At 36.1% G+C, this 70,000-nt stretch overlaps 4 protein-coding genes and 1 long non-coding RNA gene across 11 annotated transcripts in view; 4 read left to right on the forward strand and 1 right to left on the reverse strand.

Moving 5' to 3' along the window:
* Window positions 1-2,083: 2,083 nt before the first annotated feature.
* LOC127979080 (KRR1 small subunit processome component homolog) lies at window positions 2,084-9,113 on the forward strand. Its single transcript, XM_052584202.1, has 10 exons — window positions 2,084-2,222; window positions 2,612-2,784; window positions 2,879-3,013; window positions 3,770-3,895; window positions 4,697-4,780; window positions 4,880-4,936; window positions 7,216-7,386; window positions 8,123-8,200; window positions 8,298-8,394; window positions 8,906-9,113. The coding sequence occupies exons 1-10, from the start codon at window positions 2,153-2,155 to the stop codon at window positions 9,043-9,045; spliced, it is 1,131 nt and encodes a 376-aa protein (XP_052440162.1). The 5' UTR covers window positions 2,084-2,152; the 3' UTR covers window positions 9,046-9,113.
* Window positions 9,114-16,253: 7,140 nt separating this feature from the next.
* LOC127979083 (cytidine monophosphate-N-acetylneuraminic acid hydroxylase-like) lies at window positions 16,254-49,496 on the reverse strand. Of its 5 annotated transcripts, none has more exons than XM_052584217.1 (17): window positions 49,357-49,496; window positions 34,302-34,461; window positions 33,724-33,941; window positions 32,783-32,874; window positions 30,398-30,510; window positions 29,635-29,781; window positions 25,715-25,905; window positions 25,548-25,628; window positions 22,518-22,584; window positions 22,361-22,442; window positions 21,243-21,380; window positions 20,986-21,121; window positions 20,233-20,376; window positions 19,158-19,332; window positions 18,921-19,037; window positions 18,731-18,846; window positions 16,254-16,796 (listed from the first exon to the last, which is right to left on the reverse strand). In XM_052584217.1, the coding sequence occupies exons 3-17, from the start codon at window positions 33,927-33,929 to the stop codon at window positions 16,694-16,696; spliced, it is 1,908 nt and encodes a 635-aa protein (XP_052440177.1). In that variant the 5' UTR covers window positions 33,930-33,941; window positions 34,302-34,461; window positions 49,357-49,496; the 3' UTR covers window positions 16,254-16,693. The 5 variants fall into 5 exon arrangements, with proteins under 5 accessions (XP_052440177.1, XP_052440185.1, XP_052440194.1 ...); XM_052584225.1 differs by lacking the exon at window positions 49,357-49,496 and adding an exon at window positions 40,849-40,984; XM_052584234.1 differs by lacking the exon at window positions 49,357-49,496 and adding an exon at window positions 38,466-38,600.
* Window positions 23,219-40,064, forward strand: LOC127979116 (uncharacterized). The gene is made up of 3 exons (XR_008158729.1): window positions 23,219-23,631; window positions 33,873-33,978; window positions 37,153-40,064. It is a non-coding gene; the product is annotated as an uncharacterized LOC127979116 (long non-coding RNA).
* On the forward strand, window positions 41,138-58,803 carry LOC127979108 (uncharacterized). Of its 3 annotated transcripts, none has more exons than XM_052584282.1 (6): window positions 41,138-43,084; window positions 53,861-54,093; window positions 54,757-54,829; window positions 54,929-55,019; window positions 55,209-55,318; window positions 56,885-58,803. In XM_052584282.1, the coding sequence occupies exons 1-6, from the start codon at window positions 42,988-42,990 to the stop codon at window positions 57,205-57,207; spliced, it is 927 nt and encodes a 308-aa protein (XP_052440242.1). In that variant the 5' UTR covers window positions 41,138-42,987; the 3' UTR covers window positions 57,208-58,803. The 3 variants fall into 3 exon arrangements, with proteins under 3 accessions (XP_052440242.1, XP_052440232.1, XP_052440221.1); XM_052584272.1 differs by lacking the exon at window positions 41,138-43,084 and adding an exon at window positions 53,279-53,547; XM_052584261.1 differs by lacking the exon at window positions 41,138-43,084 and adding an exon at window positions 53,288-53,580.
* A 6,532-nt stretch (window positions 58,804-65,335) lies between these two features.
* Window positions 65,336-70,000, forward strand: part of LOC127979121 (potassium voltage-gated channel subfamily C member 2-like) — a 38,553-nt gene continuing 33,888 nt past the window's right edge. The window contains exon 1 of the mRNA XM_052584302.1: window positions 65,336-66,101. Coding sequence (XP_052440262.1) covers window positions 65,547-66,101 — 555 coding nt within the window. The 5' untranslated portion in view covers window positions 65,336-65,546. The remainder of the gene's footprint in view (window positions 66,102-70,000) is intronic.

A 70,000-nucleotide genomic window follows, 5' to 3' on the forward strand; every position in this document is an offset into this window, starting at 1 on the left:
GATTAGAAAATCTAAATAAATTATGCATTAAAACTAAACATAGAAATATGAAATAATTGTAAAACGTAATAAAAATATCTATAAATATTTAAAATATATACGAACAAATTCTATGACAGTGTATAAATGATACCAAAATATCACAGCTGGGTAAAAGGCTGCAGTATTTAAGGACGACATTTATATAAAATACAAAACTGTATAATTTATAAAATATTAATAAATGAGTAAATGTACATTCATTAAAAACTAAAATAATATTACAAATAATATTAAAATATTAAATACATATTTTAAAATAATATATAAATCCATAGAAATTTTAAAATGATTTTTAATAGTATATAAATAATGCTAAAATATCACTGCAGGGTAAAGTGCTGCAGCATTTAGTCAAGAGAGAGAAAGTCATTGGATCTCGGTTTGAGCTTGTGTTTAAAGTGATCCACGTCTGTGTGTGTGTGTGTGTGTGTGTGTGTGTGTGATGAGTGTTTGGTAACCTGGTAACAGACAGAGATACTTAACCTCCAGCAACACGATGCAAAGCTCTAAGGTGGGTTGTGGTGACCTCTGACCTCTCGGTGAACTCTACAGAGTGGCAGTGAGTGAATACGTTTTTTAATTGTGCCAAATGATAAATCTCAACACACAGAGTGACAGCGCCGTCTGGTGGACAGAAGAGACGCAGAATGATTTATAGTCTGTGTGAAGCGATAATAAATACGTGTTCTGAGTTTGTCACACCACATACCAAACCCAGTCAAATTTAGATGATTAAAAAGTCTGCCAAGTAAATCAAATAAGGTATCAAACTTTTGTGTTTTATTTTATTTTTATTATCAATGATGATCATCATTAACATTAACTTTTTTTTTTTTTTTTTTTTTTTTGCAATTACTGTCACAATGCAAAAACTAAAAATTCCAGGAATAGCTTTATTTTTAAAACAAATATGTAAAAATATATATATTTTTTGTTAATATGTTATTATTATTATTTTGCGTAAAGAACTTTTTGCATTATAATTAAATGAGAATTATATGCAGGTAATAATCATAGTAATAATAAATATTGTATATTATAGGTATAGGTAATATATATATATGTATATATTTGAAAATAAATATAATTATAATATAATATAATTATATAAATATAACAACATAATTATATAATTAATAATAATAAATGATTAGGGGAAGAACTGGATTTGATCTCTGCAGTCATGAGGAAAAAAACACCAAAAATTATTTATTGTTTGTTTATTATTAAGTTGTTAACATTATTTTGTACGAGGAAAATGTGGATATTGTTTTTTTGCATTGTTTAGATTTTTTTTTACATTTTAACTTTAAAGATGCTTTAAGCACGTTTTCAAAAATAAAATTCCTATTTAATATTATTTTATTTTTGTTTCATTGCAATTATTGAAAATTTGGGGAATGGAATAACTGAAGCAATATAAAATGTATTAATTAATTAATTATTTAGTTAACTTACCAGTTTCTTTTTTAATATTTTAATGTTTTAATATTAATATTTAAAATAATAACAATAATAAGGAAAATATAATTAGAAGATATACATAAATATATAATATATAAATAAAATATTTGTTATTATATTATTTCATATTAATTTATAATAATAATTATTATTATAATAATAAGTTTTACAATTATTTTAAAATGTATTTATTTTAATTATAATTTATTTTAAATATAATTATCATGTATTATTTCTTTAAAATTATAATTTAAAATAACAATAATAATAATTATTATTTATATATATAAGTAAATTATGACATTAAATATATTATTAATTCTAATCAAATTTTAATTAAAGTAAAACCAAAATACATTCGATATTGTACTATAATTATACATTTGAAAAATATAATATTCGAATTTAAATTAATATTTACAATACTAATAACACATTTTAAGAAAAACAAATATGACTTTTTGTGAAAGGGGATATTATTATGGAATGTTTTAAACAATAATTGTACTTTCAATTCATAGACTCGGTTAATTAGTGCTGTTAACTGAGTTGTTTCATGTTTCCTCCACGCCACTAGGCGGTAAGACTCACGCTGTTCGCACATGACGAGTGGACGCAGCGTCTGACGTCACTGCCCACAGCAGCAATGGCGGCTCCCACAGAATCCACGAGTGAAACGCTAACAAACAAAAATCAGAAAAAGAGCAAAAACACAGGTACAGTTACACTTATAAACCATCAAATATGCGAAATGTAATCCTCATGGATCAACAATATCCGTGTTATTGACTTCAAACGAGTTTATGTATATGTTTGACGCCGTTGTTATGTTTCTTTTAGCAACAATGTTACAGTTTTGTTTTACAATCTTTTAGAAATTAATTGATTGTGCATTTGTTGAATTGTCCAATTCTCCAAAACACACATGAGTACTAAAATATTAACAGATCATTATAATACAGTATTTAATTGGTACATACTTAGTAGATTTTAGTAATCACACACAGATGGTGAAGCTCAGGTTGAGAGGATTGTCTTATGTGTAACACTGCAACTCATTTCAGAATCAAGCCTAACTAAACTCTGTTTTTTTTGTGTTAAACAGATGAAACTGAGCTACAGACGGTTCCAGATGGCTGGAAGGAGCCTAAGTTCACTCGGGTGGACAATCCCAAAGGTCTTCTGGAGGAGAGCAGCTTCGCCACGCTATTCCCCAAATACAGAGAGGTGTATCTGAAGGAGTGCTGGCCGCTGGTGCAGAAGGCTCTGGGAGACGTCGTGAGTGTGCTCAAACTCAAACTGCTTTCTGAACGCTCACCAGCTCTTTGAATTGGTTTTGTGTGATCTCTTTGAATCTGTGCTGTGAATCTAGTTCATCAACGCCACACTGGACCTGATTGAAGGCAGCATGACGGTGCACACGACGAAGAAAACATTCGACCCCTACGCCATCCTCAGAGGGAGGGATCTCATCAAGTTACTGGCGAGAAGTGTGCCTTTTGAACAGGTGTGGGCTAACGTCAGTGTTCATGTTTTATAGAAATGAACGAGTTCAGTTATAATTAAATATTTTACTTCATTCATCGTTAAAATACATTTATTCAAAAAAAAAATGTTATTATAAATACAAAATATAATATATATATATATATATATATACATTAATTTATATATATATATATATATATATATATATATATATATATATATATATATATATACATGAATTTATATATGAATTATTTAATCATACATTTTATTAAAATGCCAATAATGTTCAAAAAAACATATTATTGTTTTTTTTTCATTGTACATAAAATACATGTATTCAAAAATAGATGTAAAAATGTCTAATATGATTTTATATATATATATATATATATATATATATATATATATATATATATATATATATATATATATAAAAATGAATTTAAATATGAATTGTTAAATCATATCAATGTAATTAAAATACCAATTATATATATATCATTTTATATTTTTTTAAGTGGAAGATTCAGCTTTGCATCACAGGAATAAATTACATTTTACAATATATAGTTAAATAATAAACTGCTATTTTACATTTTAATTATATTTAATAAAAACATATTTTTTTTTTTACTGTGTTTTATTTTTATTAAATAAATTCAGCTTTTTTGAACATAAGAGAATTCTTAAAAAAAAAAATCTGAATTATTAAAAATTTCTGACTGGTAAATTCAGCCTCAAATCTCCTGTTAAACTCTTTTATTGACTTCAGGCTGTGAGGATACTAGAAGACGACGTGGCATGTGACATCATTAAGATTGGGACGCTTGTCCGCAACCGCGAGCGTTTTGTGAAGAGACGACAGAGACTGATCGGCCCCAAGGGCTCCACGCTGAAGGTGAGCAAAGACGGCCTTCGCTCTTATTATAATCTACTTCTCTTTGTGTTTTAATCACATGCAGTGAGCTCAAAAATTATGATGTGTACATAACATAAGAATTTAATCATATATCATATTTTATAATTGTAGTGATTTCTAAAAATATGTATTTTTTTTATTTATTTCTAAAGAGTAAAAAGTAATTGATAAAACTAAAAAAAGGCACATTTAAACATTTAGACTTTGGGTCTATAGAGGATTTTTTTTTTGCTGTTAAGAGATGAAGAAAGTTGTTTTAATGTTTGATGGCTCAGATTGTGATTTGATTTAGTTTTATATGTCAGGTGTGTCTTCATTTATTGATTATGTATTAGTTATTAGTTATTATTTTGAGTATGTATTTAATTCAATTAATGAATATTGTATCATATAAAATCTCAATATAATTTATATTTTTTATATCAAAGCATTAAAAATTTAGTTTGCAGTTGTTACTTTTTTTTCTGGAATAAACTAATAATATTATTCAGCAAGGATGTATTCAATTTATTAAAAGTGACGGTAAAGACAAACATTTTTAACTTATAAATTGTAAATAAAACTATAATTTACAGTTTTTTTTATTTATTTATAAACTAAAACGTTATAATTTATAATAAAAGAAACTAAAAACTAATAAATTTCACTGATGGACTTTAGGTTTCTAGAGAGATTTTATTATTTTCTCTCATTTTGAAGAAGCTTTGTTGATTGTTGATTGCTTTCTGAGCTTGTCATGTGATGCTGTGATTAAATGTGATCTCTTCCACATTGTTTCAGGCTCTGGAGCTGCTGACCAGCTGTTATGTGATGGTTCAGGGAAACACGGTTTCTGCTCTCGGCCCGTACAGCGGTCTCAAGGAGGTGATGCCTTTAGCTGCTTGATGCCTTTAATAATCCAAACCCTGAATAATAATGAATGATGTAGAGGAATGAGCTGCTGTTTCTCGCTTGTTTCTGCAGGTACGGAAAGTTGTGTTGGACACAATGAAGAATATTCACCCCATTTACAACATAAAGGTACATAATGCTGTTGAAAATAAGACTAATTGAACATTATGCGAACAGCGCGCTTTACTGTAAAAAAAGAGGATGAGGTGTAATAGAGTCATTCTGTGTAAACGAACCACATTTCAGAAGCTTCCCATCGGTCAACGTTTTTATTTTTTGGAAGAATTCAAATATTAAACGTCATAATGCATATTAAAGTGGGTAATCCAATATTTTTGAGATCTGGAGCCAAATAACAGTCAAGTCAAACTGGCTTGAGAACGATTGCAGCAGCATTGCTCGTAATTCTTTTAGAAAAATCTGTTGACTTTAGCAATCTGTGTTGCATTATACGGTGACCGTTCAGAAATGGGGAAAGAGCACTTCAGGCTTTTTTTTTTTTCCATGGCTGAAACTCGGAAGTGTGCATGCCTGAAACTCGGAAGTGTGCATGCCTGAAACTCGGAAGTGTGCGTGCCTGAAACTCGGAAGTGTGCGTGCCTGAAACTCGGAAGTGTGCGTGCCTGAAACTCGGAAGTGTGCGTGCCTGAAACTCGGAAGTGTGCGTGCCTGAAACTCGGAAGTGTGCGTGCCTGAAACTCGGAAGTGTGCGTGCCTGAAACTCGGAAGTGTGCGTGCCTGAAACTCGGAAGTGTGCGTGCCTGAAACTCGGAAGTGTGCGTGCCTGAAACTCGGAAGTGTGCGTGCCTGAAACTCGGAAGTGTGCGTGCCTGAAACTCGGAAGTGTGCGTGCCTGAAACTCGGAAGTGTGCGTGCCTGAAACTCGGAAGTGTGCGTGCCTGAAACTCGGAAGCGTGCGTGCCTGAAACTCGGAAGCGTGCGTGCCTGAAACTCGGAAGCGTGCGTGACTGAAACTCGGAAGTGTGCGTGCCTGAAACTCGGAAGTGTGCGTGCCTGAAACTCGGAAGTGTGCGTGCGTGCCTGAAACTCGGAAGTGTGCGTGCGTGCCTGAAACTCGGAAGTGTGCGTGCGTGCCTGAAACTCGGAAGTGTGCGTGCGTGCCTGAAACTCGGAAGTGTGCGTGCCTGAAACTCGGAAGGGTGCGTGCCTGAAACTCGGAAGTGTGCGTGCCTGAAACTCGGAAGTGTGCGTGCCTGAAACTCGGAAGTGTGCGTGCCTGAAACTCGGAAGTGTGCGTGCCTGAAACTCGGAAGTGTGCGTGCCTGAAACTCGGAAGTGTGCGTGCCTGAAACTCGGAAGTGTGCGTGCCTGAAACTCGGAAGTGTGCGTGCCTGAAACTCGGAAGTGTGCGTGCCTGAAACACGGAAGTGTGCGTGCCTGAAACACGGAAGTGTGCATGCCTGAAACTTGGAAGTGTGCGTGCCTGAAACTCAAGAGCCTGTGCGTGCCTGAAACTCGGAAGTGTGCGTGCCTGAAACTCAAGAGCCTGTGCGTGCCTGAAACTCGGAAGTGTGCGTGCCTGAAACTCAAGAGCCTGTGCGTGCCTGAAACTCGGAAGTGTGCGTGCCTGAAACTCGGAAGTGTGCGTGCCTGAAACTCGGAAGTGTGCGTGCCTGAAACTCGGAAGTGTGCGTGCCTGAAACTCGGAAGTGTGCGTGCCTGAAACACGGAAGTGTGCATGCCTGAAACTCGGAAGTGTGCGTGCCTGAAACACGGAAGTGTGCGTGCCTGAAACTCGGAAGTGTGCGTGCCTGAAACTCGGAAGTGTGCGTGCCTGAAACTCGGAAGTGTGCGTGCCTGAAACTCGGAAGTGTGCGTGCCTCAAACTCGGAAGTGTGCGTGCCTCAAACTCGGAAGTGTGCGTGCCTGAAACACGGAAGTGTGCATGCCTGAAACTCGGAAGTGTGCATGCCTGAAACTCGGAAGTGTGCGTGCCTGAAACACGGAAGTGTGCGTGCCTGAAACACGGAAGTGTGCGTGCCTGAAACACGGAAGTGTGCGTGCCTGAAACTCGGAAGTGTGCGTGCCTGAAACTCGGAAGTGTGCGTGCCTGAAACTCGGAAGTGTGCGTGCCTGAAACTCGGAAGTGTGCATGCCTGAAACTCGGAAGTGTGCATGCCTGAAACTCAAGAGCCTGTGCATGCCTGAGACTCAAGAAGTATTAAAGATATCTTACTGTCCTTTTGTATTTTCTTTCTTCGGGTATCTTAATTTTTTAGGACCTCTAACATTAATTTCCAGAGATGCATGGATTTCAGTATTGCTCCTTGAGTGAATTATACACATTATCAGTGGTCAAAAACCAAATGTGGGTCACTTTGCATATGCATGATATTTAGTTTGTATTGTAGATGGTTAATTGTGTGTGTGATTCGATCTCTTTCTAGACGTTGATGATCAAGCGGGAGCTGGCGAGCGACCCCGAGCTGCGCACGCAGAGCTGGGAGAGATTCCTGCCCAACTTCAGACACAAGAGTCTCTCCAAACGCAAGCAGCCCAAGAAGAAGACGGTGAAGAAGGAGTACACACCGTTCCCTCCGCCGCAGCCCGAGAGCAAGGTACGAGTCACAGATCAAGTGCTTTATGGGGATTTGACCCCATAGACACACTGGAGAATATCATAAAAGATACAGATCGAATGTACATGGTTATTTAGCCAATAAAAAAAATATTTTAAATTTTTTTTATGAAGCATATTTAATGTGCAAAATTCAATTCAAGAGAAACATTCATTAAAATATTAGTCAGGTGTCCAAAAAAAATTAAATTAAGTAAAATATTAAAATTACATTTAATATCAAGTCTATAACTATAAGTAATTTATATAATTATTAAAAATAATTATACCCTTGATGTGTACCCTTGATGTGTAAATTACAAAAACAAGCACGTATTTTAAAATAAATTAATTAATAGTTTTAAGTCATTGCTCGTGTGTAATATTTTTCCGCACTGATTTATATGAATAAATTAAGTAAATATTTAATTAACATTCATATCAAATCTACAGATAATATATTAAATATTATAATAGAATGTAATTATATAGTACAATAGAATATATTATAATAAATATTTTGATTAAATATGAATTAAATATATTACTTAATTTATAAATGAAAATATTTTAACAGTATAAAAAAATTATAATAAACATTTATAGATTTTTTTATGTATTTTTTAAAACATCCCTGAATTCATAATTTACAAATATAATAATTTATAAAAAAAAAAAAAAGAATAAATCCACTTTTAACAGTCGTCATTGTTCATGTGTAATATTTTTGTGCACAGATTGATAAAGAGCTGGCGACCGGTGAGTTCTTCCTGCGAGAGAGCGAGAAGAGACGCCAGAAGTTGAATGAAATTAAGGTATAATTTAGTATATAATGGTTTTTATGAGTAGTTATGATGCATGATGGGACTCCGTTCACTCCTAACGGCTCGTGCTTTGTTTCCGGGGCTGAAGGCCAAACAGGCTGAAGCTTTATCCAAGAGACAAGAGCAGAGGCAGAAAGATTTCATTCCCCCTAAAGAGAAGGCGGCCGTGAAGAAGAGCAAACCAGGTACAACAAACACCCAATACTTCACAATACAGTGTGCATCCAGACACATACAGCACGCTTTCAATATAAAACATTAGTCAGCATGATTGAAACTGCAGCAAATGTGTGAGTGTGAAGAGTGTGAAGCTTAGATTCTGTTATAAATAATAATAATAATAATAATGTTCCTGTTGCATTACCAGCGCAAAAAGCTTGTGGGTTCAATTCACAGGGAACACATGCTAGTAAAATAAATATCAAGTTTAATGCACTGTACGTTGCTTTTTTTATAATAGCAGCATCTGCTTAATGCATAAATGAAAACGTAATATTACAAAAACAAAAATTATATATATATATATATATTTTACATGTGCTTTTATCCAGAGCATCCGTGCATTTTATTATGCATGTGCTAATGAAAGTCTTCAATGCATTCCTGCTAAAATTAGTTAAATGTGTGCATACTTTAACTGAAATGAGCATGCAAACTCATGATGTTTTTTATTATTTAATATTCTCCTCTTCTTAGCAACAGCCGAAAACAAAATCGATATTCAAGCCCTTAAAGAAAAAGTGAAGAAGGCGAAAAGTAAAAAGCTGGGAGCTCCTCCTGTAAACCTCGAGAGGTCTTCAGCGAAAGACGGCAAGCGGAAGAAAGTCAAGAGCTGAAGGATCTGACTGTGATCCTGATCGCTGGTGTAATATTGTGTTTATTATATTAAAGGTGTCTGCTTTCATACGTGTTCTGCGTTATTAATCTCAGTCATTTATTAGTTTTGCATGAATCAAAATTCAGTGGAGAACACATGATTTAAACTAGTTTAGAGCCGGATGAAACAGTGCTGACAAACAGTATTTTTGGATTAAACTATCGCAATTGTGCATTTATACTATGTATTTAGACATGCAAATGCAAATAGTTTCGTTGCATTTTCGCCGTGGTAAAACTACTGAACTTGTTGCAATTTTTAGAAGATTTTTTCTGATAATGAACATAAATTTGCATCTGCATCTTAACTCGAGCTAAAAATAAATATCCAAATATAATTCATATTCATAATTTCATACCAATTTCAAGTCTCTTATTTTCATGACATTTAAACATGTTTATATGTCTAATTTTTTATTAAAAAATAAGTGTAACAATGCATAAAGTGGCATGAACTAAAAGCTTGCATTATTTATTAATCTTGGTGAATGTTAAATTTTAAATACACTACAGTTGACTGTTAATTCATGAATTTAACATCAATTTAATCAATTTAATATTAAAAATCCATCTGTAGCATTTTTAGAAATTAACCTCGATTACTAAAGTAGGTTCAGTTTTTGAATTTAAACTAATTGTAATGTGTTTAACATGAGATATATATATATAAAATTCCTTTGTTATTCTTTGCATGAAATGTGCATGAAAGCATTGCTGTTGGTGTCTGTCCCGGATGAAGCGTGGCTTTGGCTGAATGTGGACTTTGACTGTTTTACGTTTGAGATCAGAATCAGAATCAGAAAGAGCTTTATTGCCAAGTATGTTTGTGCATACAAGGAATTTGTTTTAGTGACATAAGCTTCCAGTACACAGAGACACCAACACACAGACAAAAAAAAAAAAAAAAAAGGTAGTCAAATAAATAAGTGTATAAACAATTGTGCTATAAATGATAATGGAATAGGATTGAAAAAGATGCAGGGATGTACTAGGATGGAGGGGTAACAAATAAATATAAGGATGTTGCACTTTTGTTTGCATAAGCATAAGTGGGGAACATTTAACTGTTAATGAGGTGGATTGCCTGGGGGAAGAAACTGTTTTTGTGCCTTGCTGTTCTGGTATTTGTGGCTCTGAGACGCCGGCCAGATGGCAAAAGTTCAAAAATGGGGTGACTTGGATGTGAGGGACCCAGAGTGATTTTCTGAGCCCTTTTCCTCACTCTGGATGTATACAGTTCTTGAAGGGTGGGCCCCAATAATCCTTTCAGCAGTCCGAACAGTTCTCTGTAGTCTACTGATGTCTGATTTTTTAGCTGAGCCAAACCAGACAGTTATAGAAGTACACAGTACAGACTCAGTGACGGCTGAGTAGAACTGTTTCAGCAGCTCCTGTGGCAGGTTAAACTTCCTCAACTGGCGAAGGAAGTACAACCTTTGTTGGGCCTTTTTCACAATGGAGTCAATGTGAGTGTCCCACTTCAGGTCCTGAGAGATGGTGGTTCCCAGGAATCTGAATGACTCCACTGCAGTCACAGTGCTGTTCATGATGGTGAGTGGGGAAAGTGCAGGGCGGTTTCTCCTGAAGTCCACAATCATCTCCACTGTTTTGAGCTGTGTTCAGCTCCAGGTTGTTAAGACTGCACCAGACACAAAGTTGCTCAACCTCTTGTCTGTAAGCAGACTCGTCATCGCCCTGAATGAGACTGATGACTGTAGTGTCGTCTGCAAACTTCAGAAGCTTGACACAGGGGTCTTTAGAGGTGCAGTCGTTGGTGTACAGGGAGAAAAGCAGAGGGGAGAGAACACATCCCTGAGGGGCACCAGTGTTGGTGGAGCAGCTGTTTGATGTGAATTTCCCCAGTCTCACTAACTGTTGCCTGTCTGTCAGAAAGCTGGTGATCCACTGACAGATAGAGCTAGGAACGGAGAGCTGGGTCAGTTTGGTCTGGAGGGCTGTTGGGATGATGGTGATGAAAGCCTAACTAAAGTCCACAAACAGGATCCTCACATAAGTCCCTGTTTTGTCCAGATGTTGCAGGATGAAGTGCAATCCTATGTTGATTGCATCATCCACGGACCTGTTTGATCGTTAAGCAAACTGCAGGGGGTCCAGTAAGGGTCCAGTGATGTCCTTCAGATAAGCCAGAACCAGTTTTTCAAACGACTTCATGACGACAGACGTTAGAGCCACAGGTCTGTCTTGCAGGAGGTGTTAATGGTTGTGTAGGGAGATGGTCAGAATGGGTGTTGGGGGTTTCAAATCTGCAATAAAACTCATTCAGGTCGTTAGCAAGCCGTTGATTAGCCTCAGTGCAAGGGGATGGTGTCTTGTAGTTTGTGATGGCCCTCAGTCCTCTCCAAACTGAAGTTGAGTCATTGGAAGAAAACTGGTCTTCCAACTTTTTAGCGTAGGTCTTTTTAGCCGCTCTGATCTCTTTGTTCAGTGTGTTCCTGGCCTGATTGTACAAGATCCTGTCCCCATTTCTGTAGGCATCCTCTTTGGCCTGACGAAGATGTCTGAGTTTTACTGTAAACCATGGCTTATCGTTGTTGAATGTTAAATAAGTCCTGGTAGGAATGCAAACATCCTCACAGAAACTAATATAGGATGTTACAGTTTCTGTGAGTTCGTCCAGATCGGTGGTAGCAGCTTCAAAAACACTCCAATCAGTGAGGTCAAAACAAGATTGTAAATCCTGCTCCGTTTCGCTGGTCCATCTGTTCACAGTCCTTACTACAGGTTTAGCAGATTTAAGTTTCTGTTTGTAGGACGGTATAAGATGAATCAGACAGTGATCAGAATTTCCCAAAGCTGCTCGTGGAACAGATTGAAATGCATCCTTTATTGTAGTGTAGCAGTGATCCAATATATTACTGTCTCTGGTGGGACATGTAACATGCTGTCTGTATTTTGGCAGTTGACGGGAGAGATTGGCTTTATTAAAGTCCCCGAGAATGATTAAAACAGAGTCCGGGTGCTGTTGTTCTGTCTCTGTGATCTGATCAGCAAGTTTCTGTAAAGCTGAGCTCACGTTCGCTTGCGGATGGATGTAAACACTAACCAGAATGAACGAGTGAAACTCCCGCGGGGAATAGAACGGCTTGCAGTTGACAAACTGCATTTCTAGATCAGGACAGCACATCTTCTTTAACACAGTTACATCTCTACACCACCGCTCATTGATGTAAAAGCATGTGCCGCCGCCGCGCGATTTCCCCGTTGATTCTGTGTCACGATCCGCTCTAAACAGCTGAAAGTCCGGCAGATGGAGCGCGCTGTCCGGTATGGTGTCATTCAGCCAGGTTTCCGTGAAACACAGAGCAGCAGAGTGAGAGAAATCCTTATTTGTCCGAGAGAGCAGAAGGAGTTCGTCTGTTTTGTTGAGTAGAGAGCGGAGATTTGCCAGATGGATGCTAGGCAACGGCGTTCGAAATCCGCGCTTCCTGAGTCTGACGAGCGCTCCCGCTCGCTTCCCCCGTGCGCGTCCTGAAGCGTTTGATCAGCGCCGCCGCTCCTCCGATAACAACGTTTAGTAAAACGTCTGAATAATTTAAATCTGGTAAAAGATCTTGTGGTGTGTTCTGCCGAATGTTCAGCAGTTCATCCCTGGTGAAACTGATAGTGTTTGTTAAACAAAAAACAGGAAAAACGAACAAAAACAGTACAAACACTGGAGAGCCAAGCACTGAAGCAGCCATGCGCGGCGCCATCGAGTACCAGTGCACTGTCGTGATCGGGATGTTTCACTCATGCAAATAGCTTAGAACAGTTCTGCAGGTAAATATGAGCAGAACTGATATGAGTCTGATAATCACAAGCGCCATGAGGAGGACAGTGCAGGGTCCCTTTATAACACTCACACACACAGTTATACTGTTATAGATGTCTGCTGCTGAACAGCCCCAAAACACTCGAGTCACTCTCACAAGTCTGAATGGCATTGCATTTGCTGTTTCTCAGCTCATTTTGCTTCAGAGCCAAGATTTTATGTTGTTGCATTGTATTCGCAGTGACTCAAAACAGCGAGTAAATGCATTTTGTAAATGCATAAAAAATTGAAAATATTTCAGTGTAAGCTTATTTTCACCACCACGGAACAAAAATCTGAGAAGTGTAGTTGCAATTACCATTCTAAAAAAAAAAAAAAGAAAAGAATTGCGAGATATAAACAAAGAATTTGCAGAAAGAAAAGTAAAAATTGCAAGGTAAAAAGATGCAACTACCTTTTTTTTCCCTTTTTTTTTTAAATTTTTTTTTAAATTTTTTATTTATTCCATGGCAGAAACAAACAGAATTGCAAGATGTAAACTCCTAATACATGGAAAAAAAAGTCAAAACTGTGAGATATAAACTCATAATTTAAATAAAAAAGTAAAAAATAAAAAAGAAACTTGTTCTTTTTTTTTTTTGTCCTGTGGCAAAAAAAAGAAAGAATTTTGTGATATTTATAATTTTGTGCAATATTTAAACTCAAACATAATCAGAATTGCAAGAGATACAGAAAAAAGTTAGAATTGTGAGAAAACAAGTAGCAATTATTTTTATTCTGGTGCAAAGAATTAAACTGGCGAAATGTAAACACTGAATACAGAGGAAAACAAATCTAAACTGTGAGTTGGAAACTCTGAGTTTACAACTTTCAATTTCAAGGAAAAGTGTGAGTTGCGAGATGCAAACTTACAGTTATAAGAAAACAGGAACACACTTTTCAGAGGAACATGATTTACTGCAGTTTCAGTTCCTAATGTAAAAAATGTCATTCACTACACAAAGCAATGCATTTCTCATAAACGATGATCATCTCATTTAATGCTCGTTTTTCTTATCTTGAGTAGTTTTGTTCGTGGTTTCATCCCACATAATCAGCTTTTGACAACAACAAAAGCGTTTTGAGTGCAGACACAGACACAGACACCTGTTACAGCGAAGACATTCGTGAATGAAGTGAAGAAAAGCTCGGCCTCAATATAAACTCAGTTTGAGAGATCAGGAGAAGTCTTGTTCTGAGGTGCACCACGGGTGGAGTTTCCTGTGACAGGAAGTGACAGATGTGAAGTAAAGTGGTGTTTTTTTTTTTTTGTTATGAACACTTTGTTGTGAGAGAGTTTTCTTCACATGTGTCACGTTTTCAGACGCTGCAGGAGCCTCCTCTGAATGGAGACACGCCTCGATAATTTCACACAATTTTCAACACGTTTACTGTGTGTATGAAGAATGAAATGATGCAGTTTCCTGCTGCTTCACACCAGCCAGCGAGGTTTATTTTTGTACACCGTGAGAAAAACATTTGTAGAAGAAAACAAAGTCTTGTTAATTCATATTAACACTGCAAGAATTTCAATGTTAGGATTGTGCAAAATGTGATTGCAAGATGCAAATTCTGAATTCTGAGAAAAAAAGTGAGAATTGCATGATGTAAACTCACTTTAAAAAAATTCTCATTGTGAAAGGTAATAGCTAGATATAAATTCAGCATTAAAATAAATTCAGTATTCAGCATTTCAGTCCTTGGTAGTGCAACTGAAGCAAACAATCAAGACACTGTCAAAAGATCTCCAGGATAAAGATCAATGCCTAGACGCACAGTGAAGTCTATTATTAAGAACACAGAAAACGATAATCTATTGCATTACACATTTCAGTTAATATACTCCGATTACTTTTAACCTAACATGATTTAAATAAGATTATCTTGATATAAAAATAGAAAGAGAGAGGAAAATATATTCCAATAACAAGAGCATTAAAGAGTGCAATAGGTCACAGGGTTCGTGAAGGAACTGCAGGAAGATTTAAAGCTAAATAATTTCGGAATCAGATTATGTAACCCAGATGACCTGATATCAGTCACTCTCCAGCACTGTTTACATCAGAGACGTTAACACCTTTGGTTGCATACCACACAGGGTTGTGGGTTAAACCACATCAGCACTTCTCCATTTGAGCCTTGCTTGACAGGTCATCTCGGGACAATGAAGCGAAAGGAGACTGTTATATCTCTCCTGCAATGATTGCAATGCTTTGCATAATGTTATTTAGCATATGGAGCTTCATTAACTGCATGTACTGTGGTGTTTCTGTGGAAATGATTTATTGCTGATGAATGTGTGAATGTTTGAGAGCATGCAGGGATGCAGTGCGTGGAACCTGAAATGTTTCTGTTTGCAAAATGACTATCAGCATAATTATTGTTAATTAAAACTATTAAAAATGTGTTATCGATTGAAAACGATAAATAAATAAAAAATAAAAAGAAATGTAAATAAAATTTGAAAATATATTAATAAAAGCCAGTATATTAATAGAAGTAATAAATTAAATAAAACCCAAACAGCACTGACTTTGGGATTTAAAATGTGAAAATCTTTTCTGTTATTACAAATTTGAAAAGTGAAATATAAATCTGAAATAGCCTTTTTTTTTGTTAATAAATGTAAAACTCATATGTTTTTAGAAGTTAAATATTTTATTACATCCTACATGCACTTTTTAACTAAAGTGTAATTAAAGTCTACTCAAATATAATAAGTTATGATGACTTAGTTTTAATCACTTATGCAATTGTATTAATTAAACTCAAACACTTTAATATTACTATACTTAGAATCATGAGACTCAAAACTAAAAAAAATTCACTTCACGTGAGCCTAAAGAGTGATTACAAAATAAAAGTCATGTTTTAGAGATGAAAAAAAATGTAATAAAAAAAGTGGGAAATCACTTCACTTGAGCCTAAAGAGTGATTACAAAATAAAAGTTATGTTTTAGAGATGAAAAAAATTTAATAAAAAAAGTGGGAAATCACTTCACGTGAGCCTAAAGAGTGATTACAAAATAAAAGTTATGTTTTAGAGATGAAAAAAAATGTAATAAAAAAAGTGGGAAATCACTTCACGTGAGCCTAAAGAGTGATTGCAAAATAAAAGTCATGTTTTAGAGATGAAAAAATGTAAATAAAAAAAGGTGGGAAATCACTTCACGTGAGCGTAAAGAGTGATTACAAAATAAAAGTCATGTTTTAGAGATGAAAAAATTTAAATAAAAAAATTAATAAATCACCCAAGCTGCTCCTTAGAAATGACTTTCTACTCCGGGGACTTTGATAGAAATGTAGTACGAAAAGTACTACAAGACTCAAAACTAAAAAAAATTGTGGCAACTCCAATTATTTGAGCAGTGTCTTTTATTTACTTTTTCTACAGTATTTTCTTGTCCTATTCAATTTAACACAGTGCAAATTAATATTAAAAAAATACAATATATTGTGGAACACAAATGCTGTTAAAAATTACATTTTCCACAATACCACAAAAAATTTCAACCCCATAATGTACATTTCTAATCATAAAATTGATTGAATCTCATTCCAGTGTTTTATAACTCGACCAGATTATTCATTCATTAAATTAGGATATAATGCACACACTAAAAATCGTACCGTTTACCATCATTATAGAAAATAATCATTATAGTCTTCCCTAGAAACTTCATAAATAGTAACCTCAGTAGGGTTATTTAAGGTTATTAAGGCAGAAATGCTAAAGCAGCATCAGAATCATTTAGTGTTTTGACCCAGAACAATAACTGTGCATGTGTGTGTTTGAGTTAAGAAAGCACACAGCCGTTACTGCTTACACAGGCCTTCTGAAGGAAAGCATCCCAGTCTGGTGCGGATAGAGGAAGTTCTGTCTGAAAATGATTCCAGAACCTGCCGATAAAACAACGAGAGATATTATCAGAGCTGGACAAAGTGCACACTTCCTTTACTTGAGTGAAAGAAACTGCTGGTTATTACTGCATTACAAGTGGAAGCTGGAAAGACAGATGCAAAAGCACAGAAATGCTTGCTTTTAAAAGCACTTAAGTACAAAAAGTATGTTTATTATTGTTGTGTGTAATACTCCCAATACATTATGCCTCTGAAGCAACTCACAATACATCACACACTGACCAGCTTGAAATAAAGAGGTTTTAATGATAATATATATATAAATACTGTATTATTATTGAATTGTTGTAAATAAATGTCATATTTGCAACTGGTCAGTTTAAAAAAAAAAGAAAGGTGAAAATGTCTTTCACGTGAGCCTAAAGAGTGATTGAGTGATTACAAAATAAAAGTCATGTTTTAGAGATGAAAAAAATTTTAATAAAAAAAAAGGTGGGAATTCACTTCACGTGAGCCTAAAGAGTGATTACAAAATAAAAGTCATGTTTTAGAGATGAACTATTTTAAATAAAAAAAAGGTGGGAAATCACTTCACGTGAGCCTAAAGAGTGATTACAAAATAAAAGTCATGTTTTAGAGATGAACTATTTTAAATAAAAAAAAGGTGGGAAATCACTTCACGTGAGCCTAAAGAGTGATTACAAAATAAAAGTCATGTTTTAGAGATGAACAATTTTAAATAAAAAAAGGTGGGAAATCACTTCACGTGAGCCTAAATAGTGATTACAAAATAAAAGTCATGTTTTAGAGATGAACTATTTTAAATAAAAAAGGTGGGAAATCACTTCACGTGAGTCTAAAGAGTGATTACAAAATAAAAGTCATGTTTTAGAGATGAACAATTTTAAATAAAAAAAGGTGGGAAATCACTTCACGTGAGCCTAAATAGTGATTACAAAATAAAAGTCATGTTTTAGAGATGAACTATTTTAAATAAAAAAAGGTGGGAAATCACTTCACGTGAGTCTAAAGAGTGATTACAAAATAAAAGTCATGTTTTAGAGATGGAAAAAAAGTTACATAAATAAATCACCCAAAGCTGCTCCATAGAAATGACTTTCTACTCCGGGGACTTTGATAGAAATGTAGTATGTAAAGTACGATATTTGCCTTTCAAATGTAGTGTTTCCAGAAAAAAATTATGCTTAAGTAAAGTAAGCATACTCAAAAAGTGTACTCAAGTACAGTACTTAAGTATAAATGTACTTTGTTTTTTTTATATAAAAAAAACATTATTTTTAAGTGCCTTGGGGTATCATGTAAATACTATGTTAAATTAATAAAATCACAGATTTATGTCTGAATGCAACATGTTTGTCTCTGACTTGAAATGTTGGTCATGTCATGCAAAATATTTGTAAGTGTTGTTGTAGTTGTTGTTAAACTAGATCAGTTAGAAATATTGAACAATGAACAATATAAATGTTCAGTGAAAAACGTAAATAAATAAATAAATTAAAATTAGAAAATAAAATAACCTGAAACAAAATAAAATTGAATTTAAGTAATTAGTGCTAAAGTACAAAAAAAAAAATTAAGCTAAATATTAAAAATAAATGCAACAGTGGTAATACTGTCTGAAAACAATAATATATGATATATTGAATATTGAATGAATATAGATCTAATAAACATAACTTTCATCCGATTTAAAAAAATGCTTTATGAATCTGAGAAAAATAAGGCTGAATTGAAGTAAATAAAGCTAAATATAAATATTTATAAATATTTGCAACAGAGGCAAATCTATCTGAAAATGATTCTGCCAATAAAAAAAATGCATGATATGAAATTAATATTATAGGCGTAATACACATGCACGTGCATCAGATTTCCATTACAGATTTTGCCATATTATTTTCATTTGATGCACTTGTTTCACATTGTGTTGATGTTGTTTGCGTGTATATTACTTGTGGTGATAAACATCAGGATCTCGACTCATTCTGTTACTGAAGCCGATGTACAGGTCGTCCCACAGCCGGCCGTTCAAAACCACATGTCTCATCACATTAACTCGATTCTTGATCTGAAACACACACACATTTAACTCATCAGGTTGAATTTGACTTCAGCGTGCATCTCAATCTGCTCAGTTTATACCTCCTCAAATGCGTGATCTCTCTCCGGACGCACGTCTGGGAAAGAAAGATCCAGAAAGTCCACTAGATAATCGTAACCTCCCTTCAGAGGCTCAAAATCATCATCCGTCTCAATGACCTGAGAGTTAGAGTTTGAAGATTAATTCATTTAATGCATCTGATTATGGGATTGTTTATGCATGAAGTAGCTTTATGTGTTAAATCCACCAGAAGCTTGGCTATAATGTATATGATTTACCCGAATGACCAGATTGTAGTCTTTAAATCCTGCCCAGTTATAATAGTACTGGATCCAGCTTTTGTATTTAAAGATTTCAGCTGAAATCGAAGCATTCAGTTCGTCCAAATATAAGTCAAAGTCCCAACTGTCCTTAAAGATCTTTGTGTCTTTGGGCGGTTCAGTGATAGCACTCCTATGGTTATGATATTAAAACCAGAAAAGAAAATCACGTTGATGGAAAAAGGGGAAGAAATAATAACAGAGACACATGTGACATGCTCATTCACTCATGCATATGATCATAACAACATAATTCTGACATGCAACATGCTAATGAACAGGCTGATGTGCAGTCAATTTCAGCCAACAGTTCATGTGAAATGGAAATTGAACAGATGCAAAAAGAATAAAAATAAAACAGAGACTACATAAAATAGTTTACATATAATCACATGAATTTATAAAATGCATAATTATTCAATCTATGTTTTGTAACAGGATAAGTAAAACTAGAACTAAAACCCAAACTATATAAAGCTTTTCTTAAAAAAATAAAAAAGTAATAAAAATTTTTTATTACACTTTTATTAAACAAAATATATGTATATTTTTTGTCAGGATACTTTTATTAATATAAAGTTATTATTAATAATAATAATAATACAATTAAAAAATATTATATTAATAAATAAAAATGGAAATAATAATTATCTTAACTGTAATAATCATATTAATATTAATATAAAAATATATTAAATATTACAAATATTTTACTTTAGTTTAACGGGACCTAAAACAAATGCAAACTACATAGACAAATAAAATAACAATAAATAAATAAAAAAATTATAAATACAATATTAACCAATTAATAAAAAATGAAAGTACAAAAAAGTTCAAGTTAATAATAATAATCTCAATGGTACTAATATAACACTTCTTCTCATGTAAGGGTTTTTGCATATTGTTTGAAAGATGCTGTTCTTGCAAATGTTAATACATTTCATGCACTCGGGATACATCAGCCTGCTCTAATGCTACACATTAATGCTTTATCCTTTTGGGATTTTGATAAAAAAGCATGTGAACGCACCTGTTGGATGGGTCCTGTAGCGCGAGGGCCAAATCCAGGACTGATCCGGGTAAAGGAGTCCAGGTTAAGATGTTCGGACAGCTCTTCTTTATCGATTCATTCAGATCTGCTGCGCTGTTCTTGATGTTTGTCTCCTTTATGTACCTGTTAGTCATGTTCATACATTTCATACTTTGATGGCTGTATATATACACACTACAGTCAATTTTTGAATACATTTTTTTTTACATATTGTTTCAATTTAAAATCTGTTTTCTATATGATTATCTGTGTAATGTAATTTATTCCTGTGATGCACAGCTGACTTTTCAGCATCATTCCTCCAGTCACATTCAGTGTCACATGATCTTCAGAAATATACTGATTTGTGGCTCTAGGAACATTTCTGATTATTATATATTACAATGTTTCTGCTTCATATTTTTGTGGAAATCATGATGCATTTTATTTTTCAGGATTCTTTAATGAACAAAAAGTTCAAAAGAACAGTATTTATTAGCAATATTAATACTACTACTACTACTAATAATTATTATTAATGCATTTAAAATATCTTAAAATAAATTGTTAAAAATAGTGATATTAATAAAAATATATAAATAATTAGAAATATCTTATTAATAATAGTAGTAATAATAATGATGTTATATACTGTAGTAGTGATGTTTTCAGTGTGTTGCTTCATGCAGTAGTTAAATATAGACTGGCTGGATGAGTTTCTGTGATAAAGCTGATTGTAAGAGAAGTGTTCACCTGTCAGAGGGATGTGCTTCGGTGAAGTATCCCGCAAACGGACAGTAGATCTTGGGCTGCAGTGATCTCACCAGCTGCGTCTTATAGTTTAACAGCTTCTTCCTCTCGTTCTTGATGAAACCTGCCTTCCAGCTTTCTGTCAGTCGAAAAGACAAAGACAGCATTGTTTGTTTCTGTGCCATTATGCATTTCCTGACTGTCCTAAAAGGTCGGCAGCTCCCATAATGCACCTGTTTAAAGCGGCACGTGTGACTCACCGGTGTATTTCCCACCGTGAAAGGTCATGGGGAAACCGGAGGCACCACCAGCGAAGTCGCTCATCATCAAATCAACGCCGTGAGGAAGACGTCCATTGTTTGGTCTGGTGCAGTCCACTGTGTTCAGGATCATGTGACCTATTTGTTGAGTTCATACAAACTTTTAACCAACACTGAGTTTCACCGTTAATTTCATCATTTCACCATTTCAACATAATCTTACTGTAACACTGTTCAGAAGTTTGGGACACTTTTTGGTCCAGGGTTACATTTATAGAATTTTTGTTGACAGATGTTGTCAGTTTTTTATCAGATTTGTAAGTGTCAAATGAACACACTTGCTAACAACATAAAAGCTTGAGGGTGTAAAAAAACTGAAGAATTTAGAAACTTATTAGTATTGTAAATTGTAGTGTCAATTAAAATAACAATCGTGTCTTTAACGTAATTTTAAATTACACTTATATTATTAAAAACCTTCATTTTATATAAGTAGAAAAAAATAAAATTAATATAAAATGTAATAAAATATAAATACATAAGGCAGTTTTTATTTATATATTTATTTATTGAAAAAAGAGAACACTTTTACTCAGCATGGATGCATTCAATTAATCAATAGTGACATTAAAGGCATTTATAATGTTATAAAATATTTATATTTCAAATAAATGCTGTTCTTCGGAACTTTATTCATCAAATGTATCTCTGTTTCCACAAAAATATGAAGCAGCACAACTGTTTTCAACGTTGATAATAATCATAAATGTTTTTAGAGCAGCAAATCAGTATATTAGAATGATTTCTGAAGATCATGTGACACTGAAGACTGGAGGAATGAAGCTGGAAATTCAGCTTCACAGTTAATAATATTTCACATTTTATTCTGTATTTTTGATCAAATAAATGCAGTCTTGGTGAGTAATATGACTATTTGTACATGTCATTTAGCTTCTAGTTTGTTGGCACTGAAACAGTTCAAACTGCATTTCTAAGGCTGTACATTAATGGCTAATTCTGTCATGCCCTTGAAAATAATGCTGTTTTTGTTTTTGTGTTCGTATGCGTGTATTGTATCCAGACACACAACCCATCAGTGTAAAAGAGCGTAAAAATACCTTTATACTCCACGATCAAGCAGGTGTCCATCTCCGGATGAACTCCGTCCATCAGAATCATAAATCGCAGGTGCTCGTCAACCTTCAAATGATGGAAAAGCCAAAATGAAGAAAAATATAACGTGAAACAGAGTAAAAGAAAAGTAAAGAAACATACATTCTGCCACACGCCGAATGACACAACGTTGACGTTTGTTAAATTCACTCCACTTTTCTCAAGATACCTGCAACAAAATAAAAACACAATGTTGTCAGCCAAAACTCTTAGACGTAAAATATTTACTAGAAATTTTAAGTTAATATTTTAGTTTAACAAAACATAAGTATGTTTATAGTTCTCTGATGGTAAATAAACATATAAAATGCTGTAAATCTTTTTTTATTTTCAATGTTTTTATTTAAAAATGATGTATAGGGCTGTACAACCCCAAAATAATATTTTGATTGTTTATATATAATACGATTTGTTGTTCAAAGGTAGAACTGTTGAAGTAAACTCATTATAGTTAATATTGAGGTGGCTTTGGCAGTTACAGATTTTGCCGCCTTTTTGTTTTTCAAACTGTTAACAGAGACAGAGCAACACACCTCATAATCTGAAAACCACATCAACTTCCAATAACCCTCTTGAATTGACTTTGTATTGTGGAAAGCAGCCTTTTAGTCATTTCTTACTTGTAGCAAAAAACAGAACAATGTCTAAAAACAGCTGAGTGACATACAGCAAGCAATCAAAAAAAAAAAAAATACATTTTTAAGCTGTTGACCCAAAAAAAAGTAAAGAAAAGTGCATTTAAGGTTTCATATATAACGGTTTGTTGTTCAGATGTACAACTGTGGAAGTCGACTCAAGGTTGATTTTTGAGGTGGCTTTGGCAGTTACAGATTTTCCCGCCTTTTTGTTGTTCAAGTGGCAACAGTGGCAACACACATTCTTTATTTTTAACCATATCAAAAGATGAGAGATATATTGAGAAAACCACATTTTATTTTGAATGTTTCCTGATGCTGATGTTTGATGACATTGTTCAGTTTTTTTGCTATAAGTCAGAAATGACAAGGAGGAAGCCTCCCACAATAGAAAGTCAATGGAGAGGGTTAGATTGTTCATGTGTGGGCGTGCACTAAATGCGCTCTGTCTCTATGCCAAAGCCACCTCATTACTGGAAGTTACAGATTTGAAAAACAATAAGGGTGGGGAAAATTTTGATTAAAGAAGCCTAAACTCTGAAGCTGAACGATCCAGCAGACTATCAGCAAACTCTCAACAGGTACATTTCTTTTTTTAAATGTCAAAAAAATGTAACTTTAAAATTGGAACTCGTCATTTCATATGAACACGTTTCATATGGCTACTCTTAAAACATCCAGACACAAAGAACAAAGACTACTGCTGATGCTCAAGGTTGTTCAAACTGTAAGGCTGAAAGAATCTCGAAAACTGAGATACGGACAATACAACCAGTGATTTAACATTCAGGCATCAGTTCCCATACCCCACTAAAACAACTTTCACTTTCTCGTTCACATTTGTTCCTACTTCTCACTATTTCCTGAGTTCACTCAAAATGTTTATGCAAACACTTTTTATGTGAATTAGAGTGTTTTTCAGAGTCATGTTTGGTGTCATTTGAATGAATTGCAATTAGTACAAAGGTCTCGTTTCCAAATATGCAATCCCAATCAAGTTTTTAGAGTATTGGATTACTTTGGGGGTTTATACTCTTAATGACCTAAACAGGATGTGTACTCTCCTGATTTAATCTCACGGTCAATCCACAGACCCGGTTGGGGAATGTTTATCTTGGTCTCAGTACATGGGAAATGTTATTGCAAAAGACACTTTTGTGGCCAGATCAACACATATTCACTATCTCTCTCTTAAAGAAAAGATGGATATATAACCTAAATAAATTTTCACTGAACAAATCTTAAAATAACTTCAGTTTCAAGAACAATTAAAAAATGAACTTTTGGGGAAATGGACAAGTTCTTTGGATGTTAAAGGTTCTTTCCAGAACCACAGATTTCAATAAAAAAATTATATTTTTAAGAGTGCGTTGTCCTGAAGAACCCTTTTATGCTGAAATGATACTTTGTGTTAGAGATTAGGGACTATTTATTCCCACTGTTTTGTTTTTTAAATCTGTAACAGTTGAAGTCACACCATTATAGGTAATAGTGAGGTGAAACTGACAGTTACAGATATTTCCCGCCATTTTGCTGTTCAAATCAGTAACTGACAGGGGTGGGGGTGGGGGGCTGCCATAAATTCCAAGAAACTTAGAACGCGGCTTAACCAATCAGAATCAAGGACCGGAATTATCCGTTTTATAATTAGTAACATACAAAGTTTTTATTCATTTCAGATTAAATACAAAATCAGTCTTGTTAAAAATATTGTATGCCATGACACCCATATCTGGTACTTAAGTAAAAAGACGGGTTTTTATCTGGAATTAATATATTACACCATTAGGCTACTTTCTCCATCGCCCATTAAAGATCAACTAACATAATCTACAAAGATGTGAAATGCATATGCTTACACATATTTAAGAATCGAGATATTTCAACAGTATCACAAGACCAATTCGTAAGTATTAATTCGTATGAATTTGTGCGACCTCGTACGATTTTGTGCGATTTGTCTAGACCACATTGATGGTAGGTTTAGGGGCAGGGTTAGGTGTAGGTCATTATGCAAATCGTAATATACATAAGATTTAGCACACATCAAAATTCATTTATACGGATGAGGTCTTACAATTAACTTGTAAAATATGTATGAATTGCCGTGACATCAGGCTGCAGTTTTCATGGTTTAGTCAAGACGTTTGGGAATATTTTGAATAAAAAGGAAAAATAAACCTACAGTATATCAGTTAAGTATTCCATACACTCTGTATCGCATTGATGTCTGACATAGGTTTATCTTGGAGAATTTGATGTTTTGAAATGAGTATTTCTGAGATGATAATGTAATTTCCATTCCATTCAGTAGGCTAACCAGAATAATCATTAGAATAACATTTAGCCTAAATGATGATCAGAAATCCCATCTAAATTTGAAGTCGTATAAACTAGGAGTGTATTATAAATTATGTATGTTATATATATATATATTAATTTGATTAATTGTGCATCCTTTTAATGCAGCAAACTCTGCTTTAGATTTCAGTCTCACCAAAACACTGGCCGTGAAGTGTCTCCAACGTAAATGGGAATATCTGGACGCTTCATGGAAAGACGTTGCAAAGTCGGGTAGCTGATAGAAAAAGAAATATTTAAAATGTGCAGTTTTATGGCATAAAACAATTTAATACAATACAATATGGTGGATCAGACACTAACCTCAGGTGATCTGAATGCATATGGCTGATGTAAATGAGATCGGCCTGACTGAGTCTGTCCATGGCTTCAGACGGAGGTTCGTGAAGGAGCCACCATCCTCTCGCAAATGCTGGTCCTGTGAGCCACGGGTCAAACATCATCCGCTTGTTCCCCGCTTTCAGCTCCATACATGCATGTGTGAAATAGGTCAACTGGAACACACAGGATTCTTCGATGAACAGGACATTTGGAAAAATAAATCGGTAACACTTTGATTAAGCCAATTTTTATAATGAATGCATAATGCATTATAAAAAAATAAATAAAAATAAAACGTATAATAATAATATGTTGTTTAATCTCAAAAATAACACATTATAACACTTTTACTAAAACTTTTGAGTATGATTATTTAAAACATGCAATAAACACTATGTTAAATCCACTTAATTTATAATGGAATATAAGTCATACTTTATCCTGACATTATTTGTGACCATGGACCACAAAACAAAAAATAAGTGTCAATTTTTATGAATATCTGTGGTCAAAAAGTTCTAAATATTGAGAAAAATCACCTTTAAAGTTGACTAAATGAAGTTCTTAGCAACGCATATTACCAATCAAAAATTCTGTTTTGATATATTTACGGTAGGAAAGCACATTTAAAACAGCCACAAGACTGACCAAAGTGCTTCACAAAAGAAGCAGCATCATAAGAACAAAATAAAGAAATTATAGAATAAAATAAAACACAGATATGGAAGATATAATAGGAAGGAATGTAAAACCTAATACGCCAATGAAAACAGTTGCGTTTTTAAAAGAGACTCTGTCATTTCTGGTCACCAGATCTTCAGATAGGTAGCCTGGTCATTGATCGTGTAAAGATTTAAAAACAAATAATATGATTTTAAAATGTGTTCTACATTGAACAGGCAACCAATGAAGGGGCTTTCAAAGCGGAGTGGCGTGATCCCTTTTTTTCTTTTTTAAAAGAAATCTAGAGGCAGGATTGGACTTTAAATTTTGGACTAGTTGAAGATGAGAAATTTGAGCTCTTGAAATGCCACAGTATAATGAGTTACAGTAATGGAGACTTGACGTAATAAAACCATGCACCTTCATCTCCAGAGTCTTATCAGTGAAGAAATATTTCATTTGAGCTGATAAAAACTGGACCAAATCACAGTGGAAATTTGCCATTTAAAATAACACCCAGATTCCAACCAGAGACCTAAAAGCTGTTAGAGATCCCAGGTCAAAATGAAATGCTTATTTTCTGAAAGGCCAAAAACAACTTTAGTCTTCTCCTCATTTAAGGATACAATTTTTTGAGATAAGAAGGATTTAACCTCATCTAGACAGGAAAAAATAGCTTTTTTTCCATAAAAGGTCAATAGATTTGAGTATCATCGTCATAAAAGTGAAACTACACCTTATGTTTTCTAAAAAATAGATCCCAGAGGTAGCATTTATAATGAAAAAAGGGATTGTGAAAAGCCACAGGGAAGGGAAGAAGTGGAAGATAAAACTTATTGTAGCCTAAACACGTATTTCCTGACAGATAAAAATAACTGGAGCCACTTTAGAGAGACCCACCCAAGATTTCAGTCTATTGATTGATACAGAATGGGTAAAAGTCTCAAAAGAAGCTGATAAATCTAAGAGAACGAGGACCACAGAGTCGTTTAACACTCTTAAAAGAGAAGATTCAGCCTTAAAACCAGATTGAAAGTGTCATGATTCTGCCCTCGTGTCCTTGATTTTTCCTAGTCTTGAGGCAGGATCATGGCAGACCCGTGTTTTGTGTTCAAGCACATGGCCTTGTCTTTGGGCCATGTGCTTGTGTTGTCTCATTCCCTTGCCCCGCCCCCCTTGTTATCCTAGTCTTGTCGTGATTGTCCTATCTGTGCCACCTGTCGTGTCTTGATTAGTTCCCCTATTTAGATCTCCCAGTGTGCTCTGTCTTTCGTCGGTTCATTGTTCATCATTTGTGATTGTTCCATGTCTGAGATTATTCCACATTTGTGATTGTTTCTGTACCTCTGAAGTCCTTGTATTACCGTGAGTGTTTGTTTGTAGTTAGTGTTTAAGAGTTTGTTTGTCATGTCAGCCCAGTCCTGTTTAGTTATTTAGTCTTTACCTTACTCCGTGTTTTCCCCCTCGTGGGTTTTGTTTTTCCCCTTTTTGTAAATAAACCCTTCGTGTTGTGATTCCTGTCTGCATTTGAGTTCCTCCTTGCCAAACCCTGACAGAATGAACCGACCAAAAAGGAACTCAGCAGGCAGGAGGTCCTCCGAGCTCCAAGACCTGTTGGAGTTTCGTCGTCAATGTTGGATGTCATCCCCCACCGACAGGAAGGGGGTCACCCTCCCATACTCGCCCGAGGGGGAATGGATTCTCCAAAATTATGCCCGGCTGTGGGAGAGCGTCTCCCAGGAGGAGCCACAGAGGTCCCCTCCACCTACCCAGCTGCCAACGATCCCAGAGGGTCGTGTCCTGGCCGTGGCAACCCTGGGGGATCAGGCAAGTCCCTCCCAAAATCCTGAGGCACCTCCCACTACCTTCAGTCTCCCCAACAAGCGAGGGAGATGGTTTTCATGGGAGTCAGCTTCAGAGTCTTCGGCGTCCGAGTCTGCCCTGCCCGAGACCAAACTCCCCCAACCCGCCTCGGACCCAGCTGTGGCCCCTGCACCGCGCCCAAAGAGGAAGAGGAAGAAGGGGCCTGCCGGTCCTGTGACCCTGTCTCCTCCTGAGTCGGCGAGGTCTCCTGTGCCAGCAGCGGTGAGCGTGCCCGTGCCAGCAGCGGTGAGCGTGCCCGAGCCAGCAGCGGTGAGCGCTGGTGTGCCCGAGCCGGCAAAGAAGAGAGCTGTATTCAAGTCTGCAGTCGTCAGAGCGGAGGAGAGAGCTGCGGCCGACTCTGCAGCAGAAACTCTTCTACAGTCTGTCTCATCTCGTAAGGAGATGCCCATTATTATTGCCGCTAAGTCTTTGTCTGATTATTTGTCCCGTCTTGTTCAAATTTTAGAAGTCCCCGTCAGTCCTGTCTTGTCCCCTGACCCTGTCCCCAGAAATCCCGAGTGTCCAGCCGTTGTCCCCCCGTGTCCTGTTGTCGCCCCGTGTCCAGCTGATGTTGTCGCCCCGTGTCCAGCTGATGTTGTCATTTGTCCTGTTGTCGCCCCTCGTCCAGCTGTTGTCGCCCCTCGTCCTGTAAAGGTTGCCCCGTGTCCTGTGACCCCTCCTGTTATGTCCTCTGTCAGTTGTCCCGAGACCCCTTCCCACCCCTCACCACCCAGACCTGCCCGGACCCCTCGTCGTCAGCCTTCGGCCCGCCCTCCTAAGACTCCTGTCCCCCATGAACTTTTGTCCCGCCTCCTCCCCTTCCCTGTTTGTTTTTTTTTATTTGTCACCCCAACCCTGCCATTGTGTATTTATGTTTGCCTTTGTTATTATTTGTCATGTCTTGTTGGTTTGTGTCGGTGTCCCAGTCTGTCATGTCAGTCATGTCCCGTGTTTGATGTTCCCTTGAGGAGCGTCTGGAAGTCGCTCCTTAAGGGAGGGGTTCTGTCATGATTCTGCCCTCGTGTCCTTGATTTTTCCTAGTCTTGAGGCAGGATCATGGCAGACCCGTGTTTTGTGTTCAAGCACATGGCCTTGTCTTTGGGCCATGTGCTTGTGTTGTCTCATTCCCTTGCCCCGCCCCCCTTGTTATCCTAGTCTTGTCGTGATTGTCCTATCTGTGCCACATCTCCCAGTGTGCTCTGTCTTTCGTCGGTTCATTGTTCATCATTTGTGATTGTTCCACGTCTGAGATTATTCCACATTTGTGATTGTTTCTGTACCTCTGAAGTCCTTGTATTACCGTGAGTGTTTGTTTGTAGTTGGTGTTTAAGAGTTTGTTTTGTCAGCCCAGTCCTGTTTAGTTATTTAGTCTTTACCTTACTCCGTGTTTTCCCCCTCGTGGGTTTTGTTTTTCCCCTTTTTGTAAATAAACCCTTCGTGTTGTGTTTCCTGTCTGCATTTGAGTTCCTCCTTGCCAAACCCTGACAGAAAGTGCTCCAACAGAGTTGGTCTTTTCCAAAAACCTTGAAAATAAATTGTAAAACAGAGATAGGGCAATCCTTTTTTAAAACTGAGAGATCGAGTGAAGGCATGAGACTTATAATACGTCATAAATATGAGAAATATAATTCAGTGTAAGTTAAATGGATGCATTCTGTTCATTGTGTATTATAAATCAACAATCTTAAAAGTTATATCCACAGATAAGTTAATATTTGCATGCATCATTTGTGCTTCAGTGACGTCATCTCCGTATTGGTTTTTCTTTGGTATTTCATTACAGTTTAGACAAATATTAAAGGAATGTTCCGGGATGTAAATCAAGCTTCTGTAGTTTTCTTTGACCAGGAAGGAATCCAATGGTAATTGGTGCAGTGTGTACACTAAGGTGTGGATGTGTGAGACAAGACTTTTAATTAGTCAACAATGATTTACATGCTTTATGTTCTGTTCAAGCAGTTGGTTTACATCAGAAATACATGGTTTGTCTAGCAAACATTTTGTGCATATGTACACTAAAACTCTTCTATGGCATCGCTTGAAGATCTTTTTGAAGCACCATTATTTTTAAGAGTGTTATTGGTGTGTTCGAGCAATGAATGTGATGTTAATGAGATCACAGTTGGGTGTTGATCCTACCGTAATCTCTCCGGCGTGTAGCTCTTGTGATTCTCGGGGTTCTGCGGTCCAGGGGTCTGGAGGATTCAACTCCAGCAGCTCTAAACTACCGTCAGTATCTGACAGCACTGCCTCTACAGTAAGACAATAACACAGCGATTCAGTCAATATCCATCAACAAGTTATATATGACCCTGGAGCACAAAACCAGTCTGAAGTCTCTGGGGTATATTTGTAGCAATAGCCAAAAACACATAGTATTGGTCAGAATTATAGATTTTTCTTTTATGCCAAAACTCATTAGGATATTAAGTAAAGATCATGTTCCATGAAGATATTTTGTAAATTTCCCTACTGTGGATATATCAAAACTTGATTTTTGATTAGTGATATGCATTGCTTAGAACTTCATTTGAACAACTTTAAAGATGATTTTTTTCTAAATATTTAGATTTTTTGTGTGTGCAAATTTTCAAATAATTGTATCTCGGCCAAATAGTGTCCGATCCTAACAAACCATACATTTTGGTTTTGTGGTCCAAGGTCACATTTATACAGTCTTGTTCAAAATAATAGCAGTACAATGTGACTAACCAGAATAATCAAGGTTTTTAGTATATTTTTTATTGCTACGTGGCAAACAAGTTACCAGTAGGTTCAGTAGATTGTCAGAAAACAAACAAGACCCAGCATTCATGATATGCACGCTCTTAAGGCTGTGCAATTGGGCAATTAGTTGAAAGGGGTGTGTTCAAAAAAATAGCAGTGTCTACCTTTGACTGTACAAACTCAAAACTATTTTGTACAAACATTTTTTTTTCTGGGATTTAGCAATCCTGTGAATCACTAAACTAATATTTAGTTGTATGACCACAGTTTTTTAAAACTGCTTGACATCTGTGTGGCATGGAGTCAACCAACTTGTGGCACCTCTCAGCTGTTATTCCACTCCATGATTCTTTAACAACATTCCACAATTCATTCACATTTCTTGGTTTTGCTTCAGAAACAGCATTTTTGATATCACCCCACAAGTTCTCAATTGGATTAAGGTCTGGAGATTGGGCTGGCCACTCCATAACATTAATTTTGTTGGTTTGGAACCAAGACTTTGCCCGTTTACTAGTGTGTTTTGGGTCATTGTCTTGTTGAAACAACCATTTCAAGGGCATGTCCTCTTCAGCATAGGGCAACATGACCTCTTCAAGTATTTTAACATATGCAAACTGATCCATGATCCCTGGTATGCAATAAATAGGCCCAACACCATAGTAGGAGAAACATGCCCATATCATGATGCTTGCACCTCCATGCTTCACTGTCTTCACTGTGTACTGTGGCTTGAATTCAGAGTTTGGGGGTCGTCTCACAAACTGCCTGTGGCCCTTGGACCCAAAAAGAACAATTTTACTCTCATCGGTCCACAAAATGTTCCTCCATTTCTCTTTAGGCCAGTTGGTGTGTTCTTTGGCAAATTGTAACCTCTTCTGCACATGCCTTTTTTTTAACAGAGGGACTTTGCGGGGGATTCTTGAAAATAGATTAGCTTCACACAGACGTCTTCTAACTGTCACAGTACTTACAGGTAACTCCAGACTGTCTTTGATCATCCTGGAGGTGATCATTGGCTGAGCCTTTGCCATTCTGGTTATTCTTCTATCCATTTTGATGGTTGTCTTCCGTTTTCTTCCACGTCTCTCTGGTTTTGCTCTCCATTTTAAGGCATTGGAGATCATTTTAGCTGAACAGCCTATCATTTTTTGCACCTCTTTATAGGTTTTCCCCTCTCTAATCAACTTTTTAATCAAAGTACGCTGTTCTTCTGAACAATGTCTTGAACGACCCATTTTCCTCAGCTTTCAAATGCATGTTCAACAAGTGTTGGCTTCATCCTTAAATAGGGGCCACCTGATTCACACCTGTTTCTTCACAAAATTGATGACCTCAGTGATTGAATGCCTCACTGCTATTTTTTTGAACACACCCCTTTCAACTAATTCAACTAATTGCCCAATTGCACAGCCTTAAGAGCGTGCATATCATGAATGCTGGGTCTCATTTGTTTTCTGAGAATCTACTGAACCTACTGGTAACTTGTTTGCCACGTAGCAATAAAAAAATATACGAAAAACCTTGATTATTCTGGTTAGTCACATTGTACTGCTATTATTTTGAACAAGACTGTATATTAGCTGCAATTAAAATGACTTCAAATGTCATTAAAATAAAGGTTTCAAAACCATTTTTGTTTCCCCTTTCAGTAGAAGTTTCTCAGTGTAAAGAACAAATGCAATGGAAAGGTTCATTGGATGTTAACGGTTCTTTATAGAACCACTGATGCCAATGAAGAACAAGAGTGTATGAAATTGTTTTCACAGCACTCTTGTTAAATAACTGTGACATTACCAAGTTCGTCTTGCATGAAGCTGTCCGGAGGGTTGACGTACTCCATAGTGGCCACGTTAAGTTTCCAGTAGTGTTTGGTGCAGCGCACTGTTCTGTTATGCAAACACACATGCGCACATATTTAATGATTCATTTGTAATCAATATTTGGTGACACTTTACAATATGTTTTCAGAAATCTACTTTAGATAAAATGAACTAAGCATGAACAATACTACAACAGCATTTAGTTCATGTTAATGCATTATTAAAATCAAAAGTTAAGCTTGGTGACATTAGTTAACGCACTGTGAATTAACATGAACTAACAATGAACGACTGCATTTTCATTAAATAACATAAAAATGGATTGTTTTGTTCATGTTAGTTAATATATTAACTAATTGAACCTTATTGTAAAGTGTTACCAAATATTTCTACAGGATTTAATTAGATTTTTAAATGTGTTTTTATTATTTTTTTTTTTTAAAGAAGTCTCTTCTGCTCAGCAAGGCTTCATTTATATTATTAAAAATACAGTGATAACTGTAATATATTCAAATATTATTATAATTTATATTATAATTTAAAATAACTGTTTTCAGTGTGAGTATACTATAAAAATGTAAATGATTCCTGTGATTAAGTATGATTTTTTTTTTATAATATTATATTATTAATAATGTTAAATATTTTTACAATTCAAAATAGCTTTTTCTTGCATGGATTTACTGTTATTAAAATTTAATTTGTTCCTGTGATCAAACCTGAATTTTCACCGTCACATGATCTTCAGAAATCATAATATGCTGTTTGCTGCATTATCATCATCGTTGAAAACAGTTGTGCTGCTGAATATTTTTGTGTGAATTAAAAAGTTCAAAGGAACATCATTTATTTGAAATAGAAATGTTTGTAACATTATAAATGTTACTTATTATCAGTGTTCTGTTGTTCACCCACCGGCCATCCAAGTCCTCTATGTCTTTACTGAAGCGTCCTCCCTGGTGTTTGCACTGGTTCCTACATGCTCGAATTTTGTCTTTGCTTTTGTAAATGATGTAACATTTACCATCCTCTGGGTGTTTCTTAAAATTAATTCCATCTTTCAGTGCCTGGACGTCTTCAGCCTCCAGTCGCAGGACCGTCTTTGAGACCTGAGATGTCATCGTGCTTCAGATCTAGAGACAAGTGACTCCACAGTTCACCTTCAGCACGGTCAGATCTGATCACTTTCATAGTTTGAAGACTAAAAAGTCTGTTTGCAGTCTTAAATACACATCATTCTAATGCATTGTTGCAGCTAGAAATGCATCATTACATATGAGAGTTTTTTTACTCCTGTTTTTCTTAACGCCTAAAAAACCCTCAAATTTGAGTAAAATGTGCAAAACCGAATAACCGTGTTATGTTTGTAGTGAAAAATAAAATAAATTCCCAGTCAAATAATGTTGAAGTTATGACAAGTAACTCTTAAATCACATTGATTTCTAATAATTTCCAAGTTGTTATATAGAGTTATATAGAGAGAGCGACATTACCTTCGCTGGGGGCTGATTTCTGATGTAAATGAGAGCAGGAAGAAGCTCGTTTGAGTTCACAGAGAGAGAGGGTGTGTGTGTGTTGAAACCCACGTGTCAGAAAGTTGCTGTCTGCTTATCAAATGCTCACAGAACCGTCAGGGTGTAACCTTCATTCCCACTGAAAAAAAAGTTTCAGATATTACTCTAGTGGTGCATGCACACTTCCTGAAGATATACATTTTAGCTAAATTTGTAGTTATATCTGTTCAGATGTATGGAGTGCACCGTCAAGATGTTATTGGAGCATGAAAATACTACTTCAGTGCATTTAAAGTTAATTTATGTTGTACATCTGTAATACTAGAAGCGCACAGGTAATAAGTAACTGACATTTCCACAGCCATCTTTTACTGAGTAGAGCAACAAATCATAAGTCACCCAAAACCTGACCATAAGACACGAAAAAAAAAATTGTATATGTAACTATTTCGAATGTCACGGAAGCTTTAGACAATTACTGGATGTAAACTTAGACCTCTGAAGAATAAGGGGGAAATCCAAAGTTAGACATGCAATTCTGCATCTAAACACACAGCTTCTATTTTATGTTTAAATGAAACTGGATGACAGAGCACCAGTTTAAAACTAGATAAAAAGGTTTGCACAACATCGGCCAAAAGTTCACCAATAAAAAGAAAAGAAAAAAAAGAAGAAGGCGTAACTTTGATTCACGCTGTGATTCACGCTGTGACAGTTGTATCTACAACACTGTTCCAGAACAGTTCAACCCAAATATTTAGATTTTTTTAGTAGGATGAGGACTGTTTTTCTTCAGAGAGTAGCCTACAATGTCGGTGTCTGTTTCTATAAAGCGGGGCAATTACAACTTTGCAAGGACAGTCTGGTGCTTATCACTCACAGTCTGTAAGTACGTATACATATGTAAAAGATTTGCCACTGATGATTCAAACGTGAGTTTTAAGCAGTGTAGATTAGCTCTTGTTGTTTCTCCTATCACTAATCCAGATATGGTTTTATGATTACGTGGCGTGATGCAATGCAACAATTAAAAACACAGTACAAGTCTTTATAATCAGTAATTATATCCCCACTGGATGAAACAACTACCTTGTTTGTAATGGGTTTTATTGGTTTTGTCTCGTCGTGCCGAGACGCATGCATCACGGTGTTAAGGGGCATTACATTTTCCATTACATGCTTGAGGCATTCAGCCAATCACAATACACTGGATAGCTGTCAAATCAGAGCACACCTCGCGTTTCAGAAGGCGGGGCATATAAGAGGATCAATAATGCACAGTATGTGGAAAATAATGTGTTTTTTAAAACTTAAAACGCATAAACATGTTGCATTACACCAAATACACAATGTTCGTTTTGGCAACATCATATGACCCCTTTAACACATCTGATGTAAATAATAAATATATTTATAGTATAAAATAGTTTCTATGATATGCTTAGGGAAACGCAGCCCAGGCCATTTGAGGAGATTTACATGCTCATGCAAAAAAAGCAGCATGATAATTTACATATTGTTTACATTAGATTAGTTTCCTTTATAACCCATCCTTTCTGGGAGACTGTTCTATATAGTATCAGTATAATCATCAGCCATTAATCAGGAATGTTTGTTGCTCGGTTCTGTACGTTAAATCCCGAACGGATTAACCATCTTGTTTATGCTACTAAAATCACCTATTGTAGGATGTATGAATATGACGTGTCATTCCCCCACAAAAAAAAAGATAAGCATCATTGTGACAAAAATCTAAGGACATTCAAATAAATGTACGGACATTCATACAAACCATTGTACTGGTCCAAATGCGCGGCCTGCTGGCAATTTGATGTTTTTTTGTTTAGAACAATGCAAATTGGTAATGTGCCTTCAAAATCCAAACAATTTACAAGTAAGGGTGTCCTTGGGGTATCTGTGTGTGTGCTTAACTAAGGTAAGAGTATGTGTGTAAAAAGATAATTAAAAGGACGTAAAGTGTGGGAAATTGAAATGTCCTTGGAAGGGCTTGGATTTTACTTAAAGGAGTAAGAACTCTGGTGTACCATTCTCTGAACAACAGGTGGCGACGAGGACTAACTATCCTCTAAAACCATCGGGAATCACTAGTGAGAAGTACTGGCTGCATCTGATTCTTTAGGCAGCTGACTTGCTGAGTATCAGGCATTAGGTGCGTTCGACTTCACACAGCACTGTGCAAACCGATCGCAATCTGACTTCAAGCAGTGTCCAACTAGAGACTGTGCCGACGCCACATGACCGTCACGCGTGGCATCAAGTACTGTGAGAGTGTTTTGAGAGCAGCCGGCTTATTCAGCCACTGCAGTTTCTCTACAGTGACTGCAGGAGTGCTGATGACGACACAGCTGTTCGCGATTGGCCAGATTCACCACACGATAACGATCATGTGTGTTCGGGGTTTATTCAACATTTGCAGTTCCAATAATGGCCACAAATCTATCCCTCAAGCGAGGGACGAACACCCCTCAAAAAAGAAAAAGAAAAAAAGGGACTGCTGCTTTCTCCCACTAGGGAGATCACCCTTTGCTGCTATAACGGTAAGGGACAGCTGTTCTATCCCTGAAGTGAGGGACGAACACCCCTCAAAAGAAAAAGGGACTGCTGTTTTCTCCAGCTGGAGAGAACACCATTTACTGCTATAGCTGCAGGAGACTGCTGTTCATCCCTCAGCAGGGGATGAACACCCCTGCTACTTAAATTAAAGAGGGGACTGCTATTCTCTCCGTCGCATTTAGAGGGGAGAATACCCCTCTTCTAGCCATAGGCTGCATTAAGGACATCTCAATAACATTATCTTTCTCTTTTGCAGGAATGGAACAAGGACAATTTCGGGGGGTCTTCACGCTACTGTCCTACCCCTCATACCAAGCTCAGGGACATGCTGCTTTTTCAAGAATTCAAAGAAAGAGTTCCCTTTCTAAGGGAAACTGGAGTTTGCTTTTCATGCTTGTGTACTGAGCACAAGAGCAAAGATTGTAAAGGGTGCCTGAAATGCAAACTTTGTCATCGAGCTCAACCTACAGTGTTTCGCATCAAAAGGCAATCAGCAGCAGTGAACCAGTCGTAATCTTATAACAAGTTAGGGTTTTCCAAAACATGTGGGCATACAGGGGTTGGTAAGGACTGATGGGCATTGTTCATTCTCCCAGTACAAGTTAAATCCATCAAAGGAAACAAAAAGTCATAAAAACATTAGCTTTTTTGGATCTGGGTAGTTCAGCTACATTCTGCACAGAACAGATTAGGCAGAAGCTGAATATTTCAAGTAAACAGGTCACATTCTGGCTTAGTACAATGGGACATCAGGCCATGGTTCCAGCTTACTCCTTGACTGGCTTGTAAGTATTTAGTCTGAATGGCAATAACTTCTGTTAGCTTCCTGAGGAACTCACACAGCAGAAAATGCCAGTTAGTACTGACAACTTGATAACATTTTGATAAGGTTTGGCTAAGTTTCCATACCTATCAAAAGTATGGAGTACCAAATATAAAAGCAAATGTTGACTTGCTGATTGGTAGCAATGCTTCAAGGATAGTGGAACATTTGGAGATAGTCAACAGCTGTGGGACTGGCCCATATGCTGTTAGGACAGTGTTGGGATGTGTTGTTAATGGTCCATTGAATGGAAACAGGGGTGCATTAGGAATGGAGATGCAGATTGTAGGAAATGTTAATCAATCAGTACAATCATGAATTCAATGAGAACATAGTAAAGAAAGAAATGTTGAGGGAGCACATCAGCTTAATGGAAATCGTGGAGCAGTCAGTGGTCCTAGAAGATAGGAACTATAGTTTTAGGTTTCCCTATAAGACCAAATAAGTCCATCTACCTAACAACTTTGCTGTGGTAAAGCAATGGGTCCCTGGATTGAAGAAAAAGTTCCTAAACAACCATGATTTTCATAATAAAAAATGGGATACATGAATGATGTCATCAGCAAGGGCTATGCAGAACAAGCATCTCAAGAACAGCTGCACTGTGAAATTGGGACAGTATGGTACTTCCATCATCACGGTGTCAACCATCCAAGAAAGGGATCTATTTACGTGGAGTTGAACTGTAGAGCTACATTTCAAGGAACATCTTTAAACAACAAACTTCTGCAGGGCTCTAACCTTACCAGCTCTTTGCTTGGAGTTCTCACTCGCTTCAGAAAGGCACCCATCACTTTTAAGGGTGACATTCGGGCTATGTTCCATCAAGTTAAGGTGGCTGAAGAAGACATAACATTTCTTTGCTTTCTTTGGTGGCCAGATGGAAACATCTCTGAGAAACCTGTGGAATATAAAATGACTGTACATTCAGTGTGAGTGGAGTCATTCAGATTCCTGGACACCACTATCTCTCAGGACCTGAAATGGGACATTCACATTGACTCAATTGTTAAAAAGGCCCAGTAGAGGTTGTACTTCATGATAAAATTCAAGGAGTGTTGTCACAAGATGGAATTCATTGGAGCTTTAATCCACCATTGGGTTCACATGGTGGTGTATGGGAAAGAATGATACGCTCTGTAAAAAAGGTTGTCAGCTCTGTTCTACATCAACAAAATTTATATGATGATGGACTTTACACAGTTTTCTATAAAGTAGAATCTGTTTTGAATGACAGGCTAGTTACCAAGCTATCGACAATCCTAATGACCTGGAGCCTCTTTTGCTTAATCATCATTATCTTTTGAAAGGGAAACCAGCTTTACCACCTGGTGTGTTTGAACCTCATGACCTGTTTGCAAGAAGACGATGGAGACAGGTGCAATATCTTTCAGATCTGTTCTGGAAAAGATGAGGCAAATGCGGAATCAGAAGAAAACAAGTTTGCTTTCTGGAGACATTGTAGTAATTATGGACTCGTCGGTTCCTTGTGGTTCCTGGGCTCTTGGCATGGTCATAGAGGTTTTTCCCAGATAAGCATGGTTTGGTTCGTTCTGGGAAGTTGCAGGCCAAAACCAGCATCATTGAAAGACCAATAAAAAACTTTCTCTTTTGTCAGATGCCCTTCTTCTCATAGGTGGATCTCTCCACTCTATGTTTCATAGAACCGAGGTTATGAACAGTAACCTATTATTTTCAAACTAATCCTGCAAGCACCACTAGCACCTCATTTACACTTCATCTGCTAATGAGTTAGTGAGAGTCGAATCAATTGTGCAGTGCTGGGGTGTTTGCTGAACCAGTTCGAAAAACTTTGTTTGCCTATAATTTGCCTGCTTTGTCTATATGTAGAACCGGCCCTAGGCATAAAGGTGGACAGGGAAATTACTAGAAGAATGACAAGTATATACACTGTAAAAATGTGGCTTAACGACCCAGAAAGCTGAAACTGAAGAAAACACATGCAAATCACATCTTCATCAGTTTGCCAACATGTGACTGTCATTCTCGATGACGTTATGATGTAAAGTCGTAAAGTATATCATGCCCCCTTAGAGGTAGAGTTCTTCTGTCAAAAGCAGAAGGATTTTGTAGACTAGCCAATATTGCTTCGACCGTATATTTAGACAATAAAACTGTTAAGTCTATTGATCAGATTTTATTAATTTTTTAATGGAAGAATCGTGTGCACTGCATTCGTAAATCTGTTGTCATGAATTATTTTAAAAACGGTGGACTTCACTTTCTGGATACTTCTACTTTTTTACAGATATCTTTACGATCCATCTATGCGTGATCATAGGAACTTCAAGAAGGCAACTAACTCTTGGCAAGGAATTGCAACCCCTGTGAAAAGGAAGAAAGTGTTTGTTGTTATTAATATTTCTTTCTTTCTTTTTTTGGTTAGGTTTCAAACTCATGCGTGTAAATTTAGTAAAAAAAATTATAATAATAATGTTTTACAGTTTTAAAAATAGTTGGAAAATTACATTTCTGCTATTCAAAAGGCAATCAAAACTGTCAGTTTGTGAGTAATAAATGTAAAGGTCATGCATGTCTGTGATTCAATTGTATTGTTCTGTATCTGTCTATAAAGTCTATCTTCCCCAGCCCAGGATGAAAATATCATAACTTCAGTCAGTTAGAACATCGTAGTCATGATCTGAAAAGTTTACAATTAAGTTTTTCAACTAAGCACACAAATACAGTAACATGCAATCACTTATGAAACAAAAATATATTGCAGTATATTGGAAAATATCATGTAATATATTAGGCATATATTCTTATATATATTTATTTTTTCCAATATATTGCAATATATTGAAAGCGGCAATCATTTGTATATTTTGCAATATATTATATAATATATGTATCATCAATATATTATTAAATGTATTACAAATATATAAAATATTAGAAAATAAAAAGGGAAAATAATATATTACAATATATCACAATATATTTTACGAAATATATTGGTAAATATATTTTCCTTTCGTAAGGGATGATCTGCATATACGAGGATTTAAGATATAAAATAAATGAATTAACCTATAGTTGTCGTCAATGCAGAAACCATAACTATACATATTCCATTACTATTTATTTGTTATTAAATACGCTTACGTTTTGTCAGATTGTCCTTCATCCAAGTCTTCGGTTTATACTCATAGCATTAGCACAGAGTCAGTTGTCCTAGAAGCAGTTCTGTTCAGACGTGCTGTGTCAGTCGTAAGAAATCATGTACTGTTCGATAGCTTCGCTCTGAAACATGCATCATCAGCTCATCGGTTCTTATATCGGACGAGTCCGAAAGAAACCAATGCAACCGGTTCTCGACTCAAGATTGGGAAATGCTCTAAATTGCACAGGGCAGGATTTACCTGTTTGCAAGACATAGTCAAAACATATCGTTGGGCCCCCTAACACTTTTACAGATAATATTACCCCCTTCCCTTTATGTTTGCTTAGACACAATTTTAAAAACAAGGCTCATTTTGTCAAAGCACTACACACAAATAACACATTCACACACACAAGTATCAGAACATCTCAGATCTTTTGCAAGACGACGCATTTTATTCAAAACTTTACAATAATTTAAGAAAAACCCAATTTTGGGACCATGTGACACACACATGGTTTATTCAGTTTGAATCTGTTTGAGCCACTTAGACACTGCACAGTTTTTTATTAGGCACAATATGAAAGTGAAGTGAAAGTCCTAACATCTGACTTTTTTTTTTTTTTTACATAGTTGCAGTATTACAGTCACACCAGTTCATAGGTGTGTGTGTGTGTGTGTGTACAAGTGTGTGTCCATGCATGTGTGAGTTGGTGTGTTGATTAAGTCTCACCCCTTAATTTCTGTGCAATTTTTTTGCATTGTTGGGGATTTGTAGGTTATACACATAAACATGTTCTGTATTTATTCTTTCCCCATTTCAAGTACATTTCAGGTCATTTTTAACCGAAGATCATGAGTGTGACTATTTTTTATGACCATTTAGCTTTTCCGAATCATGCCCTCAGGTTATGAAGTCCCCTCCTAAAAACCCTAGATCTGTGGTTTTCAAACCAGTCCTGCAAGCATCACTAGCACCACATATTTTGTATGTCTCATCTGACACACCAGCTTTAGATGTGCAGTGCTTGGGGTGCTCTCAGAACCGGTTTGAAAAACCCTGCTGACCTTTACTGCCTGCTTTGTCTATATGTAGCGCCGGACCTATAGGCGTAAATGTAGACAAGGAAATAACTAGAAGAATAACAAGTGCGGTAAACTGTTAAAATGCGGGTTAACAATCGAGAGAGCTGCAACTGAAGAAAACACATGCAAATAAAAATAAGGAAAACCTCTTCATCAGTTTAACAACATGTGACATCATTCTCGATGAAAGTCGTAAAGTATATCGTGCAGCCGTAAAAGTTTCTAAATTAATCTATATCGCTTCGACTATATATCTAGACAATAAAACTATTGATCAGATTTTATTACATTTTTTTTTATGGAAAAACCATGTGCACTGCATTTGTAAATCTGTTGTCATAAATTATTTTAAAAACGGTGGACTTGACTTTCTGGATTTAACTAATACTCTCACAATTAATTGGTTAAAATGTTGTTTGAACAAACCATCTTTGTGGAATTTTATTCCTAAAATCATTTTGGACCAACTTTGGTGTCTTTCTTTTTTTTTACTAATGTGTGATTACAAGATTGAGAAGCAATCTGCATTTCATGCTCAAGCTTTTTTTGGCTTGGAAACTGATCTATAAGCACATTTTTTCTCTCCAGCGCTACTTTCTTTGGAGCAATCGTTGAATTTTATAAACACAAAAGCTGGTTTGATAAGAGTATTGTTGTTTGTCATTTGTTTACATGACATTTGATGAATTTCTTGTAAGCTTTCATTTTCATGTGACTCCCGAGGAAATTTCTCATTTTCTCTACAATTAATTCTGGTATTGCTTCCTTATTTAGAAATGTGATATTGGTTTATATGCCCATAGTCAGTCTAACTGATACAATATGTGGTCAGTTTTGTTTTTCACAGACTAAAAATGACAAATCTATTCGTTCTCTATTTTTAAAGGAGGTTGCTTTATTGCTTATTGGACTAAATTGGTTAGAAATACTAAGTAGGAAAATGTTTGGTTATTGCCTCACAAGTGTTTGTAACAAAGTAAAATAAATCCCTTTCAAAATAATCCATCAATTCTATCCTGTTTAATATCTTCTCAGTAAGTTTAAGAAGGATACTGATGTTAATTGCTCTTTTTGCTCTTTTTGCATTTAGAAACTGTCCCCCAGATCTTATAAAGTTAAGGTTTGATGCTTCGATGTTTATCAAAGAAAAAGGTACTCAGTTTCATTTTGAAAATTTTTATATGAATAACAACGTTTTTGATTTTAATCTATTTATTTTGTTGGTTAAGTTTCATAATCATGAGTGTAAATTTCCTAAAAAAAAACAACAAACCTGTTTTTTACCTGTTTTCAAGACATAGTCGAAACATATCGTTGGGCCACCTAACACTTTTACAGATAATATTACCCCCTTCCCTTTATGTTCGCTTAGACACAATTTTAAAAACAAGGCTCATTTAGTCAAAGCACTAGACAGAATTAACACATTCACACACAAAAGTATCAGAACAGATCTTTTGCAAGACGATGCATTTCATTCAAAACTATTACAATAATGTAACAAAACCCAATTTTGGGACCATGTGGCACACACATGGTTCATTCAGTTTTTATCGGTTTGAACCACTTAGACACTGCACAGTTTTTTATTTTTAGTACATGAATATAATGACCAAACGCAACACATGAGACAAGTACTACACATTCATGACAATACTTATTTCTCACCCCATTGTAAAATCTTCCAGTACATCATTGCAATTAGGCCGCATTTTGCACTGAAAATCAAATACACTATACAGTAGAACATAAACTAACACCTTAGCTTCATCTCTTCGTATAGTTTCACAGTCAATGTCCTTCTTTGCAAAACGGCGAGAGGAGAATCTTCTCAAATGGTGAATCCATCCTTACACAGACTCTCACAGGCCTTTATTGTGTGTCAAGTTTTTTGACACACAATAAAGCTAAGTTCAAATGCCTATTTAACATATTGGTACAGTAAATAAAGTGCACAAATATGAGGCGCCGCGTAGGATTTGTTTATATTTAAACACATATAGGAGTGTTTAATAGTTGTATGCATGGATCATGTTTACATGTACATGCGAGTATGTGCAGGTGTGTTTGTATGCAGAGAGTTTATATGTATGCACGAGTGTGTGTAGGTGTATATGCATGGATCGAGCTTTTCAGAGAGAATATTAGATGCGTTTGTGATGGTGAAATTATTTCCGACATTAAAACTCATTATTAACGTTAACAGCCAGAAAAGAAAGAAAGAAAGAAAGAAAGAAAGAAAGAAAGAAAGAAAAGAAAGAAGATTTAACAGGAATGTGCCTGAAAGTGTTAAAACTAAATGATTTACAATTTATTTTAATAAATCTTAAAAATGTATAAGGTGTGCATTATAGCTGACAACTAGATGAACGCATTACAGGTTTTTTTATGACTGTAAGTCTTTCTCCTTAAATGCTATTGACTTTAGAAAAGTTTATACCAATATCGCGTGTAACTTTAGAGACAGTCCCTCAAATTATAGAATTTCGAGTATTATCGAAAAATTTTCGAATGTTTTTTTTTTTTTTTCTCTGTGCCGGATTGTTGATGACTTTTAACAGGGGATAGATGTCCATTCATCAGTTAAGAACATTCAGGTGCAAACATGAAGTGCGAGCGAAACGACCCTGATCTTCTCAGCAGTCCACACCGTCCTTCTGATATCTGAGCTGAGCCAAACCAGACTGGCACTTTTGTATGGGATGCAATTAGACTCAAAATGATTCATAGATGCATGCAAAATAATTACATTAATGTGCAGCATTTTGTTCAAGTAGAGACATATTTGTGAATACAAATGTTATCGTTTTTATCAAATTGTCATAGTGATTCAAATGTGCATTTGTGGATCAAGCGTTCATTCAAACCTCTTCAGCAATTTATGATACATTAATGCAGAACAATTCTACACCAAATTCTACAGACTCAAATTGAAAGGCATTTGTTTGTGGCTAGTAAAATACATCTATAAAATGTATGCAGTACATGGATAGTTTTTAGTGCATCTCATTTTGGAGTCTCAATTTCCTCCCATACTTTTTTTTGCATGTGTTTTCCTAAACTGCAGCGCGTTGATGTCTCGGCCACCGTACACTATTGATAATCATATGATGACAAACACCAGTTTGTAATCTCAAACAGCATAACAGACTGTTGTGAACAGTACGGGTAAAATAACTGAAAGCTAATTGAACGACGTGCTCGAGCGTCAAGTAAGCGCTGAGCTGTAATTCCACCCCAGTCCTGTAGAGGGCAGTAATCTCGCGAGACTTCTCCTGTCCCTCAGTAGTAGGCCAATTTCGACTTTATTCTCGTAGTATTACGACTTTATTCTTCTAATATTTCGACTTTATTCTCGAAACATTTCAACCTATTCTTGTAATATTTCAACTTTATTCTTGTAGTAGGCCTATTATAACTTTATTCCCGAAACATTTCAACTTTATTCTCGAAACATTTTGACTTTATTCTCATAATAGAGTCTGGGAACATGACGTCAGCAACGCAATGCATTCTGGGACTTTGGGACACGGACGCTGCTGTATGTATTGTATTGGATTGATAATAGACTGTTTTGTTTGCTATCTAGAGCTAAAAAATAAGTTACAATGGTAAAAGCTGGTTGTGTAATTAACTGCCATACTCGTACTCATGACCGGCATGGAAAAATAATTTGAATGGAGTGCGATTTTTCAGCTTTCCCGCTGGAAAACCGCACCTTGATATCAGAGTTAACAAAGCGGCGTCAAAGAGCTTGGTTAGCAGCAGTAAGAAGGAAAAGAAGGATTGTCCCTTTGGTCTGATATATACACACGTATGTATGTGCATTTATATATATTTATAAATATACAGAAATGTACGTTATATAAACAACTTTTTTTGGATGTGATTAATCGATTTGACAGACTTAACGTTACATTAAATGTTACCTATGCATGAACCACATCTCCTGCATTATCAGTGTTATGCATATTGCATACCACCTGTTACAGTAATAAACGGCAAAACTGATCAATTCTGTATCTCTTTATTTGTGCATCATAACACACTGAGGTTAATTTGTACAGTTTACAATAACGCATATTAAAAAGTAAAGGGGCAGTGTAACACATAAAAGGTAATTAGGTAAACAAGTATCAAGACCACAGGTAGGGCAGTGAAAATTGAAAAAAAGGAAGATTATTTAATTTATACGTTCAGTGCACTTCAAGTATCCTTCAAGTATAGTACAGTAGCCTTCAAGTATCAAGAACATAGATAATGTAATAAGTGAAAAGGGTACATAGAAAGACAATTGTTAAAATTTATTAATTCAATACCTTTGTGCAGACAACAGTTTTCCGCTCGTTGACGCGGAAAATTTGTAGGTTCTGCACCCACAATTTGTAAATTGCAGGTGAGACTCGAGAGATTTATCATTTTTAAACTGATCAGAGGTGTACGCTCTGACACTACAAACAAGGTAAGAAAACACATTGGGGAAGGTTACGAGCGGCAGCTCTTTAAGATCATCCGACCACTCTTTGTGTTCGTGCAGATTGAGTTCGTTGATTGTCTTGATTTTTTTCTAAATACCGCATCTTTGCTTCCTTGTTGAGTTTTTCTTTATATGTAATCTTACACTTGATCTGTATGTCATGTCACTTTCACTTTTACTGAAAAGTGTGTCCCAAAAAATGGCCACGACTACCCAGAATGCAATGCGTAGTGACGTAGTTTCCCAAGCTCTATATGTTTTTTTCAACTTGGCACTACTTTTTGACAAGTTTTATATTTTTTGTTGGTTTAAATGTTGATTTGAAGTGTAGTTTCTTTTTTTTTTTTGCATTATTATTACTACAGACCTGAACACAGAAAACACTTTGTTACACAAAACATTACACTTCTATAAAAATTTTACAAAAATGAAAAGGAATGCTTTATCCGAGCTAAATCCTTCTGAGTCTGATCTGATTTTAACCTGTTATTTCACTCTTCTGAATCATTTTGGCTATATGGTTATAGCCATACCATACCAATTTATTTGAGTATGTATAATTCTGTACGTGTGTGTCTGTGTAAGGAAGTGTGTGTGAGTGGATGTATCCGTTTTTGCACTCTAGATGTTTTAGAGTCTCACCCCTTCATTTCTGTGCAATTTTTTCTGCATTGTGTGAGATTTGTAGATTTTACACATAAAAATGTTATGTACTTTCTTTCCCCATTTACCATTCATTTCCTATGGTCATCATTTTTGACCGAAGACCATGAGTGTGACTATTTTTTTATGGCCATTTAGCTTTTTCGAATCATGCCCTCAATTTTCTTTTGTTGTTAACATACAAAGTGCCATAAAAGTCACCTAGTTTCGTACCATTCTTGTGAAGCTATGATTTAAAAAAATTCAAAATGTAAAAATTCTCCGGTCAGATATGACCGAAAGGCTTTTAATTGCAGGTAAGTGACAATTCAACTATATGCAATGAACAACGATGATAGTATTTTGTCTTGACTGGTGGTATATGTTATGGAGGTTTTCAAACCAGTCTTGCAAGTGCCCCTAGTACCACACATTTTTGACACATGACACATGGGTTGAATCAGGTGTCATAGATGACAGAAAATGTGCAGTGCTTGGGGTGCTCGCAGAACTAGTTTGAAAAACCCTGCTGACCTGTTACTGCCTGCTTTATAGCGCCGGACCTATAGGCGTAAATGTGGACAAGGAAATAACTTAAAGCATAACAAGTGCAGTAAACCGTAAAAATGTTTGAGTTACAAACTATGCGGGTTAACGATCGAGAGACCTGCAACTGAAGAAAACAAATAGAAAAAGCACCGGCAAATAAGGAAAACATCTTCTTCAGTTTAACATCATGTGACATCATTCTCGATGAAATAATGATGTGAAGTCATAAAGTATATCGTGCAGCCTTAGAGGTAGAGTTTTCTGTCAAAAGCAGAAGGATTTTTATACTAACACATATTGCTTCGACCATATATCTAGACAACAAAACTATTGATCACTTTATATCTTAAATCCATGTGCACTGCATTTGTAAATCTGTTGTCATAAATTATTTTTAAAACGATGGACTTAACTTTCTGGATTTAACTAATACTCTCAAAATTAATTGGTTAAAATGTTGTTTGAACAAACCATCTTTGTGGAATTTTATTCCTAAAATTATTTTGGACCAACTTTGGTGTCTTTCTTTTTTTTTACTAATGTGTGATTACAAGATTGAGAAGCAATCTGCCTTTCATGCTCAAGCTTTTTTCGGCTTGGAAACTGATCTATAAGCACATTTTTTCCTCTCCAGCGCTATTATCTTTGGAACAATCGTTGAATTTTATAAACAGAAAAGCTGGTTTGATAGGGGTATTGTTGTTTGTCATTTGTGTACATGACATTTGATAAATTTTCCTGTGACACCCAAGGAATTCTCTAATTTTCTCTACAATTAATTCTGGTATTGCTTCCTTATTTAGAAATGTGATATTGGTTTATATGCCCATAGTCAGTCTAACTGATACAGTATGTGGTCAGTTTTGTTTTTCATATCTATAAGTTCTGTAGTGGGAAAGTGTTTGGTTATTACCTCATATATGTTTTTGTAACAAACAAGGTAAAAGAAATCTATTTCATAATAATCCATCAATTCTATCCTGTTAAATATAATCTCAGTATGTTTATGAAGGATATTGATGTTAATTGCTCTTTTTGCTCTTTGCATTTAGAAACTGTCCCCCAGATCTTCTGGCACTGTATTTAAGTAAAAAAAATAAAGGTTTGATGCTTCTATGTTTATCAAAGAAAAGGTACTTTTTAATTTTAATTTTAATTTTGAAAATTTGGTTTTTGGATATTTTAATGTGAAAAACAACGTTTTTGTTATTAATCTATTGATTTTGTTGGTTCAGTTTCATATTCATGAGTGTAAATTTACTAAAAAAGAAAAAAAACTGTTTTAGAGTTTTATAAAGAGTTGGAAAATTACTTTTCTACTATTCAACATAGAAATGCAATTAAAAATGTCAGTTTGTCAGTAATGTAAAGACCATACATGTCTGTGAATTAATTTCTTTTCTTTGCTTTTTTTATCCTTTGTTCTCCTGGCTTTATAATGTCTGTTGTATTGTTCTGTATCCGTCGTTTAAAGCATAAAAAAAAAAGTCTATCGTCCCCAGCCCGGGATGAAAATACACATTAAAATATATAAAGTCAGTAATCATAACTTCAGTCCGTTAGAACATCATAATCATTATCTGAAAGTTTACAAGTTTTTCAACTAAGCACACAAATACAGTAACATGCAATGATTTGCATATTGGATGAAGGATTGAAGATATAAAATAAATGAATTAACCTATAGTTGTCGTCAATGCAGAAACCATAACTATATATATCCCAGTGCGATTTATTTGTTACTAAATACGCTTACGTTTTGTCAGATTGTCCTTCATCCAAGTCCTCGGTTTATACTCATAACATTAGCACAGAGTCAGTTGTCCTAGAAGCAGTTCTGTTCAGACGTGCTGTGTCAGTCGTAAGAAATCATGTACTGTTCGATATCTTCGCTCTGAATCATGCATCATCAGCTCATCGGTTCTTATATCGGACGAGTCCGAAAGAAACCAATGCAACCGGTTCTCGACTCAAGAATGAGAAATGCTTTTAACTTGCACAGGGCAGGATTTACCTGTTTGCAAGATATAGTCAAAACATATCGTTGGGCCCCCTAACACTTTTACAGATAATATTACCCCCTTCCCTTTATGTTCGCTTAGACACAATTTTAAAAGCAAGGCTCGTTTTGTCAAAGCACTAGACACAATTAACACATTCACACACACAAGTATCAGAACAGATCTTTTGCAAGACGATGCATTTCATTCAAAACTATTACAATAATGTAACAAAACCCAATTTTGGGACCATGTGGCACACACATGGTTCATTCAGTTTTAATCGGTTTGAACCACTTAGACACTGCACAGTTTTTTATTTTTAGTAAATGAATATAATGACCAAACGCAACACATGAGACAAGTACTACACATTCATGACAATACTTATTTCTCACCCCATCGTAAAATCTTCCAGTACATCATTGCAATTAGGCTGCATTTTGCACTGAAAATCAAATACACTATACAGTAGAACATAAACTAACACCTTAGCTTCATCTCTTCGTATAGTTTCACAGTCAATGTCCTTCTTGTCTGCACACCAGATGGTCGTGTTTGATCAATAGGTTCATATGTGTAGTATTTTGGAAAGCATTGTCTTGAAATGGCAAAGAAGTAACATTATGTTAATTTTCTGTGTCTAATTTAGAGAAGTGTGTTTAGTGTTTTGAAAAAAGTGTGAGGCTGAGAATGTGCTTGTAGTTTTGCAGATCTGGGCTGAGATTTTACTCTTTGAGTGTAAGGTTTCACTAGCTGTGTGTTATTTTTAATTTTAGTGTGTAAGCAATCATAAAAAAGTGTAACTAAAACCCACCAATTCTCAACAACATCTTTGCAAATTAAAATATTGTGACTCAAAACTCAAAACACCTGCAAAGTTTTCCTGAGCCTTCAAAATGGTCTCAGTTTAGTTCAGTAGGTTACACAATCATGGGGAAGACTGCTGATCTGACAGTTGTCCAGAAGACAATCATTGACACCCTTCAGAAGGAGGGTAAGCCACAAATATTTATTGCCAAAGAAGCTGGCTGTTCACAGAGTGCTGTATCCAAGCATGTTAACAGAAAGTTGACTGGAGGGAAAAAGTGTGGAGAGAACCGCAGCCTGATGAAGATTGTCAAGCAAACTGGATTCAAGAATTTGAGTGAACTTCACAAGGAATGGACTGAGGCTGGGGTCAAGGCATCAAGAGCCACCACACACAGACGTATTGAGGAATTTGGCTACAGTTGTCATATTCCTCATTAAGCCACTCCTGAACCACAGACAACGTCAGAGGCGTCTTACCTGGGATAAGGAGAAGAAGAACTGGACTGTAGCCCAGTGATCCAAAGTCCTCTTTTCAGATGAGAGCAAGTTTTGCATTTCATTTGGAAACCATGGTCCTAGAGTCTGGAGGATGGGTGGAGAAGCTCATAGCCCAAGTTGTTTAAAGTCCAGTTTTAAGTTTCCACAATCTGTGATGATTTGGGGAACTGCTGGTGTTGGTCCATTGTGTTTTTAAAAAACCAAAGTCACTGCACACGTGAGATTTTGGAGAACTTCACGCTTCCTTCTGCTGACCAGCTTTTTGAAGATGCTGATTTCATTTTCCAGCAGGATTTGGCACATGGCCACACTGCCAAAAGCACCAAAGGTTGTTTAAATGACCATGGTGTTGGTGTGATTGACTGGCCAGGCAAACTCACCAGACCTGAACCTCAGAGAGAATCTATGGGGTATCGTAAAGAGGAAGATGAGAAACAAGAGACCAAACAATGCAGATGAGTCAAAGAAACCTGGGCTTCCAGACCACCTCAGCAGTGCCACAAACTGATCTCCTCCATGCCACGCTGAACTGAGGCAGTAATTAAAGCAGAAGGAGCCCCTACCAAGTATTGAGTACATGTACAGTAAATGAACTGTATGAAGTATGAAGTATTCTAATTTGTTGAAATTAGTTTTGTTAAATGTGAGCTAAAATCAACACAACTAAAATAATCAGACTTATACCACTTCAGTCTGTGCATTGAATTTATTTAATACACAAGCTTCACAGTTTGAGTTGAATTACTGAAATAAATGAACTTTTCCATGACATTCTGATTTACTGAGATGCACCTGTATATGAATATACAGGATACAAGGCAGTTCAAAGTTCGTAAGGCATGAGTGCATCCATCAATCTGAGAAGTAGGGAAGAGTGGAGGCAGAGGATGAGGAAGAGCAAGACCAACAGTTGTTTCAGACGATATCAGAGCTACTGTAATAAACCATGTTCTTGTGTGTGGAATGACAGTCAGGACAAAAGAGTTAAAACCTAATTTGAACAGATTCTCTGTGGCCAACATCTCCAGTTGGAAAGTTCAAAAGAAAAGCAAAAAATAAAAAATAAAAAAATAGGAGTGGAAGAGAATCTTTTTGCAAAATTGCAAGACTAACACGTTAGGATGGAAGAACTGGTCTGTGGTGATAGAAACGTTCAAAATGAAAACTATTTTTTTTTTTGTCTTTTGGTATCTGATTGAATACATTATGCCATGTATCTGAATATGATGTCCAGGAGCTTTGGCAGAAAAACAGGCCCACAACATAAAGATCCAGCAGTTTATTTAAAGAGTTAGCATGGTCACCCTGAAATATGACTGTCACCCCCACTGGATCTCTTAACATCATTGGGATGGGGTACTGTCAAACTAATGATGCCTGTATGCCATTGGATCAGAGAGCTGTCAATTGATGCCTGATTGCTGCGTGCAAAATTTAGATTTGGAGCGCTTATCAGCACCGTTAGATCAATGGGCTTTGTCAGTGGTTTAGCAAGACAAGGTTTCTGACATGCAATAAAGCTTCAAATGCCTATTTAACATATCGGTACAGTAAATAAAGTGCACAAATATGAGGCGCCGTGTAGGATTTGTTTATATTTAAACAAATATAGGAGTGTTTAATAGTTGTATGCATGGATCATGTTTACATGTACATGCGAGTATGTGCAGGTGTGTTTGTATGCAGAGAGTTTATATGTATGCACGAGTGTGTGTAGGAGTATATACATGGATCGAGGTTATAGATATACACGAGTGTCTGTAGATGTATGCACACAGGTCCGCTGCTTGCCAAATGTGTCCCCTGAGCAGGATTGTATTGTATTGTTTTTAATGCACTGAATCTTCACAATCTAGTGTTGTTACTATGAGTCATACATGTATTCTTTTCAGACACCAGTTTCCTGTTACTTTCAAATTGGAAGTCCAATTTGCAGAGACATATTTGTGAACACAAATGTTATAGTTTGTATCAAATTGTCATAGTGATTCAAATGTGCATTTGTGGCTCAAGCGTTCATTCACACCTCTTCAGCAATTAATGCAGAACAAACATGTTTGTATTTGTAAAATCACTGAACAATCATTTAATCCCGAATTCTACAGACACAAATTGAAAGACATATGTTTGTGGTTAGTAAAATACATGTATAAAATGTATGCAGTACATGGATAGTTTTTAGTGCATCTCATTTTGGAGTCTCAATTTCCTCCCATACTTTTGCATGTGTTTTCCTAAACTGCAGCGCGTTGATGTCTCGGCCACCGTACACTATTGATAATAATATGATGACAAACACCAGTTTGTAATCTCAAACAGCATAACGGACTGTTGTGAACAGTACTGGTAAAATAACTGAACGACGCGCTCGAGCGTCAAGTAAGTGCTGAGCTGTAATTCCACCCCAGTCCTGTAGAGGGCAGTAATCTCGCGAGACTTCTTCTGTCCCTCAAACGCACAAACCGAGGAAGACGTTTGATCAACGGTGAAGGGGGACTCGCCCTCGTTTATGCGATTGAACCGAATTAATTCTCGAGCAGACATGGTCCTGTCGTCCTCGCAGCAGCTCGTCATGGCGTTCACCGCGGTGCTGCTGGTGTTCGTGCTGTTCCCGCGCATGTTCGGCGGCAGAGACGGTCAGTCGTTCGAGCCGCGATCCAACAGGAGAGGTGCGGACCCGAGCGGACCAACCTTGGCTGTGTTTGTTTACTCTCTAGCTCTGGGTTTACCTGTATATTGTGTTTTTTTTTTAATATGTTGTTGTCATTGTGTGTGTTTGTCATTTCATAAAGCCATTGCATACAACATTTTCATGCTCAAAACTGTTTAAATAGATGTGCAGATCAAGCTGTCATTGTTTTTATCCATAAAGCTGAGCATAATAAACATTAGTTCTGCAGAACCCCAGGATGTGTGTTTAAAGGCTGATGGGTCTGTGTGTTTCTGCAGGTCCTGGTCCCGGGGTCGGTCCTGGAAGTGTAAAGAGTCAGAATCAGTTTCACAGGAGCGCAGCACCGCAGATGTCTCAGAGCGTGGAGAACATGCAGCAGATGAAGAAACTCATGGAGCAGGAGATGAAAAGTGACAAATACAAATCTAACAGCAATAAGGGCTACGTCTTCACCCTCATGCCCATCTACGCCATCGGTGTCGGGCTCTTCGCCGCGTATAAGTTTCTAAAGGTGATGACTTTTGTTGTTATGCATTAGAAAATGATTGGTGTAGAAATAATTTTCACTCAGAAATTGTTAGTAAACTTCACTCAAGATTAGAAAGTAATCTAGTTAACTGAAAAACTCCAGGAATTTGTTTTGCAAATTTGAAAATATATATATTTTTACAGTTTACATACTATTTTATATATTAGAAAAAAACATATTGAAACTTTATAAATGTACAAATAATTAAAAAAATCAAAAGAAAAACAGCAGATGTTAACAAATTTAATTAAATATGAAAAAAAGAGAAAGACTGAAATAGTATTTCCTTGTAAAATATAATCTAATAATGTTTTATTACGTCAAAAATATTTACAAACTATTTTTTTTATTTTATTTTTAATTTTTTAGTAAATAAAAAAAAAATTTTTTTTTGAAAGTTATAAAAATTTCTATTAAAATTCACACAAAAAGAGAAAATAATTTTTTTGAAGAAAGACTGAAATAGTGTTTTCTTGTAAAACAGCCAGTAAGTATTTTTTCCCCCTTAATAGTAATGATTTGGATGGGAAATCTACTTGATAGTGATACAAATAAAGGCACAATTCATGAAAAAATACACTTCATTATACAGTGTGCAAAAAAAAAAAAATCGTAGTTGTTATATCTTCATTTTTGTGTTTGCAGATTAAATCTTCAAGCGATTCTGAAGCTCAAAAAGCCAAAACAGCTCAAGGAGTGAAAAAATCAGCGGAGACCGGTGTGTGTGTGCATCAATGAGGATGCTTTTTTAGAAACGCCACCATTTATTTATATATTCAGAGAGAGACTTCTCTGATGCACTTGTCATCTTCCACAGAGAATCAGCTGAACGAGCTGGAGCAGAGACTCACTCAAACCGAGAAGATGCTCAACTCCATCCTGACCCAGCTGGACCCGCTCACCAACTGGTGAGAGCACACATGCACATGAAAATCATGCAAACCTCTTGGTTTTAAATAAACGTGGTTTGTGAGTCATGCAACTATGCATTTGGTTAAAGCACATTCATATTTTTGGTTATGCAGAAAGAAACCTGCGGATTGAAATACACTCTGGTCGTGTGTGGTTTGTTGTTTTGCCTGCTGTTTATTCTGCAGTGTGAAGTCTGTTGCATTGGAGCAGAAGAACGAGATCATGTCGCAGCTGCACTGCATTCGGCAGATAATGAAGAAGAGAGGCATGGAGTGTCCGAGCATCAGGATAGAAGGTAAACACAATTAACACAGCACTGCACGAACAGCTCACTCTCGCCGCTGGGCTTTAACAATAACACCATCGCTCCGAGTCATGGGAACAAGTGTCACGCACAGTTAAATCACAGCTTCATTAAAAAACATCCATTTTAGCCAAAAGAGCGAAGATTAATTGAATAAATGAATGATTGAATTGCTTGTATTTTACTTTATTTGTATGGCAATTAAATACAGTTTCCCATACATTCTCAGCACCAGAATGCATTTGGAATTATTGTTGGTTTTGATGCTTCTTGTAAATAATTTGTATACTTATATACTAATATAATATTTTTAATTGCAGTATACAATTACTGTGGTATAATGTTTTTGAAACCATTGTGCCACATTTATTGAAAATTGTATTGCCGTTTAGATTTTTTTGTTTGAAGTGCTTTTAAAAATTTAGAATTGCAAAAAATCTTATATAATAATCCATTAATAATATATATATATTTTTTTTTATTGTTTTTCTATATTATTTATACATTTTTTTTTTTTACATTTTAAGTCATTTATTTAATTAAAATCAGGCAATGTAGGAGATTAAGCAACTAATCCTTCGTTATATAATATCCATTATTTATCAACATCTATTATTTATTCATTTTTATTATTTATCTATCTGTCTATCTAATATATATATATATATATATATATATATATATATATATATATACACACACACACATATTTTATGGAAATATTTTTTTCATTTTAAATCTGCAATTAGGCAATTTAAAAGTACAACAAATCATTAAATAATTAATCAATTATTAATTGGCTGTTTGTATTATTATTTATCCCTATTTATCGGTTTTTAATTTAAATAATTTCTTAAAAATTGAAAATATTTTGGCAATTTAAAACTACAACAAGTCCTCAGATAATATATCTATTTATCATTTATCCATTTTTATTTTTAATTGATATTTTTTATTTATTTATTCAAACTATTGTTTTAAATTTTATTTAATTCATTTTTTTCAATTGTATTCAATTGAGAAGAACAACAAACACTTAGGTAATAGATATAATGTTAACCTATTTTTATTACATTTTTATTATTTGTCCATATTTATGTATATTTATCAATTTAATTAATACGTAATAATTTTTCACATTACAGTACTGAGAATGACATTGACTTTTTTTTTTTTCCATATTAATGTTAATCCTAATTTAAGGCATATCGTTTATATGTGAGTTTGCATTCATGTCAGTGATAAGTTTTAGTTTACACATATCTAATGCAGACGAATCCAGTAAATGAAGCAGCTCACAGATCTTTAAAAATAACATTGTAAACAAATTAGTGGGATGAACGAAGTAGCTCTGAATTGGCCAACATCAGGTAGGTCACGCTGCCATGCTACAGTAAATTTGTGAATATGTGCATGTAGGAAACTTGAGATTTTCAGTGATGCCTGCTTTTATATTTTATTTCATATGTTGGACATTCACTCATTTTTAAGTGACTGGATGCACTGTTGTAGCATTGTGGTGTATGGTGATGCAAATCACTTGGTTATTTCTTTTAGAGCCGACATGTGAGCGCAATCTAGACAAACTCATCGAGACTTTGGCCGCATCCGAAAGGCTTCCAGAAACTCGTCAGGATTCACAAACGCAGGCTGAAGTACAGCCACGTGATCCCCGAGAGCTCACGCCTGAGTCTGAGGGAGAGGAAGAGCTGGAGGAAGACGAGGATGAGGAGAACAAGTGCACGGAGGGAAGCGAGAGTGACTCTAGTATGCCGTCCCTCGAGGACTCGGCCGACATCGGTGGAGATGATGTTACAGTCGCTCAGAAACCTCCAGAAGATCTGACGGCTGGATTACGGAAACGCAACAGGCCTGAGTAACGGCGGCGCGAATCCGACGCAAATCTATTGATGTATTTATTTATTTATTTTATTCATTGTAATGAACACTGCGCCAGCGTCTGCATATCATACTGTTAACATGACATCACATTTACACTAAAAATGCCAAATGTTCTCTTTATATATTTTATTCGATCAAAAATACAAGTAAAATAGTGAAATATTAATGCAGTTTAAAATAGCTGTTTTCCATGTGAATGTATTCTGAAATGTATTTTATTCCTGTGACGCAAAGCTGAATTTTTATCATCATTACTCCTTCAGTCTTCAGTTTCCTCGACTTTTTTTTTGTGGAAACTCTTATGTATTTTATTTTTCGATAGAACCATATTTGTTTGAAATATAATTTTTATAACATTAGAAAACTCTTTACTGTCACTTTAGAACAATTTAATGCATTAATTTATTCTGGTTTACCCACGAATATTAATCAGCAGAAATTCAGCTTTATTATCACCGTAATAAATTACAGTTTAAAATCTATTCAAACTGAAACCCGTTATTTTACATTCTAAAAATATTTCAGATTATTACAGTTTTAACTACATTTCTATATCAAATATTTAATGAGCAATATTAATTTAAAGAAGATGTAATCACTTGCTCCGCCTCTAAAACGAGGTTCCTTTTCGGTGACATCATCGAGGCCAGCTGGATGGGGAACATAGCTTCCACAAACTGTTTAGTCATTGCTTTAGGAATCCTTAATCAGCCTTTCTGAACTCTTTACATCAGTTAACACAAATGTAATGTTAGGTTAATGCACTGATAGCAAATAATAATGTGTGAAAATGTCACTATGGAATATCGTTTCGTTTTGACTTTTAACCCTTTTAGTTAGATAATAATCACGTGTATGTCAGTGTGTATCTGCAGAAGTGGCTTCCTTTCCCTCGATGATGCAGTGATGCTAAAGGAATGGATCCAAGGCAGCTCGTGATGTTTTGTGGATGGTTTATCATTTGCATGTTTGCTGTGGCTTTTACACAGCTGCATGTGTCTGGTTTGACAATCACATGCTTTAAAGCTTTCCAAATGTGAGGACGTTCTTAGAGAGACGTTACAGCTCTGAGCTTTATTTTATTCGTTTTTTTTTTTTTTTTTAGCTTTAATCGAATACCAAACCCTAAATGTGAGAAGGCGTTAATGCACGTTATTGCTGTCTGTGCCACATTTCAGATCGAATGTTTTTATAAATCTGCTTTTCAAAGCTTCATGTTAGAGATTTGTGTTACGTCTTTTATGATACGTTTTCATTATTTTACAATCTGAGAATAATTCAAGAAAAAAAACAGTAGTTGTGATCCCTAAGTAATATTTAGTGACTACTATTGCTGTGTTCGGGCATCATTTTAAAAACATGCAACTGGTCCTATTAGAGAAATATTTTTTGTTGCATGTCGTTTGAATGATGTGATTTAGCGTTGAAAGATGTGGTATGAAACTGGCATGTAATCAGACTCTATACTTCCTGTGTTCATAGTTTTTGCCTTGTATGTGGTGTGCAGTTTAGATGAATATATTTGTTATGAAAAGCCTTAAATAAATTCCAAATACATGTTGTACATGTTATAATTGCACTTCTGTCGTTTATTAGTCTCTAACAGATCAGTTTGTATCCTTATTATGTGTCCAATATCATTTTATTAGATCCTACCTGACCAATCGCTACCATTTTGTGTATTTAAATGGGGAGTCATCTCATTTATCACCAGTAACATATGGAGTGCCACAAGGATCCGTCCTAGGTCCTCTGCTATTTTTATTTTATTTTTCTTGGTAATATTATTAGAAAATACAGGCTTAGTTTCCATTGTTTTGCAGATGATACTCCACTATCTTATCTAAATTATCTAAGCTAACAGAGTGTTAAAAATGTAAAAGATTGGATGACAAATACTTTATATGCAAAATTCGGATAAGACAGAGATATTACTTATTGGACCTAAAAACAGTACACAGAATCTAGTAGACTACAGTTTGCAACTAGACGGCGGAACTGTTACTTTCCTCTACAGTCAAAAATCTTATATTAGACAGCAACTTCATATTTCCCATGTTAAAAAAACAGCATTCTTCCATCTTCGAAACATTGTTAAGCTATGAAACATGTTATCTGTTTCTGATGCAGAAAAGCTAGTTCATGCATTCATGACCTCTAGACTGGACTATTGTAATGCACTTCTAGGTGGTTGTCCAGCTTCTTCAATAAACAAGCTACAGGTAGTCCAAAATGAAGTGGCTAGAGTCCTTACCAGGTCAAGAAAATATGATCACATTACCCCAATTTTACTCTGGAATAGCCTTCCTGATAATGTTCGGGGTTCAGACACACTCTCTCTGTTTAAATCAAGATTAAAAACACATCTCTATTGGTCAAGCATTCAAATAATGTGTGACTGCAGTTATATCTGATCAAATAACATTATTTTTCCTTGGGTTAAACACGTTAATTTCACTTGGTTGGAACAGCAGCTACGCTAATTATGTCTCAATTTGTTTCTCTGTAACTAGGATTTATACAAGCTCCAGTCTGGATCCAGAACACCTGAGAAGAGATGATGCAAAAAAAAATTTGCTATAAGTTTTAGATCTTTTAGCTCGACTGCCGGTGTCTCTTGTTAATGCAAATATCTAATCAGTCAATCAGGTCAGTGCATGAACGCAAGATGTTCAGTTGTCATTCAATCCAAATGAAATGGGCTTTGCACATAAACTGAAAGTGTGCTTTGTGTCTGAACCGCGGATATTCTGAGATCTTCGCCCTCTGAAGTCTCGAGAGTTTATAGCAGATGGTGTGAGAAAACAGAGAGGTGTTGCTGGGATGCACTACAGCAGCTGAGGTCTTCACATTATACTGTCAGGTAAGAAAAGCGAGGCTGGGAATGCTGTTTCTAACCTCCTGTATCCCCTTAAAGCTGCAGTAGGTAACTTTTGTAAAAATGTATTTTTTACTCATTTAATAAACCTGTCATTATGTCCTGACAGTAGAATATGAGACAGATAATCTGTGAAAAAATCAAGCTCCTCTGGCTCCTCCCAGTGTCCTATTGCCATTTGCATAAATCCTTCGCTCCTGGTAAGAAACAACCAATCAGAGCTGCGGTCCGTAACTTTGTTTGTGTTCAAAATGTAGAAAAATGTAGCTATATAATAAGTGAGTACACCATGAATCCATTTTCCAAACCGTGTTTTTAGCTTGTCCTGAATCACTAGGGTGCACCTATAATAAGTGTTTATATTCGGACTATTTTAGATTGCTTCGGGGGTACTGCGGTGGAGTAACCCAGTACCTTTATGATTCTTAATAGACATAATCAGAGAGAAGTAGTTCCGGCTACGATATTCTTCCGCAAGACGCAAGCAGTTCTGTTTATTAACCGCTAGAGCGTCAAAAGTTACCGACTGCAGCTTTAATGCAAAAGTTATGTGCACATATAATTGGCTACATTGGCTGGCTTATAAACAATCTCTGGCAGTCAAGATGCACAGGTCATACTTACAAACTGATCAATTAAGCACTTTAAAGAGAGAGACCAATTTCAGACTAGATTTCAGTAAGTTTTCTCCGATTCCAGTTTATTTTTTTTTTTTTTTTGTGGTTTTAACTGTGACTAGCTGCTTTATACGTTATTGAGACACTCTTTCCAACTGAAAGATTTCTAAACTAACACAATGTAACCACAAACTTGTCACCCAGAGTCCTAAAAAATTGTAATTTCTCCAGTGACCAACAGAGGACGCTGCAGTGTAACGAATCAAACCACTTACCAGTTTCCATCTGTACTGTAAATCTTAGACTGTGAGCACTGTGTCATCCATAACTTGTTTAATGTTGTGTTTTTATTGGAGTCTGACTGGCAGCATGAACATGGGTTTCTTGTGAATTAATGAGAAAGAGATTTTCACCTTCCAGACTGAGTCCATTGGGGCTGGACGTCCCAGAATAATCTGCTCCCATCAATTAGAGCCACGTTCAGCTTTAATCAAGTGCGTTTACACACCTAATGAGATGTGCTAACCACATTTGCCCTCATACCTGGGCCTGTCTCTTTCTGGGAATAGACTTTTAATTAATGTGACTGCAGACGGGGGCTTTAATGAGACGTGAGACGCTTTTTCATTATGTCTTCTGATTGTGATTGCTGCTAAATTATTTCACTTGTCAGCAAATGGATCTCTGTTGGTTTTGCTTCAAGAGCCTGAATTTGGAAACCAAACACTATAGCAATGTTCTTTATTATGCAAAGGTAAACAATGTTCTTTACCATGGTATTTTACAATGACAATTATAGTTAACTAAAATTAAAAACCATCCGAATGTTTTTGTTTTATATATATATTTTATTTTATTTTTTTTACTTCATTATTTTAATTAAGTTTAGCTTAGTGTACTAAAATAAATAAAACTAAATAAGAAATAGATATTTCAAATAAAAACTACTACTACTAATTAATACAAAAACAGTATAAATTTTTTGGCAATACAAAAATAACACCGAATACAAAAAGCATAACTTTTTTTTTTAATGAACTGAATGTATTATATTGTTTCAATAATATTCTTTAATATTTTGTATTTTGAGGGGACATTATGGTACTACACCATTCATTAAATTACACGCCATTTAATTTTATATACAGGTATTAAAAACAATGCAAATATTACAAAAACATATATTTTCAATTAACACAATTAGAATATTTCACATATGTATATTTAAACATAATGAATTTCTTTGCATTTTAAATTAGAATATATATTTAGACATTATCAAAGACTTAAATCTGGCTGACTTGTATTTTGTACCCCCTAAATTTTTTTTTTAAGACCATTTAAACTTTTCTAATCATGTAAAAATGTTGTATGTGTGTTTATATAATGTACCGTAGATGTCAAAACTTTCATACTATTCCGATGAAGTAAAAATGTAAATTCAAAACGTAACATCTTTCAGTCTAGAGCATCAAATTTTTCCTTCATCTTTGTTTTTTTTCGTCCTGTCCAGAAGTCCTCAGAACAGACCTGCGACCCACCGGCTGAGATCCAGTGCTCCGAGTCTAAAATAACCACAGACAGTTGTGGGAGGATGAATTACACGACTAACCTACAGCTGAATCAAGGTCAGTTTGGGATATGTGAGCTCTGTGCTTCCTGAACAACAGTGTGGTGCATCAGTGACCAAAATATGCTTTATTTGTGGACTTCTGAAATGGAAAGAAGTGCTCTTTGGTTTCATTTCACATTGTTACTTTTTTAGACTGTAGAGTGAAACTCTAAGATGTAGATGAGTTTGTCCTCTTAGTCATCTGGAGTGAATGGGTGCCGTCAGAATGAGAATCCAAACAGCTGATAAAAACGTGGTCAATCCACACCGCACCGCCTAACATATCGAGAAAAAAGCTGCATGTTTGCATTATTGTGATGTTTGGACTCTCATTCTGACGGCACCCATTCACTGCTGAGCAAGTGATGTGATGCAAATGTAATTTACCTTATTTTCTGTTTATTATAAGTTCAATACTCTGTTCCAAGAGCTTTGCACTAAATGCATGACTATAAGGAAAGTGTTTAGTCGAGTTGTATTCTCAGAGGATGCTTCCACATTCATTTGTTGCCAAAGCAGCTCACGACATTATAATTTTAGCTCCGAAGGAAAACACATCAAGCTATGAAGTCTGTGACTCCATATCCCAAATATGGGATAAAACATAGTTAAGATTCATCTTAGAGGCTGTAGCAGCCGTTCTGTGTCTTTATGAATTATGAATGTCAGTCCCAGTCTTGCTACTATTTTTAATTTCCTATATGCAAATAGGATTACGACGCTGGTGTGTGGGAACGCATGTGCGCCGCATGTGTCTTTAGACATGCAAACGTGTTTCTTCATCTCTAGAGCTGAGACACTGAATGTGACAGTGCTGCTATTTTTGCACTAGAGTCCTTGGGTTTATTACACCGGTGAATCTTTTTTGCTCTGACACAGTGTGAATGTATTCGCAGAAAGTGAAAGGTAGAAAACAACTCTCATCCGGATACAGAAGTAATGTGTATTTATTGGAATAATCAATCAATAGCTAACGACACTAATAGGATTTAAAGTACAGATTTAACATGAATCATTTCTTTTGGGATTTGAACCAACAACCTGTCAGGACATTAACTGCTAGGCCACTGCACTCATTTGGGAGCGAATTAGTGGTTGGTTTCTTTTTTTTTATGGGAAAGACCCCTGGATACTGCAATGAGCTCATGTGAGTCAGACATGATGAATCACTCCATTAGGTTCAGTCCGGTAATGATTCGCTCTCTGCCCTAGATAAACTACTAAACTTGCTCAGTTTAGAAAACACAGTCCACCTTTAAATGGATGTTTCTACTTTGTAGTATTACTCACTTTGATTATATCTAGTTTCTACATTGCCAATGCACTATTGCTCATTAATTGACCGCATTGATTCAGCGAGTTCACTCGGTAAATGATTCATCAGACTGATTCAAACTATAACGAACGGAGTTTGTGAATCTTTCCGCTCAAAATCGTAATTTGTTCTTAAATGTTGCATGCGTTTGATTCCCTTTAAAGAACCAGTTTATTAGAATCTGTTTAAATCAACAGCTCAGTTTGTCCTTCAGATTTGGGGAAAATCAGATTTATTTTGCAGTGGTGTAGATTCATCCGCACAGATACTGAAGAGCTGTTTAGACATTTATGGTTACATTTGAAAAGCTTTGAACAAATTTATGAATGAAAAATTTATGAGTGAATAAATGAACGAGTTGATGAATGAACGAACAAATTAATGAATGAGTGAACGAGTGAATGAACAAATGAATTAATGAGTGAATTAATTAATGAATGCGTGAATGAATGAATGAATGAACGAACAAACAAATGAATTGATTAAACGAGTGAATGAATGAATAATTGAGTGATTGAGTGAATAAATGAGTGGGAGTAAGTGAATAAATGAATTAATTGAGTAAATGAATGATTTAATGAGTGAGTGAATGAATTAATAAACGAATGAGTGAACAAATGAATGACTGAACGCGTGAATGAGTGAATGAATAAGTGAATGAATTAATGAACGAGCGAATGATTGAATAAACGAGTGAATGAATGGACAAATGAATGAATAAATGAGTGATTGAGTGAATGAATGAGTGAGAGTGAGTGAATAAATGAATTAATGAGTGAATGAATTAATGAGTAAATGAATTAATTAATAAATGAGTGAGTGAATGAATTAATAAACGAATGAGTGAACAAATGAATGACGGAACATGTGAATGAGTGAATGAATAAATGAATTAATGAGTGAATGAATGAACGAGCGAATGATTGAATAAACGAGTGAATGAATGGACAAATGAATGAATAAATGAGTGAGTGAGTGAATGAGTGAGTGTCTGAATGAATGAATAAACGAGTGAATGAATGAGTGTGAGTGAATGAGTGAGTGAATTAATTAATTAATGAATATTGACTTATTATTAATTAATACATTAAATGTTTGTTTTCCTTCTGTAATCCACAAACAGAAAGATATGAAAAAATTACAAGAGATTAACAATCACGTATCATAAATTAAAAATGATAAGCTTTTCAACACTAATGTGTCTGAGTACTGTGTGTGTGTGTGTGTGTGTGTGTGTGTGTGTGTTTATCGCTTAACTATATGTTTTGACGCTGTATGAATCACAACCTGCTCCAAAATAAATAATTTTAGTCACTAATTAACACAAATGTAGGAAGTATTTAGTGAATGAGCCTAAAATAAGAAGTCCAGTTTTATTTGCATTTTGTTTGGATTGTTCCGCCAGAGATATTGTTCCAACCAATCCCCAAAAAGTATGACGGAATTCATTTTTATTAATAAACTATGACTTTTTTTTATCGGATTTAAATCCCATAAATCTCTCTTTAAAAATAAACGTGGTTAAAATTAACCCAAGCATATGAATATATTCCTGCTGAAAGCCACTGATGAGAAAGGGTGTGTCCTTGAGAGAGAGAGAGAGAGAGAGAGAGAGAGAGAGAGAGAGGAAGCGAGCGCGCGCGCTTGTTGCTCTTGAAGCGCGAGCCGCAGGTGATGATGATGATGATGGAGCGGTAGAAGGAAGAGCTGCTGCTTCCTCGCCTCGTCTCGTCTCGTCTCTCACCTGTCACCGGTGTTGATTCTCCTCATAGACGCGCTCGGCTCGGTGCTTCACTTCAATGAGGCTGTTCGTGAACTGTTGGAGTACTCGAGCTTCGCCACAGCAGCACCGTAGAGTAACGTTACTCCCCTCGCGTCATGTCTCACTCTGAGAGATGGGCAAGTTCGACGAGCACGAGAGGGTGATCCTCAACGTCGGGGGCACGAGGCACGAGACCTACCGGACCACGTTGAAAACCCTGCCGGGCACGCGTCTGGCTCTGCTCGCCTCCGAGTCGGACCTCGAGTCGGTTCTGGACCAGCTGCAACAAGTCCGGGGCTTCATCGAGTACAACGCGCGCAGCAACGAGTACTTCTTCGACCGGCATCCGGGCGTCTTCGCCTACGTGCTCAACTATTACCGGACCGGTAAGCTGCACTGTCCGGCGGACGTGTGCGGGCCGCTGTTCGAGGAGGAGCTGTCCTTCTGGGGCATCGATGAGACGGACGTGGAGCCGTGCTGCTGGATGACCTACCGACAGCACCGGGATGCCGAGGAGGCGCTGGAGGTGTTCGAGATGAACGTGGACAACGACGAGGACGACGAGTACGGCAAGCGGCTGCGCATCGAGGACGTGGTGTCCCCGGACGGTACCGTCTGCAGGTGGAGGAAGTGGCAGCCGGTCATCTGGAACCTGTTCGAGGACCCGTACTCCTCCAGAGCCGCCCGGGTAAGAGCGCAGCGCGGAGTCGCCAAACGGTTGCGCGCGGCTCCTTTACGCGCTCGCGCTTCCAGTGCATCCAAAACAACGCCGAGACTCATGCACGCGAATAGATAAGTCAGTTTCTTATTTAAGTTCCCATGCATACTTTTAAACGTGCCTGGGAGGGGTTAGTAAAGAGTAGAGAGAGTCTTCTAAAACGTTGATTTATATATGAGCGTGCTCGTGCATGCATCTAGACCAGTGCGTGATGGTTAGAAACGTATTGGAGAGGCACGTGTCACATTTAAGGATCAAATCAAGACAGAGATGGCAAACACATTAGAGACAGTGCATGCACGAGTGTTTTTCATCCTAAACGTGTGTAAACTAGATATGCATTGGTAACAGGTGTCCAGAACCTAAAACTTCTCCAGTCGAGGCATTTTTATCCTCTGTTCAAACAGTGTTGGTTGAAATTGGCCTGATTGAGGGAGAGAAAAGAGTCACAGTCCTCCCACACTTATGGGAAGCGTAATGGAGGTTATTTTTCCTTTGTCACCATTTGAGATGTTTTAATTATAAACGATTGGTTGGAAGAGACTGGTAACTTCAGTGGAAAAGATTAATTATTGAGATTGTTGCAGGCAAATTCAGATGCACTGCAGAGATCAGTCGGTTTAAATTTTAAAGAGCTTTTTCTTTGTGCTGCTTCGGGTTCTGAGCTCTGATTATTTTTGAGCCACTGCGAAATCTTATGCATTTTATTAAAAATTCCCATTTTTGTTCATGATACATATTGTAAATAGCAGTTATTTCACTGAAAAATTGTTGTTTTCTTTGGAGTAAATTGTCCTTATTTCTCTAAAGAGAGATTGGTTTTCACATTCAAGGAATATTTCACACAAAAATTAACATTTGCTGATAATTTACTCACACTCAGGGCATCCATGAGTTTGTTTCTTCATCAGATTTGGAGAAATGTAGCATTGCATCACAGTGAATGGGTGCCATCAGAATGAGAGTCCAAAAAGCTGATAAACGCTTAAATTGATTTCAGGAAACTGATAAAAGCTGATGGATTTGTTTCATGCAAACATGCCGCTTTCTGACGGCACCCATTCACTGCTGAGCAAGTGTTTGCAAATGCTACATGCAAATGCTAAAAGGTCATCCAAAATGTAGATGAGTTTGTTTCTTCATCAGATGTGGAGAAATGTAGCATTGCATCACTTGGATGCTCTGGAGTGAATGGGTGCCGTCAGAATGAGAGTCCAAAAAGCGGATTAAAAACATCACAATAATCCACAGCACTCCAGTTCATCACTTAACATCTTGTGATGAAGATGAAGATGAAGAAACAAACAAGAAGCAACGATTTGAAGCTAAAATGATTTAAGGATGGATTTGTTTCGTGCAAACATGCCGCTTTCTGACGGCACCCATTCACTGCTGAGCAAGTGTTTGCAAATGCTACATTTCTCCAAATCTATGAAGAAACAAACTCTTCTACATCTTTGGCCTAAGGTTGAGTAAATTCAGCAAATTAATGTTTTTTTGGGTGAACTTTTCCTTTAATGCTGGGTAAGTCTTACGTTGGTCTGTGGCCAGTGAATGCACACATCAGTGTTGGTTGATTGAGTTGTTTAACATGCAGAGATTGACTAAATGAGTCAGACTGTTTGTCTAATCAATGTCTAGCTGTTTCTCTAGACGAACAGCCTGCTATCTTCATTTCTAATGAAGACAGACAGACAAACAGACTCACAGATAATGATTCTTGCAACACGCGTGTTATTACCCAGCACACATTACCCAGAATTCCCCCTGCAGCTTCTAGTTTGTGCTCCCATGATGCCTTCAGCCTGGTTTCATCCATCTGTTTATGCAGCAGAGGGTTTGACGCTGTGATCATCATGTTGACGTGTGTGTGTGTGTGTGTGTGTGTGTTTTGATGCCACGTGTGCCGTTGCCAGTTAAGAGGTTAACACTGGCGCACGTCTGAAGATGCTGCGCCGGGACCGTTTCCATGGCGACCGTATCTCTCATCAGCTGCCCGTGTTCATTCAGAGCAGCGATTGATTTCAGGAATTCAGCGGAGCGTGAACCCTGCGCGTGCCGTGTGTGTGTGTGTGTGTGTGTGTCTGCTCGTTTCCTCTGGCGCCGTTTGAAATGAGTGTGTTTGACATATTGTGTGTGTGTGGATGATTCATGCGCTGGAAGAATAGCACGGTCATACAGAACGTGTGTGTGTGTGTGTGTGGGCATGGATGTTCTGGATGCTGATGCTGACAGCACGAGTCTTTCAGCCTAAACTTTGCTGTCAGTCATCGTCTTTAGATCGGTCGGCGAGCGCTGATGATCTCTGCGAGTTTCGCGTGTGTTGAGGCTGTGGGCGTCTTCGTGGGATGCTCGTGTCCTTGTTGTGCGATTACAGTAATGAAACAAGATCTTTTGAGAGCAAGCCTCGAGTTGATAATGATGGTGACGATGAAGTCTTTGTGTATGTAGATGCACAACAGTGTGATAAACCCTTTAAAAGTTTGGAATAATTAAGGTGATTCAAGACTGCTTTTATTTGATCGCAAATCCTGCAAAAGTTATAAAACGTTATTACAATAAAAAAAAAAGTTCTCATAGTATTAATTAGAATGATTACTGAAGGATGTGATGATGCTGAAAATTCAGCTTCGATCACAAGACAAATATACATTTTTTAAATGTTTTCAAATTTGGAATTGCAATAATATTTGTTTTACAGATTCTACTGGATTTTTCATCAAATAAACACATTCTTGTTGAGAAAAAAAAAGTCTTCTTTCAAAAACATTAATAATCTTATTTTATTTAAATGTAACCTCTCTGGTATTGTTAAATTGGGGTCACACTTGTGTTGCTCAAAACTGACTGAACAGCTGAAATGTAACTTTTTTTTATTTTTTCAGTAAAATCAAATATTTTTGTTCAATACATTTTTAATTTTGTATTTTGAGATAATTTCATGGTACTCATTAATATTCATGCAATAGTTATGATCAACATTTATCCCATTGGAAAAAAAAACTATTATTTTTATATTATTTTCAATAATGGCAGTATTCAATGTTAAAATGTAAACAATGCCGTTTTGTTTCTGAAGGCAGATTAGTGCCATTTGGTGGGGAGTAAACAAAAACAACTCTACATAAGTCATAAAATTCTCTAGTTGTGGACATAAATACTTATTTCTATTAATTTGTTGATTTGATAGATTTTTGTAAAGATTTAGAGGTTTTTTTTTGGTTGAAATGTTGGTTTGAAATGTCAGTTTGTGCATTTAATTTTACTAGGGTCAAACCTGAACACAGAAAGACATCAAAATTAAACAAAAATGTACATTTTTCTTTCTTTTTTTTTTTTTTTTTTTTTGTGAATGATTTGTAGATTGCACACACAAATATTCCCTGCATTTTTGCATGTTTCGGTCATATTTATTAGACAAAATTACTTGTGAAATATGTGAAACACGCGTGAAACACACATGAAGCATGTGTTTTTGAAACATTTTCATGGTGTTAATGTGTGAAAACCATATGAACAAATGTGGACACATTGGTTTTCACAAACTGAAGTGCATGTGCTTTTTCTGTAAGGGAAGCTCAAATGTGCATGCTTGACTTATATATATATATTATACCCTTATTACTTAAATGCAAGGCTTAATATAGGCTTAATTTGAAATAGATTCATTTATTTACTAGTATGTGTTTATCTGATTAGTTATAACAGATAAAAGCATTATAACCTTTAGCCCTTCTCCATGCAAACGTATTTTCTCTGAAAATGTGGTAGTTATGTTGCTGTCTATGCAGGGTCAGAAAGCTCTAGGATTTCATCGGAAAATATCTTAATTTGTGTTCAGAAGAGAAACGAAGGTCTTAGCGGAACAG

The sequence above is a fragment of the Carassius gibelio genome, chromosome A4 (genome assembly GCF_023724105.1).
Source record: "Carassius gibelio isolate Cgi1373 ecotype wild population from Czech Republic chromosome A4, carGib1.2-hapl.c, whole genome shotgun sequence".
NCBI classification, from domain to species: domain Eukaryota; kingdom Metazoa; phylum Chordata; class Actinopteri; order Cypriniformes; family Cyprinidae; genus Carassius; species Carassius gibelio.

Excerpts from the sequence above, each read along its gene's own strand:
- LOC127979080 (XM_052584202.1), top strand. The coding sequence starts at position 2,153 with ATGGCGGCTCCCACAGAATCCACGAGTGAAACGCTAACAAACAAAAAT. Across the intron at positions 2,223-2,611 it reads GAAAAAGAGCAAAAACACAG|ATGAAACTGAGCTACAGACG; the intron begins GTACAGTTACAC and ends TGTGTTAAACAG. Across the intron at positions 4,781-4,879 it reads CGTACAGCGGTCTCAAGGAG|GTACGGAAAGTTGTGTTGGA; the intron begins GTGATGCCTTTA and ends TTGTTTCTGCAG.
- LOC127979083 (XM_052584217.1), bottom strand. The coding sequence starts at position 33,929 with ATGACATCTCAGGTCTCAAAGACGGTCCTGCGACTGGAGGCTGAAGAC. Across the intron at positions 32,875-33,723 it reads ATAGAGGACTTGGATGGCCG|AACAGTGCGCTGCACCAAAC; the intron begins GTGGGTGAACAA and ends TTTGCATAACAG. Across the intron at positions 21,381-22,360 it reads CTTGATCGTGGAGTATAAAG|GTCACATGATCCTGAACACA; the intron begins GTATTTTTACGC and ends CTCAACAAATAG.
- LOC127979108 (XM_052584261.1), top strand. The coding sequence starts at position 53,421 with ATGCGATTGAACCGAATTAATTCTCGAGCAGACATGGTCCTGTCGTCC. Across the intron at positions 54,094-54,756 it reads CCGCGTATAAGTTTCTAAAG|ATTAAATCTTCAAGCGATTC; the intron begins GTGATGACTTTT and ends TTGTGTTTGCAG. Across the intron at positions 55,319-56,884 it reads TCCGAGCATCAGGATAGAAG|AGCCGACATGTGAGCGCAAT; the intron begins GTAAACACAATT and ends TATTTCTTTTAG.